The sequence below is a fragment of the Leptonychotes weddellii genome, chromosome 15 (assembly GCF_054177405.1).
Source record: "Leptonychotes weddellii isolate Sample4059 chromosome 15, ASM5417740v2, whole genome shotgun sequence".
NCBI classification, from domain to species: Eukaryota; Metazoa; Chordata; class Mammalia; order Carnivora; family Phocidae; genus Leptonychotes; species Leptonychotes weddellii.
Genome location: NC_138383.1, coordinates 43,959,923 through 44,016,012, shown reverse-complemented (window position 1 = coordinate 44,016,012; position 56,090 = coordinate 43,959,923). Strand labels below are relative to the sequence as shown.

Below are 56,090 nucleotides of genomic sequence, written 5' to 3'. Positions count from 1 at the left end.
AAAAAAAAAAAAAAAAAAAAGAATACATAGTCTTGGCCAAGAGGGGCTATTAAAAGATGCTAAATGTGGGGCGCCTAGGTGGCTCAGTCGGTTAAGTGACCAACTCTTGATATTGGCTCAGGTCATGATCGCAGGGTAGTGGGATTGAGCCCCACATGAGGCTCCCCACTGACCCTGGAGTCTGCCTGAAATTCTCTCTCTCCCTCTCCCTCAGCCCCTCCCCACACCCCCCTACCCTGCTTGCTCGTGCATGCGCCCACACACTCGTGCACTCTCTCTCAAATAAATAAATAAAATCTTTATTAAAAAAGATGCTATACGTTAAAAGTCAAGTAAAGCCATGTGCAAAGGCATTTGAAGAACTATAAACAAAAAGGAAGTGGGATGGCAATGCTCTATCAGTACAGAATAAAATCCAATGCAAAAATAATTGATTAGGACAAATAGGGTTGTGTTATATTCTAAAGGGTATAATTCAGACAGAGATATAACCATAATATTTCTTTATACAGCAAATGTTATAGTATCAATGTTAATAAAGCAAGAAATTATCAGAGATCAGAGGAAGAACTGGCAAAAATTAATGAAAAAAACTGAATGAATGAAAGCAAGAAGGGAAAAGAAAAATAAGAGTCCTCGTGAATTAGAAAAAATATGTGAAATTGATAAAAAGAATATTTTTTAAGAAAATAAGAGAGGGAAACCACCACCACGACTAATCAAGAAAAAGCAAACACAAATGTGCAAAATTAAGAACAAGAAAGTTGATACAGAGGGTTTAAAATTATTAGAAAAGCCTGTATCATTTAAAAAAGTAAATTAGAAAATCTGAATAGATAATTTCCTAGAAAATACATAAATTGTCAAAATAAATGAAGAATTCAAACACTGAAATAGAAAACAAATCGGGAAACAGAAATTTGAGGAAGATACCAGAGTGCTATTCCATAGCTGGTAGGATCACTCTACAAGAGCCAGAGAATTTCCACTGTTGAGTACTATCCTGTCTTAAAAAAAAACAATAATACCTATATTACAGAAGTCCCATAAGGAAACATAATAAACATAGTCTTCATTCCTGTGACAACCCTTTCGCCCTAAGATTAAAACTTATGAAAGAATGCACGTAAGAAATTTAAAAATCAATTTAATTTATAAATATGAATACCAAAAAAGCCTCGATAAAATGCTATTAAAATCTGTAAAAGCAATTTGTCAAAAGAATAGTGAAAAGGTGGGGCGCCTGGGTGGCTCAGTCGTTTAGCGTCTGCCTTGGCTCAAGTCGTGATCCCAGGGTCCTGGAATCGAGCCCCGCATCGGGCTCCCTGCTCCGCGAGAAGCCTGCTTCTCCCTCTCCCACTCCCCCTGCTTGTGTTCCCTCTCTCGCTTTGTCTCTCTGTCAAATAAATAAATAAAATCTTAAAAAAAAAAGAATAGTGAAAAAGTAGCTTTTACTCCATTAACAAAATGGGCAACTCAATATTAAGAAAACTATTGATAGGATTTACCATAGTAATTAAAGGTAGAAAAAACCCAGGATTCTTGATAAAGACTGAAAATATTTGGTAACACTTAATATAAATTCTTGGTCGAAATTCCTATTGAGAATCAAGAAATATGTACTTATTGAAATAAATTATTTTTAAATAAATTAATGATAAGCACTAGCATTCTCATTAAATTCAGAACAAAATAAAATGACATCTACTATCACAGCTCTTATCTGGCATGTTCTGAAAGTTTTAGATAATCAATAAGGTGATCAAAAATTTAAGAACTATAAGTATGGGAAGGGAAAAAGAGGCACATTATCTCATTTTTCTGTTTTTGCCCATGCATTGATTACCTATGTGAAATGTCAAGATAATCAGAGAAATATTGAAAATAATAAGACAGTTCTGCAAGGGAACCAAGTATAAAACTGGTTAAGAAAAGTCAGTAGTTTTCCAACATGTCCACAATAAGCAACAGTAAAATATAGTGGAATTAAAATCATTCACAAAAATCAGAAAACATGTAAATGTGTAAAAATAGAATTCATATAAAAGTGTAGGATCAGTATAAAGAAAGCAAAATACGTTATTAAAGTATAAACTAAGAACTGAATGATTAGCATTCATTCATACTCTGCATGTTGTCAGGGAGAGAAAATTCTCCCTCTAACCAAGGTCTTCCAGCCAAATTAAGAATTAAATTTATATGACATGGGTTAACAACAGAAGAAAAACCCAAAGTTTTATTACACATTGCCCGGAGGTCCAAGGATGAAATTTAGACCCAGAGAAACGACGACAGTAGGCAGTTTTTATACATTTTAGGACAGAGTAAGTAAATTTGTGAGAAGTGTATAGGATAAGGAAAACAGATATTTGGGAGTTTTAATTAGTAAGGAATTCTAAAGCAGAATTTGGGTTGAGTTAGTAGATTAGCAAAAAAGTAGAAAGGTTTGTTTTTACAGCTTTCTCAGCTTTAAAGTCCCTGTCTCTGGTGGTAAGGATGTCTTTTTCCTTCTTAACAGAGGGAGGGTGCTTTTCACATGGGAGACATATTTCCTGTTTTCAGGGGGATGAAGGAGGGTCTGAGTGTCCTTCCTATATGGTCTATCTCCTAAGTAACTTCTATTTAAAATAATCAATATGCCAGGGGCACCTAGGTGGCAAAGTCCATTAAGCGTCTGACTCTTGATTTCAGCTCAGGCCGTGATCTCAGGGTCCTGAGATCGAGCCCCATGTTGGGCTCCTAGCTCAGCATGGAGTCTGCTTGAGATTCTCTCTCCCTCTCCCTCTGACCCTCCTGCTTGTGCACGCGCTTTCTCTCTCAAATAAATAAATAAATCTTCAAAAGAATCGATATGACAAAGTGGCGCATTTGGGGGAAGCCTGGCCTTGTCCCCTACAACCTGCCTGGGAAGATACCGATTTTCTCCCAACTAAAATTTATAAATTTAACACAGACCCTTTCAAAGTAAATAAAGTTTTTCTGTTTGTAAAATAAAAGGGCCTCCGCGTACAGCAGCTTCCAGCAGATCCATTCTCCTGGCGGCAAACTACTGAAAAATCTGAATAAAATTTTTCAAAATCTGTTTGAAAGCATCATTGTGACACCAAGGCCACCAGGATTTGAGCCAGCGGATCAGAGAAAAGGAAACCCAGTGAGGTGCGCCCACCACTAATTCCAAATTTCCCCTTAAGGGGTTTACCAATTAATAAGCAGCAGAACAAAAGATTGAAAAGCTGTCTAAAAGCAGACGCTAAGGGTGCCTGGGTGGCTCAGTCGTTAAGCGTCTGCCTTCGGCTCAGGTCATGGTCCCAGGGTCCTGGGATCGAGCCCCACATCGGGCTTCCTGCTCAGCGGGAAGACTGCTTCTCCCTCTCCCATTCCCCCGCTTGTGTTCCCTCTCTCGCTGTCTCTGTCAAATAAATAAATAAAATCTTTAAAAAATAATAAAAAAATAAAAGCAGACGCTAAGGGCAAAAAGACGAAGCCGTTCTCAGCACTTTGAAGCACTACAGACAAAATTGGAGTTCAGAGTCTCCAAAACACGAGGGTACAAGATCCTGGAGAGAAAAGAAATGGGAAGAAGGATGCCTGCGCCCGGAGCTGCTATCCCCACTCCGCGCATTTGCCATTCTCCCTGAGCCTGAACCCATGGCAGAAAGTAGCTGTTAAGAGGGTGGTTTCTAATCAAAACTCTTGTATAAATTCCTAAAATTGAACTATTTCTCAGAAGAGCTCCAGGATGGAAAATAAATGTCATCCAAACAATCCCCTGGGAAAACCCGAGATTCTGTTAGTGAAGAAATATGTTAACTGTTCATCTTCAACATCCTGTCTTGCTTTTTAGTGCTCAGAAGGAATAAGAATCTTGTCCCTTTAAAAAATAAATAAATAAACGAAACCATGAAAATAAAAGGTGTATTACTTTTCAAACAGAACAGACTTAATGAGAGCACTACCAATAGCTGGAACAGACAGCGGTCTCTTTTCTTCTTTATCAACAGCTTTATTGAGATATAATTATCATAGATTAGTCACAATTGACCCACTTAAAGAGTACAATTCTTTGGTTTTTAGTATATTCACTTCTGTGAAAAGATGTGCAATGACAGTCAATTTTAGAACACTTCCATCACCTCAAAAGGAAGTATGGTACTTGTGAGCTATTACATCCCCCCTTCCCCAGCCTTAAATAGCCACTGATCTGCTTTCTGTCTCTGTAGCGTTCCCCATTCTGGACTTTCAAGGGAATCGACTTATATAATATACAGTCTTTTGTGACTGACTTCTTTCATTCCACATAAGGTCTCCGAGGTCCGCCTGTGTTATAGCATATAGCAGAACATCATATCTTTGTGTGGACAAATAGTATTTTGGCAGGTGGATATAAGACATTTTGTTTATCCATTCATCAGTTGGTGGACATTTGGGTTGTTTCCACCTTTCGGCTGTTATGAATAATACTGCTATAAACACCCACGTAGGAATTTCTGCCTTTTGTGTGTTCATATCTCTCAGGTATATTCTGAGGACAGAAATCACTAGGTCATATGGAAACTCAGTCCTCTGAAGAACTGACAGAATGTTATCCAGACCAGTTGCCATTTACATTGCCACCATCAGTGTATGAGGGCTACAATTTCTCTGTATCTTCACCAACATGTGTAATTATCAGACTTTTTGATTCTAGCTAACCTAGTAGGTGTGAACTAGTATCTCATTGTGGTTTTGATTTCCATTTCCTCAATAACTTACAATGCTGAGCATTTTGGAGGGGGGGAGTGTTTACTTGCCATTTATATTTATTCCTTGGACAAATGTCTATTCAAGTCCTTTGCCCATGTTTTAATTGGGTTGTCTTTTTTATTATTGAGTATAAGTGTTCTTTATAAATATATTCTGGATACAGTTTCCATATCAGATATAATGATTTGCAACATTTTCTTCTATTCAGTGGTTTGTCTTTTCACTCTCTTGATGATGTCCTTGGAAACGCAATAGCTTTTCATTTTGATGATGTCCAATTTATTGATTTTTTTCTTTTGTTGCTGGTGATTTTGGTGTCATATCTAAGAATCTTTGCCACGCCCAAGGTCATGAAGATTCCTCCTAAGTTTTCTCCTAAGAGTTTTATAGTTTTAGCTCTTAAATTTAGGTCTTTGATCCATTTTGAGTTGATTTTTTATGTGCTGTTAAATGAAAGTCCAACTTAATTTTTTTGCATGTGGATATTTAGTTGCTCAAGCACCGTTTGTCGAAAAGACTATTCTTGTTCCCCAGTAGATGGTCTTAGCACCCTTGTCAAAATTCATTTGATCATAGATCATGGTCAAATATATGTGGGTTTATCATATATGATCATAAATATGTGGGTTTACTTCTAGACTTTCAACCTGATTCCACTGATCAATATGTCTATTGTTGGGCTAGTACCGCACTATCTTGATTACCATTGCTCTAGTTAAGTTTTAAAATCAAGAAGTGGGAACTCCCCCTACTGTTTTCTTTTGCAAGATTGTTTTGGTTACTTTGGATTTCCAATCATTCCATTTAAATTTTAGAAACAGCTTATGAATCTCTATAAAGAAGTCAGCTGAGATTCTGATGGAAATTGCCCTGAAAATTTAGAATAATTTAGGAGCATTCCTATCTTAAGAATGTTAAATTATCTGATCCATGAACATGGGATATTTTTCCAATTATTTAGATCTTCTTTAATGTCTTCATTGATGTTCTATAATTCTCAAACTATAAAGTTTTGCACTTTTTTTGTTAAATTTATTCCTAAGTATTTTATCTTTTTTTTTGGATGCTATTCTAAGTGGAATTGTTCTCTTATTTTCATTGTTTAATTGTTCTTTTTAAAAAAATTTTATTTATTTATTTATTTGACAGAGAGAGAGAGAGCACAAGCAAGGGGAGTGGGAGAGGGAGAAGCAGACTCCCCGCTGAGCAGGGACACCAATGCAGGGCTCAATCCCAGGACTCTAGGATCATAACCCGAGCCGAAGGCAGATGCTTAACCAACTGAGCCACCCAGGCACCCCTGTTTGATTGTTCATTGCAAACATAGAAATACAATCAATTTTTATACATTGATAATTGTGTCCTACCCTTTTGCGAATTCATTTATTATTTCTAAGAGTTTTTATTGGATTACTTAGGATTTTCTATATATAAGATCATTTATCTGTGAATAGAGTTAGTCTTCCATTTTAATCTCAATGCCTTTCTTTTGCCTAATTTGCCTAATTGTTCTAGTTAGAACGTCCAAGTTAATGTTAAATAGAGGTTGTATGCACAGACACCCTTGTTTTTTTCCTGATTTTAGAGGGAAAGCATTCAGTATTTTACCAATATTTAGGTTTTTTATAGACATTCTTTATTAAGTTGTGGATATTCTCTTATTCCTAGTTAGTAGGATATGATGATTTTTATTATCATAAAAGAGCATTGGATTTTGTCAAATGCTTTTTCTGAGTCTATTGATTGGGATGTCATGGTTTTTGCCTTATTGTACTTTTCAACAACCTAATTTCCATTTGTCCCTTTTTCATAATTTCCATCTTTTTATTGATATTCTTTATCTGATGCAACATTGTTATCATACCTTCAATTAGTTCTTTAATCATGATTTCCTTTAGTTGTGTGAACATGTTTATGATGATTGCTTTAAAGCCTTTTTCTGATAAATCTGACATCTGGTCTCCCTCATAGAGTTTTTCTGCTTTTTCTAGTGTATGGGTCATACTTCCTGTTTCTTTGCATGCCTCACAATCTTTTTGTTGGAAACTAGATATTTTAGATCATATATTGTAGCATCTAGATATTTTAGATAATATATTGTTCATACTCTGGAATTTATTACTGTTATTCGATTGTTTAATTATAAGCACACCTCAGAGATATGATGGGTTCAGTTCCAGACCACCACAATAAAACAAATGTTACAATAAAGCAAGTCAAATGTTTTTTCTTTGTTTCCCTGTGCATATAAAAATTGTGTTTACGTTGTACTGTAGTCTACTAAGTGTGCAATGACATCATGCATAAAAAACCTAATGTATATACTTTAATTTAAAATACTTGGTTGCTGGAGTGCCTGGGTGGCTCAGTCATTAAGCGTCTGCCTTTGGCTCAGGTCATGATCCCAGGATCCTGGGATCAAGCCCCGCATCGGGCTCCCTGCTTGGCGGGAAGCCTGCTTCTCCCTCTCCTACTTCCCCTGCTTGTGTTCCCTCTCTCGCTATCTCTCTGTGTCAAATAAATAAAATCTTTAAAAAATAAATAAATAAAAATAAATAAATAAAATACTTGGTTGCTAAAACATGCTATCATCTGAGCTTTCAGCAAGTCATAATCACTGGTCACAGATCACCATAACAAATATAATCATGAAAAAGTTTGAAATATTGCTAAAATCACCAAAATGTGACACAAAGACAAAGTGAGCAAATACTGTTGGGAAAATGGCGCTGATAGATTTGCTCAATGGCGCTGATAGACTTGGTCAATGCTCAATGCCACAAACCTTCAATTTGTAAAAAAAAATCCAAGATCTGCAAAGTGCAGAAGCCCAATAAAATGAGGTATGCTTGTATTTAGTAACTGACTAGATTATTTTAGTGAGGTCTCTTTCCTTCTGACAGTGTTCAGCCTCTGATGTTGTTCCTCAGGGAGCCACAGCTTTGGAACGCTCACTGTCACCCTGGGATGACAGGGGATTCAGTAGGCTTCTCTTTTTGTCTTTCCCAGACCACATCCCACTGTTAGACCCCGTTGATTTACTGCTGGTTTTTCTATTGTTTTCAACAATGTCCTGGGTCATAAATTGATCTACCAATTAATCCAGTCAAATTCTAACTCCTTGGAAGGAATAGTTTCTGAAGCCAGGGTTTGATTTTTTGTTCTGATCCCAGGACGGTCCCTCCTACATGTATTATTCCCTTGTTGTCACCTGCAAAACAGCGAGCCTACAGTTCAGCTTGTGTCTTAAATCTCCTCCCAGTTGTCTTCCCCGAGAACCTCCACTATTCTCGAGAGCACTTGAGGCTTGAACTTCTTCACTCTCTGGAGCAGATGTGGTCTGTTCCTGGGAAAGAAAGTAGAAACTATCTGTTTTGTGGATGTTTCTCCACCCAGGCAAAAATCTCTGAGCCAGGGCTCAGTGAGGTGGGTGTAGCTACACAGCAAAATACGATGTGGAATTTTGAAAGAATGAAACCGAGCTCGTTGAAAATAATGAGGTATATGCTGATGTAGAAAGATCTCCAATGTATATCATTAAATGAAAAGAACACCATGGTAGTAGTAGTTTAATCCCTTTGGGGTACATTTGTCAAATACTTAAATGGGTGTATATATGTGGGCATTGTCTTTTTTGGTGGAAGACATCATAAGCTATGTCTTATGGGTTATTTTTGGGGAGGTGGGAAAGAGGCTTTCCCATGTTATTTTCCCCTCTAGATGTGTTTAGGATGTTATGATCCTAGATATATATTACTTCTTTTTTTTTTAATGCCAAAAGCATTGCCTAGGTGGGGAGATTTGGGCCACTTTTGCTTTTCTTCTTTATTCTTATGTATATAAATTTTTAATTGTTAGGTCAACGTTATAGAGGAAGGTTTGTGAAATGGAAGTGTACTTTTCAAAGTACAAGCTCATGAAGTGAGGCTTCTAGTTTTCCCAATTACCTATGTCTCATGTTCACCTGGTGGCCATCTTGCCACCTGACTCCATCTATCCAAGTCTCAAGCAGAGTTAACCGATCACTATTGAAAACCTAGAAAGGGGAAAGCCCTCCTGTCAGAGCTGTTCAAAGACACAAGAGCATGAGGTGCCTGAAGGCGGCTTTATTCAGACCCTTGCTCCTCAAAATGTGGTCCATGGACCAGCAGCATCAGTATCTCTTAAGCACAAATTAGAAATGACGAACCTCAGTCCCCATGCCAGACCTACTGAACCAGATCTGCATTTTATAGGATTCCCAGGTGATTTATTAGCACGCTGTCTGAAAAGCATTTGACATCCCCTGCTATGCACTGTAATCATCTGCAGGGTCCTTTAAATCCATCAAGACAGGGTGGGTCCTAACATAGACAGAAGGAATCCACATCTGTGGGTGGCCCTTGCACGGGAGATTCTAATGTTGGGCCTGGGAATTCGAATTCCCCAGAACAATCAATATCTCCTTGCAATACACCTCAAACATCGCATCTGTGATAACCACTGATTTACAGAGGGCTTTCTATCTACTGCTCACTCTACTAAGCACTTTATACATTCCACCTCTTTCTATCTCTACAATCCCATAAACTTGGCATTGGCATGTTCACCTTACAGATGAGAAAATGGAATCTTAGAGTTGGTCTGTGCCCAGTCTCCTGCAGCTGGTAAGGGGCAGAGGGCAGGTTCAACCCAAGGAGCCTGATATGTATGTTCATTACAATATAGTTGTTTGCTTGTGGCTCTCATAAAATATTACCCTTTGTGATTAAGAAGTATGTGATCCTAGGGGCACCTGGGTGGCTCAGTTGGTTAAGCGTCCGACTCTTGATTTCAGCTCAGGTCATGATCTCAAGGTCATGAGATTGAGCCTGGTGTTGGGCTCTGTGCTCAGTGCGGAGTCTGCTTGAGATTCTCACTCTCTCTCTCTCCCTCTGCCCCTCTCTCCACTCGTGCTGTCTCTCGATCTCTCTCTAAAATAAATAAATTAAATCTTTAAAAAAAAAAAAAGTATGTGATCCTTTCTTGATCTCTGGTGCCCAGTTCAGTGTAGATACTCAATGAGAATTGGAGCAACGTTGAGGGCATCACAAGCTTGATGTTTTGCGCTTGTGCAATGTAACGTCAATGGGTAGAAATATCTATGGGTGAGATGCGGCCCAGAATCCTGGACCTAGATGACACATGCCCGTGCCCTCCCTCGGGACCCCATCAGGAACTTAGCTGATGCCTACTGATGTTTTATCTAAAAGCCTGGCCTCCCATCATCATCATGGAGACGTTCCGCCATAACATACCTCCTCTTCTTTGACAGGTTAGGGGTCTGTTCCGCTCATGCCAACATTCCCCATATGTTAGGTGAACGCATGACATGCTTCCGCGGCCCCCCCATGTGGTTCATCAGAGAAGAGAGCACAAGAGAGGGTTGAGCTAAACAAACACTCAAGTCCCCTCCGGCCCCCTTTACGGTTTCTGTTTCAACTGTAATTCCTGGTCCTCTCCAGTGAGCAGACATCTGCGTCCTCCCCAATGAGCAGACATTTTGCACAGGCTTATGGAAGGCATGATGTGCTCCCCGTCGCCTGTAAGAAAGCCAAAACGCAACCTAGACCACAAGTTCAACCTTGCTCTCCGCCGAAGCACTTACTCCCTCCTCTCTGAAAGGCACCTCCCCACCCACATCGGGGTCCCCACAAAATCCCAAGAGAGATCAGTGAGTTACTCTGATGTTTATTTTAATGCATCTTAGTCCACACAGTTGGTATAAAATCAGAAAAAGCAAAGCCAAAAAAAAAAAAAAGGTCTGGAGTCTTAGCATCAGAAGGGCACCGTATATACATCTACAGTTGGTGGCCAGTATGAGTCATTGCCAGACAGTCCTTGGAAGCAGAGAACAGTCTAGACCCAGCTGAGCCCTGGGAATGCACAGTCCCAGGCAGGGGGGCGTCTAGAGGCTTGTCCCGATGCTCCGACCGTAAGAAGAATGTGGGAGCGATAAAGGCTGTGTTTATTATTTCTTTATTATTGTAATAACTGCAGCCTAGCTAGGTACAAAAGCAGTTATAAACCATTTATAGTACAGAGAATTATTCAGGTCTCCATTCTACTTTATGTCATAAAATCGTTAATTGAATTTCCAGTGAGTAGTTTAGATGATTAGTGATAATAAGGAATGGTAAATACATAGCACCATTTCATAGGTTTGTTGTCACCGATTTCTCATCTCGACGTGTGACTGAGACACCCACCGTCAAGGGCAAGTATTCCAAGGCCACAAGCCATGTTTTTGCCAAGGGCTCCAGTTTGGGGGTTTTGTCCATGTGAGTGTGAGGCTTCACACGGAGGTGTGGGCAGTGCCCGTCTCTGTGTGAGATGCACTAGGTCACCCACAATTTAAGGGCTTTTGGCCATTCGGAGTTTCTACCCATACTTTGGTTTTCTAATGAGGTGGCGTGGAAGGGAGGTATCTTCTTTCAGATAAAAGGGAAGGGGCAAGACGGAGTTATTTCATGTCCGGGCAAAACAAAAAGAACGAAAAACAGAACAAAAATACTGAGCTCGATTACACGGTTAGGATGTAAAGTTCCTTAGCTACTTCTTTAGGATTCAACACAAGGCTGATGGTCAACATAAAAAGCAAACAATACTATGTACATATATGTAAAAAGTGTTATAAATAGGTTTATAAACCATAGATATTATATACATCTTCAGTCAACACTAACCCCCCCTTCAACTGCTTTCTGTTTGGTTTGGTTTGAGTTTGGGTTTTTTGACTAGCTCTTTTTTTTGTCTTTTCTTCTTTTTTTCTTCTGGTTTCTGGTTTCCTTCCTCCCTTCCCCTATGTATGCTCAGTGCCTCAGACCAGCTGTCTGGGCGCCTCATTCGCGTTTCCGCAAGATCACGTATATGACGCCGCTGAGCAGGGCCAGGGGGAAGGCCACCCAGGCCAGGATGTAGGCGAAGCCATAGGAGTACTCAGAGTTGAAATGCCATTCCGGGTGCCTCACCGTGTAGATGGATGCTGCGCTCATCACGCACAGACCTAGGGAAAGAGAGGGACAAGTAGGGGGAGGGGGAGGTGACAGCGAGGGGTCCCCTGTCCACCACCCCCAGTGCGGATCCCGTAGGACCCTGGGTACCTGCTCTTGACTCACACACACTCACACACACACCCCCCAGGTCACCCAATCTTTGGCAGACAACACTGTGCAAGAAGAGTATTATCTGATTCTGGAAGGAATCCGCTGCCAGATTGAGAGGAAGGGTCTCAAAGATCTAGAAACACGGGAAGCGATCTGCTCTCTGGTTCTGATCTATGTGACCCAGACCAGCATTTCCACAGTCCCCTGTCATCTTTTCTGCCCCATCTCTGTTCCTTTAACTGTCACCAATTCCTAGTCGACAGCAAGAATTTGGGCTGCAAGATAAACCTGGCTAGCTCCTTCCAAGGAGGGTTGGGTGTGGGAGCCCCTGGAAATCCGTGAACGGCTCTACAAATGGGTGGTGGCGTCATCTGAACCAGGAAATTGAAATGACACTTTGCTATTACCTGAGTCGTGCAAGGACCAGAGCACTGGGCTCCAGGCAGAACCCGGGGCCCCTTAGCAGGACTGCCATGTAACAGGTCAAGTGTGGGCATCGCTTAGGCATACAAAGGAATGGAGAGAGAGGAAAAAGAAGAGGAGGAGGAAGGACAGGATATGAGTGGGAAGCAGAGGGAGGAGGAAACTATCATTGCACTTGGTCCTTTCCAACAGTTCCTGGTGCTCCCAAGGCTGGGGCTGAAGCCCAAAGAGGAGAGAAAGGCTATTGGATACACAGATAAATCCCCTGCCCACCTCTGCAGCCCTTTGGTGTGGGGAAGACAAGAAAAACCTCCACGTAGGGGCTCTTGAAGCAGGCAAGTTAAAGACTGATGGCCAATGCCCACAATGGCAGTTGGCATCCCCCTACAGGGAGGGGTCCAGTGATGTCAGCACCCCAGCCCGGAGCTGCACAAAGCCCGCTCTGTTCCCTCTGTTCCCTCCTGAAAACAGGGTCTGTGAGAGGCTCTGAGTGACTCTATTATAAATCCAGCATGCTCTGCGGGATTCCTGTGGTTCCAAAGCTCCCAATGCCCCAGACCACCTACACCTAACCTCACTGCTATTTGGGCTGCCATTCTGTGGGACACTGCAACTTTGTTTGAACAAAGTGCATTAAGTGGGAATACGTTACATTCACCACCCTGATAAGACTGTCCTTCTCCAAGTCAAGAGAAGAAAACTCCCACGCGGTTGGCCCCCGCTGAGAACACGCTTTATTTGCCCTGAGGCCGTGATCCCCAATTCTCTTTCCCCCTCCCCACGCCCCCATGGCTCATCTCGGCGAAGTGCAAATTCGTGTCTTTAAGAAAGACTGAGGTTGGGGCGCCTGGGTGGCTCAGTCGTTGGGCGTCTGCCTTTGGCTCGGGTCGTGATCCCAGGGTCCTGGGATCGAGCCCCGCATCAGGCTCCCTGCTCGGCTGGAAGCCTGCTTCTCCCTCTCCCACTCCCCCTGCTTGTGTTCCCGCTCTCGCTGTCTCTGTCTCTGTCAAATAAATAAATAAAATCTTAAAAAAAAAAAAAAAAAGAAAGAAAGACTGAGGTTGTCTCTGGGGCGATACTGACCTACCTAATGAGGGCAGGGCTACGAGAAGAGAAATGTGACCGAGGGAACAGCGTGCAAAAAAAGGCCAGGCCGAGGCTTGGCACGCTGGGAAGGCTTCCAAATGGGCCATGCGTCTACCTGGCCACCGCATGAAAAAAGGCCACGGGGAGCTGTGTAGACCAGCCGTGCCCCGATTTCACTGGCAAAGGGCGAACATTCTGTGACCAAGAGGGACAGAGGAGGCAGGATTCACAAGTATAGTGACTACGTAGATGGCCTAGTTTATATGAAACTTGCCTGAGGAGCATCTCAGAAGCCAATGAACCGGAGCTTCGCCGCGATCAGCAATGAGCGGAGATACTTTACAAAGCCCAAGAGTGGATACGCGCTTTGTAATTACTGTCGTCGGGAGACTGATGTTTTAGGGAGTATGTTATTACAAGGCTGCCTGGCTGTAGAGCATTATAGGTACCCTGGGATACAGGGTAGTTGATGCCACATGGTAGTCCCGAAACAGGTCCCCGTAAGTGGGTGGGAACTTGCTTCCTCACCCACCAGTAGGTGGGGGCGCAGGGATGAAGGCCCCCCATGGGGAAGGTGAGTGAGGTTGCTGCTGCACCAGCAGTCTTGTACCTTCCTTCCCCACGGACGAGCAGTCTGTGCTCTGGGAGTGACGAGGACGCCCTGGTAGGAGCCTGAGTCTGGGAGGGTAGTCAGCAGTCAGCGGCAGCCCCGGACCCCGTCCAGACAACATTCGAGAGTTTCTCCCTGTCAGGACGGCTGGATCTGCAACCAGCCCCTTAAAGCCCCCTTGAAGAGGAGGCCTCAAGCTCCCTTCACAGCAACAACAACCACAGGTGAGCGATCAGAGCCCAGAACCTTTAGAAGGGAGCAACCAAGGGGCCAAAGGCGAAGCAAGAAATGGAGGGAAGTCTCGAAACTTCCTTATCTCCATTCTGCTTGGCTCCGAACACATGTAATGAGCGCCTAGTGTGTGCAGGCACTGTTCTGGCTACTGAGGGCACCAAGATGGATAAGACATGGCCCTTAGCTTCAGGGGGGAGTGTCATTCAGGAGCGGACATGTCCATAGAAACTTCTGATATGGTCTGACATGATTGCAAGAGAGGGAGATGCTCTGACAGGATGGACGGGCATGGAGTCCAAACTGGGGGGCCCAGGGAAGCCTGACGGGGCAGACGGCGCTTGACCCGAGTCTACAGGGTGTGGACAAGGTAGCCAGGAGAAGCGGGTCCTGACAAGGATCTCCCTTGACGGGGAGGGGCAGTGCGTGGGGAGGCTGGGAGCCCTGAATGGCACGCTGAGGAAGTTGTGGTGGGAAGCACACCTTCAGCAGAGGGGAAACATGATCCGGGGTGTGTTTTAGAAAGATCTCTCTGGCAGCAGCGTGGGAAATGGATTTCGGGGTGGCGAAAAGGCAGGGGACGGGAAGGCGCCCGAGTTGGCTTTTGCATGAGGGTAGTGGTGTTCATGAGGGCAGGAGGAGAACAGAAGTGGACACAACGTCCACACAGGGGTGGACTGGGTCTGGGGTGAGGGAGAGAGGGAACACCGCCCCCCCCCCGCCCTGGCATGGCCCCCTGGTGGGCTAACATAGCTCACTGGGAAAACAGGGATGTCCGGAGAGCCGGGAGGAGCGAGCAGTCAACAGAATTGAAAGGAGTGGAGGGACTCCGCCAGTGACATCAGGGAGTTATATCAGTGACCTCCGCAGAAGCCGCTCATTCGAGAACCTGAAGCGGAAGCCAGAGGGAAGTTGGCCAGAAAGTCAATGGTGGGTACAAGGTGCCTCATGGCGTTGGTTGGAGGAGTGAGTGACTCTGACTCATTCCCTACCTGGTCCTGAGCGTCATGAGGTGGGCCAGAAAGAGGCTGGAAGTTCCCTTCCTCTGAAAGCATTGGGCTCTCTGTCTGACCTACGCAGAACCTTCTCTGTGCTGCTGGTCCAGTTTCCGATTTCAGCATCCAAGTGACCCTCACTGCCTCGAAAGCCACTCACTGCACTCCTGGATTCCGACCTGGGCTCAGCCAGTGCAACATCTGGAATGGTTCGCTGCAAGGGGGGGTCGCTAAATGTGACATCTGGCTGCCAACGGCCTTTGAGCCACTCGGAAGAGGGAGGGCACTGTGCTTTTTTATTCATCCCCAAAAGTCTTTCGTTCTAAAGCCCTACGTCTGTATCAGTCTGTTTCACAGAAGAAACAGAACAAACAAAAACACTCAGGAGTCTCCTTTTACCGTCTTCTCTGTTCTCGGTAATCACAATAAATAGTAACTACACATGTGACCCCCGTTTGATTCTGCCAAGGGAATACAATTACCCAGTCATCCAACAAGTGGGTTATTCAGGGACTTCTACGTGGCGTGCCCGGAGCTCAGTGCTGGGTGTTAAGTAGTGAAATATAAATCCAAACACGGGGCTCTGTCTTTCAGGTCGGTATCTCTATGAATTTCTCGATGCTTTCTCATCAAGTGCAACCCAGCCCAGCAGACGTAGGATCACGGTAACCACTGTCTGAGAACAGAGCGGTACCGGTTCTGAAAATAAAAAAGACTCCAAAATCCAGGGAGAGGATCAGAATGGCTCTTCTCTAAGAAGGGCGTTTAGAAGAATCTGTGGCTCACGAGTGGGATGAGTCTGTGGCAGAGAAATTCCTAGAAGACCTTAAGGTGGGATTAGGGATAGTGTGATGGTTACACCAACAGTTCCCAACCCTGGATGAACATCAGAGTCACCCAGGGAGCAGCCCCACCCAAGAGCTTTCCAGGGATGAAGACTGAGCACTGGCATTTCTTTTAAAGCACCCTCTTTTTAAAAAGGTGATTAAAAAAAGATTTAATTATTTATTTGAGGGGGAGGGGCAGAAGGAGCAGGAGAGAGAATCCCAAGCAGAATCCCCACTGAGCACAGAGCCTGACATGGGGCTCGATCCCATGCCCCTGAGATCAGGACCTGAGCCGAAACCAAGAGTCAGACGCTCAACCGACTGAGCCACCCAGGCGCCCCTAAAGAGGTGATTCTGATGTACAGCTAAGATTGAAAAGCAATGAACTGGATGGAGCCTCTTGACACATCTCCAGGAAGCAGCCAACCTAAGAAGTATGTAATCAAGGGAAGACAGCTCTTCAATGTGAGACCTGTGGCTTATTATGAAAAGCAGAAGGGGATGAGGCAGCAAAGCAGGCGGACTGATAAGCACCCGCAGAGGTGTAATCTAGATCAAGCAGAGACGGCTCCTAAAGCTACAGTCAGCCCCGAGAGCCCCCCACACCTTGTACCTGCCTTTCCCACACGCTCATGTGTGTGGTCTATGAAGACCGCAGCTGGGCCCTCCAAAGGGGAGCGAGGCAAAGACAGTGCAGCCCAAAACAGCCACCTGGGAGACTCTGAAGATTTTCCAGGGGCTTCCACTTAAAATGCTTCAGTGTGGGGCACCTGGGTGGCTCAGTCGGTTAAGCGTCTGCCTTCGCCTCAGGTCATGATCCCGGGGTCCTGGGATCGAGCCCCGCATCGGGCTCCCTGCTCGGCAGGGAGCCTGCTTCTCTTTCTCCTCCCTGCTTGTGCTCTCTGTCTCTCTCTCAAATAAATAAATAAAATCTTTTAAAAAGATAATAAAAATTAAAAAAATAAAATGCTTTGGTTCTTTGAAGATGCAAGGGAATCTGTAAGGGAAGCCCCTTCCTCTTTTAGTCCTCAACTTGAGTGGCAAAACCCTACAGAGCAAGTTCAAATGCAACATTCTGGAGAGCCTGTGGTTACCAGAGGACTCACTTTCAGCTCACGTGAACTGGAGTTCAAGTTAGGAACAGAACATTCTTTGGGCTTATAGATCACGGCCACTCCTGTGGCTCGACATGGCTAATTCAAGACAACTTCTTATTGAAATAGGGGCCGCCAGGCTGACAAACTGATAAACTGAAAACTGGATCCCATGAGAGATAAGAAGCTACATGCAAAGAGGAAGAATGAAGAACAAATCACGTGCTTTTAGATTTAGCAGGGTTTTTTTATAGCAGAATTCTAACGGGCTTGCATTGAGTTCAGAGGAGATTCAAAACAGGACGGGTTAGCAAATACATGTTGGAAAAGCAGAGTTTCTGGCTTGGATTTTGGATTCTGTGGCAATTTTGGTGGATTCTGCATCTCTAACGATCAGGAGGTTCTTAACTAAATATTGAGTCCATGCAGAATGCATTCTGTTGTTCTTGCGTGAGCTGGGCAACCTTGGGTACTCATGACACTCTCCTGGTCTCAGTTTATCTATCAGTAAAATAACACGCTGGGGCAGGTCAAATATAAACATTTGATGAAAGTTCTGGTTCCTAAGTCTGGATTGTTTTATCTCAAGGACACATCCATTGATGGAACAGGTATGATCATCCTTTGACTTGATATCAAACTGTAAATGGTGAGCCGAAAAAGAAATCCCAGAATACATTCTAGTTTTACGTATGACTTCCGGAAGCGGAGTGACTAATGATAACTCTGCTTCTAACATACCTAGGGATGATACCTTACTCCATAATTCGTGATTTAACAAAACTGGCAACACTCCAGTATACCAAACCTGGCTTGGTATAAAAAAACTATGCAAGGAGCAAAGCACTATTTGGTTTTGAAATCCTCAAATGGTACATAATGAAATGAAATGCTGTGTTTGAGGATTTAATGAGAAGTAGGTGTCCAGTCTAATTCCTTCTTCCGGGAAAGGGTAACTCTCTGGCTTCTAGAAAAGGTCATCAACATTCAACCTCAGGCTGTGCCTTATAATACAGCTACGTGTAAGCCATGATATCCCCACATCCATCCATCCATCCATCCATCAAGGACATGTGGGCTGTTCTCAACCCTCCAATGATGCTCCTGAGCACAGGGTGGTGATTCAGCACCATGGACATTCCGACAACCAACCAAGAGATAGCATAGTCCTTTGCCTACTCAGCCAGATACTAAAACATCTCACAGTACATATGGCATGTATGGAGTTTGTGACTTATTAACATGGACTCTAGGAGCCACCACCCCATCTGCCTCTTACTTCTCTCTAGTGTTTGCTGACTCAGTCAACTGGTAGTCAACAGACAGAAGAAGGATAAGTGTCAGTGAAGGAAGACATTGCTCAGAATCTAGAGACAAAGTTGGAAGATGTCACCCTCTATAATAGAAGCTTCTCGGACTCTGCATATTGTACATATGGATAACCCCGCTGGAGGAGTTGAAGGAGACCTCTCATGTGTTGTCATGGCCCCATGTTTGGAAATGATGGCATATTACACAGGGGTGCCAAAATGAAGACACCTGAGGATGATAATGGTAAATCAAAGCCCACCGGAACCCTGGAGGGGGAGTAAAGGAGAGTAAGAATTCACCATGGCTTCATCCTGTTTAGAGGGAGGAGACACAAGGTCAGCAGCACATCAGGGACCCTTTCCATGCCAAAGCAGGGATAGCTCCTCGGGGCATAACATAATGTACGGTGATACGCCCTCAAGACTGGCCTTGGTCCTACTGATACTCTTGGCATTCACCTCTGATTATGTGTCCAGATTGTAGCTTCATTCCTGGTGACAGGTCTGGCTGGGTTAGGGACCTTCCTTCCAGAGCCCCTAAGTCTTATTTCCTATGGATCTCGTTCCATGGCGTAGTGGAGAGTTCCCAAATTCTAAGGTGTAGGTACACACACACACTCACACACACACACTTTCCAAAACCATCCAAGGTACGGACTCACAAACATCAGTCCTTCCAGGACTATGTCCCTCTACTGACTGATCATTCCCCAGCCTTGGACAGGCACAGTCTCCACAGGAACTGGATATCATCTCCAACTTACCGGCAAGGATTTGGAAAACTCCAGTGATGTAAAACCGGCCCCCTTTGGTGAGGGTGAAGAGCTGGCAGAAGAACAGGAACAGGGACAGAACACTGAAGATGATGGACAGGATCATGGTGGCCTGGACAGACTGCAGCCATTCTGGAGGGGAGAGACACCAGGTTAGGAAAAGCCCGCCAGGGCTGGGTGAGGGCCTGTGCCATGAGGAACATGGCGCCCGGCGCACCGTGACCCCTAAAACCCACAGTCCTCCAGGTGGCAGAAGCCCTCTTTTATAAGCAGAACTCACTTGTATAATTTACTTAAATTAGTCCTTTCCTTAAAAGGACTTAATTGTGGTCCTTTTAAGAAAGGGCTGTAAAAACACCGCGCCTAAGAGTTAAACTCAAGTTAAAATATATTGAACTCCTTCCCAGGCTTTTTGCCAAATGTGTTACTCCCACATAAGTACACGTGTTAAAGAGGGTCTGAGCCCCGCCCACTGCCTTCTCTCTTCTTGCCCTCAAAGGGCTTTCAAGGGCTTGCTTATTGGAACCCCTGTATTCCAAGAATAATTTAAAACCACTGTTCAAAATATCAGCATCCCCCAAGGAGAGATAGGGATCGTGAGGATGGCTGGGAAGAACAAACAGTATTGATGCCAAAACCAATTCTGTAGTAAATTGGAAGAAAATGCTGATGGAGAAGAGCGAGCTATGAAAATCCATTTGCTCGGCCAAGCTGTATCTTGGTCAGTCTCAACCCCAGTCATGAGCCTCAGCACAGAGCGCTCTGTGCTCAGTCAAATAGCCAGGTGGGATGCTGGGATTCTACTTCCGCAGCTTCGCTGAACCCCCAGCTTGGATCAAATCCCCAAGTTGCCAACTGAAATGCGGGCAGAAAAGGGAATTCTGTAGTTCACCGTCTACTGCAAAAGAATGTCGTCTCAGGAGGGAAGGGAGAAGAGGACACAGCGTGGGCTCAGCACTACAGAGGGGACCTAAGGTGTTCCCCCTAGGAGAGCTGCATTTGGCTTTGCCCACCTGTCACCCGCGTCCTTTCCTCCGAGTGCCAAAGAATCACTGGGGTGGGTGCTGCTCTAAACAAGGCAAAGCAACTGGAGAAGCCACAGGGCTTTATCCTCTCAGCCCAGTAACTGGGTAGTGTGCAAAAGCTTCGAGAAACGCATCGATGCTTAACACAGTCCTCCAAGCTATGAAATCTGCATGACTCATAATCAATCACTGAATACGATGAACGTCATTTGAGTCACAAGGAGATCACGGCAGAATTTTAAGGGCGCTGGCAGGGTTAACTGAAGAAATGTCGGAGATCCGCTAATCCAGCTCCTTTGTACTGAAAGAGACTTCCGGAGATGTTCTGATGAGCCCAACAGGCACAGCCAACTCTGGGAGGCTCTTGATTCCAGCCTAGTATTCTTTCCACTGTGACAGAACATTTGCTCCTTTTATGTTTTCAATGTCTTTGTCAATTAAGGTAAGAAAATGATGTCCCGGGTATCGAGCCATCCTGACTTCATTTTTTATATACCTCCTAATTAAATCTGTTTGTCTTTCTCCAGCCCTAGTAATTCCTCTAGGGGAGCAGTCTGCAATAAAGTTAATGTTTCCGTAATGTTATTTTTTCAAAAGTAAACCAATTATCCGGTGCTTTGGTAGGTGAGGCTGGGAACATAACGATACATGAGACCCAGATCCAGAACGAAAACAGTGATTGAGTTTTTTGGCTGGGAAACGTTCTTCCGGGTACACCCTCCCGGGCAGAGTGGCTGGGGCAGAAGACAATCTGGATTTCCTCCTGCAACTCTGAAACCTTTACCTTACTCTTTACCTCCCCTACCACTAACAACAGACTCACATTTAGAGAAAACTCAAAATCTTTGATGCTAAATCTACAGGAATAAGAAAAATCCCTTAAGACTTAGAAACGCAACTAAAGCCTTCTTGAAACTTTCTTTACCAATAATTTGAACTTGAGTCCCAACCCCATTACAATGGAGTTAGTTTGCCATAAGGTGTCAAATCAGATGAGAATTAGGGGGTCAAGGAAGTTTTTATTCAATGGGCATTTATTTGCTGAACACTTAACTGTTTTGAGGCTGGCTCTCTGGTAAGCTCTGGGAATACAACGTTGAAGAAGGTTTTCAACCATAAGTACAATAAATAAAATACATACATGAAGATAGTAAATCCAACTACATCATCGATCACAATATATGTAAATGGGTTCAAGTCACTTGTGAGAAGATGAAGAATTTCACCTTGAATTACATAATTCCCACTGATAGTCTGATACAAGAGATACACCTAAAACAAACAACAGTCGAAAATTGAAAGAATTTAAGAAGAGGTGGCAGGCAAATATTAACAAAAAAGAAAGTAAGTATAGTAATAATAGCATCAGACAACACAGAATTTAAATTGGAAAAGATGAAAGGAGCCAAAGAGGGATTTTCATAGTGAGGAAAGACCCAGTTGACCATGAAGAAATGGTAGTCGTAAACCTTTATGCCTATAAAATAACATGGCCCAGGGGCGCCTGGGTGGCTCAGTCATTAAGCGTCTGCCTTCGGCTCAGGTCATGATCTCAGGGTCCTGGGATCGAGCCCCGCATCAGGCTCTCTGCTCCATGGGGAGCCTGCTTCTCCCTCTCCCACGCCCCCTGCTTGTGTTCCCTCTCTCGCTGTCTCTCTCTCTGTCAAATAAATAAATAAAATCTTTAAAAAATAAAAATAAAAAATAAAATAAAATAACATGGCCCAGAAAAAGTATAAAGTAAAAGATAATTGGGAGAAGAAACTGACAAAGTCACAATCATAGTGAAAGGTCTTAGCATACCTCTCTCAGAATAAACAAATCAAGTAACTAAAAAAAAATACAGTAGCAGAGAGATTATTGATAACAGGATTAACCACTTCAATTTAGTAGATATACAGAAAATTTGTGTCCATATAACAAAGACCATGAATTATTTTCAAACGTACAAGGAACAGTCTTACACACTATGTATTAGGCGACAAGTAAATCTCAATAAATTTCAAAGGAAGCAAAATGATACAGGCATAAATCGAGGCGAACAGAAAGTAGGAATGAAAAACAAACTGGCCAAAATAAGATCGGAAATTTAAAAATAGTATTTGGACAAAGAAATCAAGATGAGAACTAAAACTTTCTTCAGCAGAGGTTGTGATTCAGAAAGTAGTCAACGTCAAATCTATGGGCGGTGGTCCAAGCCGTACTCTCAGTGGAAAATGTATGCCCTTAGAGCATTTACTAAAAAATACAAGTATTGGCAAAGAATGAACTAAACTTTCCACTTAAGAAGTTAGAAAAGGAATAATTAAATGAATCCAAAATGAATTGACTCATTACTGATGAGAGCAATTGTTAATAAAATTTAAAAAGGACGAAAATACGATTAATTAAAGAATCATGTTCTTTGGTGGGGGGGGCTCAATAAAGCAGACAAATTTTATTAAAGCACATAAAAGTGCTAAAGACATAGAAACATACTATGTTTCCAGATAGAAATACTCAAAGTCTTAAAGATGCCGCTTTCCCCCAAAGTAATGTACAAATTCGATGATATCCTAAATAATATCCCAACCGGAACTTGACAAATGCTTTAAAAACTTATCTGAGGGCCACTGGATGGCTCAGTCGCTTAAGCATTTGCCTTCGGCTCAGGTCATGACCCCGGGGTCCTGGGATCGAGCCCTGCATCGGAGCTCCCTTCTCAGCAGGGAGTCTGCTTCTCCCTCTCCCTCTGCTCCTCCCCCTGCTCGTGCTCCCTCTCTCTCTCAAATAAATAAATAAAATCTTTAAAGAAGTAAAATAAAAAAATAAAAACTTATCTGAAAGACAATAAACAACAATAGCCAAAAAAATTTTTGAACCAAACACATGAAGAAAAGACAAAAATACACAAACAAAAACAATGAGTCAGAACATCACCTACCAGATATCCAAATATAGATATGCAAAGCATGTATTTATATTATAAAGTTCTAGCAGTTCAAACAGTGTGGTATTAGCCATGAACGAAAAATAAACAATGGCACAGAGCTAAGACTTTGGGAGTATATCTGTGAATTCAGTATATAACAAAACATATAAATCAGTAGAGAAAAAATACAACAGATACCAAGTGCGGATGGCTATCCATTTGTCGAAAAAATAAAAGATCTCTAGCTCACATCATCCACAAAGTTCAATTCCAGATGCATCAAAAAGCTCAGTGTAGAATTATAAAGTCATACAGACACATGATTCACAAACGAGAAATAGGAATAGCCAATAAACATCTTTAATGGTGCTCAACCTCATTAGTATCCAGGAAAATGCAAGTGAAATCCAGAAGGAATGTGATGTCAATGTTTATCTATCAAATTTGCAAAAATCAAAAAGGTTGATAATGTCAACAGAGTACATGTATGAGAGATCCCTCTGAACACCGTTCAGAGGGATGATTAATATAATCATCCTTCTGTGACTGGCAATTTGGCAGAGTATCTTTAAATTGTTAAATGCCAATAACTTGACTCCACAATTTAATCACTACATGGTGGATAAATACTTAAACATATCCTCAAAGAGAAATGAATAAGGATTGCTCACTATACCATCACTCCCATGAGTGGAAATAAATTAGGGTAAATCCCTACAACTGAATATTTTTGCAACAGTTAAAAAGTCACGAGTTAGAAAATGAACAACCTCTGAAAGATCTCCAAGACAACGAAAAGACTAAGGTGTCCACACAACATGATGTCATTATGTAAATACACACCAAAAAAACCTTTATAAATACATGCAAATGTGCAAATACACGCATGAATATGCGTGTGTGTGTTCACTGGAAAAAGAGCCAAAGACGTGCCAACTGATATCCACGGTTGCCCCTCAGGAGCTGTAGCTAGATGGAGGAGAGTTTGGTCTTTGGTCAATATCTGCATCATCAGATTTATTTTTAATACGGAGAATATGTTCCTATAACATCTGAATAATTAAAACTAACTTAAAAGATCACAAGGCAAAGCAGACAGGGCAGCCCACAAGAAGGATTCCAAAGCTCAAAGAACAGTTGGAATCTGGATGGGACTGGTGTTCCACTCGCCGGTAGTCAAGGGACTTCTGCCCTCAAACGCTATCAGATCAGAAGCTACATATGGGAAGGGCGGGGAGATAAAGAACGGAGCCTGGAGGGAGCAGACTCCATCCCAGCTTCGACAGGCTGGCTGAATTATTCAGAAGGAAGCCCACGAGGTCCTGAGGAGATTCTGAAGTGCAGAGGACATTGCTCCAGAGCCAGAATCCCTCACCTGGATTGGACTCGACCAGGAGCTTGGGGCATGGCAGGTGTTTGATCCCATATGAGGACTCGAGCCAAGCCTAAGTGCTGGGCAGCCAGGCACTCTACTCACCACAGCCCAGGGGATGGTTCTGCCACCTACTTCTGCTCACCACCGGCTTCACTTGCCACTTAGGCATGTGTTCAGCCTTGAATTTCTCTTCTCTGACAGTGACATACCAACTATCTCGTAGGGCTATCGCAATGATCAAACAAGCTGATAGGAAAGCTCTGTCGGAGGATGATACGAATCACCCCATTTAAAAAGCTGATGTTGAGGACCGGGGCAAATAAGCGTTTACGGACTATTGCAGGGTACGGTTTCTCCGGGGTAGATTTGTCTGGGTCACTCGGGTAATGATACGTGGGGACCACAGCGTTCGCGCAAGCCACATGATTAGGGCACCAACCAGAGCTCCGAAAGCATTTGCAAGTATTTGCAAATTATCTGGAAAGAGGCAGATTGTGACCATGTTCGGCTTTGCAGGTCAAGGTAGGGTCTCCGTGGCCTTTCCTTGGTCTTGGCATCTTAGCACAAAATCGGTCTTAGTCGGTATGTAAATGAACGGGTGGGGCCCACTCATCCAATAACGCCTGACTTACAAAATCAGTAGAGAGACATCTGATGTAAGGGACGGAGCTCTCAATGACAAACCTGTTTTATACGGAGCAAACCTAACACGACACCAATATTACAAGGGGCAAATCTGAGCTCCTATCCAAGCCCCAGGGCAGGGAGACACTTTCTCTCCAATTGCAAGTTTGTGATCATTCGCTGAGCCAGTAATGAGCACCCACGGTCATCCTCCAGGCCCCACTCAGTGGCTGGCCCCAGGTGGATGCCTGGGTAAATATTTGTGGAATTCCCCGTGGCAACGTTTTAATCTCCAACCTTGGTGCAGAGCATAGGAATTAAACGCCCTAAAACTCTCTGCAGGCTCGGTTCTAATGAGAGTGCCAGGTCCAGGGGCTGCTGACAGCTTTTTTGACATGGGCTGCGGCTGCAGGCAGACCCCGCTCCCCCAGCAGATAAGGGCAAGCTTGAGTTACTCAATGATCAAAGCTCGCCTCAAGGTCAGATTCCTGCTGCCGTGGCAGCTAAGCAGTGAAGGAAGGACATCTGCCCCCGCAGTTGTATTCTTAGCCCAGGCCTGCAGTCCAGTGAGCTACGGGCTCAGAGAGGATGAAGCTACTTCGAAATGTGCCAGATCATCCGAGGCCTTCCGCATCCTTCATTACCAGCACAGAGCCACCTGCCCCTCCCATCCCCGGCCCCGCGGGGACTCCGAGTGACTCCTAAAAGCTTTCTGACTCAATCAAGAGAACGGGTTTTCTTGGAAAGGAGAGGAAGGACAGGTGCGGGAAAGTCGGCACACATCGGGAAGGCCAGGAGAGAATAAAGCCTCGAAGAAAGAGACCACTGGAGGGGACGACCGAAAAAAAAAATCATAATTTAAAAAAATTAAAATTAAAAAAGCACGGGACCAACAGGGCCTGGCTCCCCACCCTCAAACCGCCCCACCCACCTGCCATCACACACTGCCATTTTCCTTACTTCTGAGTAGGAATGTCATTCCAGGAATAGCTGACTTACCAAGAGGCCTCCATCCTCAACAATGTGGCCTTTAAAAGGCACTTACGCTTTGCCCACCAGCTGAAGCACGTGCAGGGCCCAGCGTGGGTCCCCCGCCCTGGGGGCTTCAGTTTCATCCCCATCCAGACAAAGCTGACAGCTCTGAAGGGAGGTTCAGGTCTCAGGCTGGACGCAAACCAGAGGGGGAAAGCTGCGTGTGGGCGCTCAGCCCACAGACCGTGGCCCGGAGCTCACAGAGCCGAGGAAGGCCACATGGGAGGAAGATCTTCTACATATTCGTAGAGGGCATATTAACCAGAGCAAAACCCACAGAAAGAAACTTCACGTCAAGGTGTTTCAGCTAAACCTGACAGAATCAATAAACCGCACTCCTAATTAAAAGGCTCAGTGGTAGACACAGGAAGGAGTCTTTCAGAGTCTAACTTATATGTGTGGTTTGAAACCTACAGTCTTACTCTGCTAACTAGTCCTGGGGCTTGAGAAGGAAATATAATGTATAATATAGGATGGAAGGTACCTGAAAATAGGAAGCTGCTGGAGGTTTCCTTTATTTTCCGGTTAGAAAACTCTAGTAACTAGAGGATCGGGTTAGGCTAGGCTGGGTTTCTCAAAGAATTGTTGTGGGACCGCTCAACTGATTAAAAAAAACGAAAACAGAGGGACTGGGTTGCATGGTCAAGTCCATTATCGTCCCTCCTTAGATGTTAATTACAATGTGCAATGAAATACTAAAGACTAAGGGAATTCTTGCCATATAAGAAGAAGCCTTCTTAACTTTCGAATTTTTGTATTTTTAAACTGACTCATCAGAAAACTTTTTTGTTTTGTTTTAAGAACAGACCTCTTGGAACCACTGGGTTTGGCAGGAAAAATGGCAGTCGAGGACAGAAAGGCATTGTTTAAGAGCTGTATTATCCGAGAGAGTACAGGGGAGGAGGGGGATGCCTGCGTTATTCTCAGGATCTTTGGGTTTGAAAGGCATTCTCCATATAATAATCACCATATAATCTCCATCTCCATACAATAATCAAAAGCCCCCTCTCCTTTTAATCCTGGAAGTGTTTCCGAAAAGGCCAAGCGTCATGGCGATTAAGAGCTAGAATGGAGTCCCTACCCCACCAGGCACAGTAACCCACCTTCCCTTCCCCTAGCACAATGCCCTACTCTCCCCTGCACAGCTACTGAAATTCTACCTAATTCCCAAGGCCCAGCTCAGAGGCCACCCCAACTCAGGACACTCCCCCACCATGTCACAATTATATCCTGAATATGAAGAGGCCCCAGGACATGATGTGGTAGGTGCCAAATCCAGGCCTTACCTCCATGCTTGTTCTGCTAGACAACCAGAGCACCTGCCCCAGGTTCTCAGTTTGTTAGAGGCAGGCCCAGGGCAAAAAAAAAAAAAAAGCAAGGACTCCTGAGGTCTACTCTACTGGGTTTTCCACCACAACACACGGGGGATCCTGAGAGGTTCAATAATGTGTTTGAAATCTAATGAATTAAATGACCCTACCGCCTTTCTTTAGGTTTAGAATTCACAGAAGCTAGGGAGGGAGGAGGGAGAATGGTGTGGCGAGGTAATGGGGTCCCCCCCTTCTCTGCTCATCGACCTGGCAAAGCCAAACCACCGCCCCAGCTTCTGGCGGGGCAAGAAGAGGCTCATGCCCGCTCTCTCTAGAGGGAGAACATGACGTGGCTGGGACTTCCGAAGCCACTGAAGGAAGGAAGCATCACCCAGACAAGGGGAGAGTCTCGAAGACAAAACTGGGGTCTCGGAATATTTGAAGTCAGCCTAGGGACCCTTCAGAAGTTTAAACCAGGCAACCTGGTCAAACCCCAGTCTAGCACATCAGGCAGGAAGGAAGCTGTCAGAAATGAGCGGACCTAAGAGGGCACAGACTTGGGTATAACAGAGACACCGCTTCGCGACAATACCTCAAGGCACCTCTCCCATATCACTGGCCACTCTTTCCCTGTCCCTTCTGCTAACTTCTTCCCGCAACCCATTTACTCACTGGGGTATCCCAACACTCAGCTCTGGACCCTGTGCCTTTCTTTCTTGCCCTCCCTCCCATCCCTTCCTCCAGCCAGCACACTCAGCCACACTGGACTCTTTCCATTACCTCCTGGAATATTCTTCCTGTGATTCTTCCCGTGACCGGTCCCCCTGGTGTCCATCCACAAGACGGGGAAGGAAGACGCCTTCTGTAACCAGCTCCCCCAACCTTGGCGACTTTCTATGTCATCACTCTGTCTCCTTCAGAATCCTTTCCACTCTCCACACTTGAGTATTTATTGTATATTCTGGGTGTCCCCCCAAGTCACCATGAGCCCCACTAGAGCAACAACTTGGTCTTTCTTGTTCAGCTCTGTGTGGTCGGCGTGTGGATGCGCTCAATATATTTGAGGAATATAAACGAAGGGACCATGCTGTTAGCTCTTCGAAAATGAAAGAGGCTCTCTTGAAAGGCAGTGAGTTCCCCATCACTGGTAGGATGAACATGGGATGGGCTTAGTGGAGAGGGGTCTGAAGCAAGGTGTGGCGGGAGAGAGGGATGGACTTGATGACCTCCCAGGTCCCTGCCAACATTGGGAGTCTATGTGTGTGTCCATGACGACACACTCAGGAGGCTTTGTGCCAGACATCCTTCTCTCGGGCACTGAAAACCAACACCCACAACCTCAGGCCCCGTGACAGCCCATCCCTGCTCCTGAAATACAAGAAATGCTTTCTTGACTCTGCTGGAATCCTGGGAATGCAATTTAAATTTCTGAAGAAGCAAAGACTGCGTTTCAAGGGCCCTGTGGTTCAGACCCAGGTTTGAACAAGCATGTAGAATTAACGCCTGGATGTTGGCACCTAATGAGAAACTTTGCAGGTTGCAACATTAGCATTCTGACACCACATCCCATCCCTTGTACCTCCCTCGCCTGGCAGGGCCTCAGCAACCCACAAGGGCCTGTAAAATCAAGAGCCGTTACTTGGGCAGAGATTGTGGGTTGGCCCAGAGAGCCACAAAGATTTTAAATTGCAAAACATGAACCCATAAATGCAGAGGGCCTCCTGTGTTCTCTAAAATCTGACCAAGAGCTGAGCCACAGACGAGGAAATGGTCTGATGCCCTTGCTGAAATGACAAGGCCACCAAACGGATAAAAAAAGAGAGAGAGAGAGAGAAATCTGGAATCAAGGAAGACACAGACGACAAGTGACCACCGAGGCTCAAGCTAGGGGCTTCTGAGACTGGCAACATTTATATTTTTCTGATTTTCAATCCAAAGCATCAGTCTAATGCTGGCCACCACCTGATGGCCTTGAGTTCGTTGTTGCCATCGTTGCTTAGAATGGAAAGGAAAAGCATTGACTGCTCACTTTCTTGGCTTGAGATCCCGGCTCCAGCCCAGCTCCAGCCCTCTGACCCATTGGGCTACCCACCAGGTACACACAGATAAAACAAAGAAGGGGAGAATGCCAGTGTGTATTTGGACCTAAAATGTGCAGAATATGGAGAGTTCAAAACAAAAAGCATTAGTTTGGTCAATTCGAGGCACGTTTTGCCGAACTTTCTGGGTCAGTAGACTTTAAACTCACTCATGGCGATGGCACAAGGGCTCCAAGGAGACAGGCGCCTTCAGATTTGGGGAGAAGGCTTGGTGCATCGCCCCTGCTCCCCAGATCCCAGCCGGCGCTGCTTAGATCTCATTAGTTTGAAAACCAGGGCTCTAGAAACTGGCCTCCTCTGTCTCTGGATGGATGTCTGCTGATATGGACGCCGCCCCACGGGCCCTGCCTGCCATACCCTGAGGCTCCGCTTTCTTACTCAAAGCAGAAAGAACCGATTTGTTACCAGATACTAATTTCCTACCACGAAATAACATTTATGGCTATTTTGAAAATTAAATGGGAAATAGGTAAATCCCTACGGGATTTTGTGTGAAAATAAAAGATCTCAATGAGGAAGATGGGCAACGTGGCAGAGGGAAAGAAAAGCAATGATGAAAGTGGTAAGAATCCCACGTCTCGGGACGATGACCCGAAACGCACATCAGTGCATTTCTACTGTGCAAGATTTCTGATGTGTTCTGTCTTATAAATGATCCGGACTGCTGCTGCAACTTGGAATAAAATGGACAGAGATGCATATAAAACACAGCAAGGCTAAATGAGACTGTAAAAAGTAAAAAAGCACCCATATGGACCAAACTGCTTACTAAGGTCTAGAAGGATCTACAGGCCAGCGTGCTCTTCTACCCCTCACCCTCTGTCTTCCCACTGTCTGGCCTGCCCTCGGCCCCTCAACGCTGCCAGGCCCCTTCCTTGCCCAGAGAGCCTGTAATGGATGGCCCCTCTGCCTGGAACCTTTCCCAGATGTTCATACAGCTGACTCCTGGTCATCCTCAAGGGGTCATTCCTGCAAAAGGCTCCCTTCTCTACCCCAATCCCTCATGACACATTAGCCTGTTTCGTTCTCTTTGTAGTTCCGATGGCTGCCCCAAATTATCCATGTTTCTTGGCTGTTTATTTCACCTGTTAAAATGCAAACTCTTGCTCACTCTTGCATTCTCAGCATCTACAATAGTACCTGGTAGAGGGTAAGCATCCAGCAATCCAGCAAGCTGCTGGGCACCAAAGAACAGAGGAAGGGAGAAAGGGAGAGAGGGGGGACCTTGAGATGGGAAGTTCATGATCAAGGAAGTAAGAGGAGGCTAACATTCCAAGATGAGGGAGGGAGAAGCGAGGGAAGATGAGGTTTCATGGGAACAGATCATTCAGGTAGATCCTTTGGGATTTGGTAAAGATCTCCATCTGAAGATTAAGACCAGGGAGAGGCCTCTGAAAGCCTTCAAATCCAGAGTCATAGGCCTGGCTTTGTATTTTTAAAAATATCACCCCGGATTCGATGTGAAACATGAGTTACAAAGAAACAAGCAAGGTGAGGGGTTAGGGCTCTGATAAGTCCTGCAGGCATGGCGACCCACAAGGGAATGGTCAATGGCCAGGGCGGGCCATTCAAATCCTAGAAACTATCAAAGACGTAGGTTCGGTGGAAGAGGATGCAGACTGACTAGTTCGGGCGTGCCTCTGAGACATCCCTGTGCAAATATCTAGTAGATGGCTGGATATGCAGGTCTGCAGTTCAGAAGAGAAGTCAAGGCTGGAAGAAAACAAAGATCCCAAAGACATCATGAAACAAGACTTAAATAAGACTTAATGATGGGAGACGGAGAGAAACAGAGGGAAGTCTAAGGGTTATACACTTTCCGATATGGGGCTCTGTCAGAATGGTGGGGCGGCTGATGGAGCCCAGGACAGAGGAGAGATGAAATATTTGAATAATCCTAAAATAATGGGGCTCTGCTCGGAAACTGCATAGGACCCAGCAGAGCTATGGTAAAACAGTATGAACGGGTACAGAGTGGGGGGATGGTCAAAGTCCTGGAGAGAAGTGTTTCAAGCCAGGCTTACGGAGAAGTGCTTGCTATGAAATTTCTAGGAATTGAGAAGCCATGCTTCCCACGAGGCCAAATGACTACATTCTTGGCCTCCCTTGTTAACTAGGTGTGGCTGCCGTGACTAAGTTCCTGTAAAAGCTAGAAAAAGAAGTGTGTGGTCTATGTGGAGACATTTCATGAAAAGGGAAGGGCACACATTCTTCTCCTCCTCTTTTCTCCACCCTGCTGCCTGAAGCGTGGATGAGATGGCTGGAGCTCCAGCAGCCCCTTAGTCTGTGAGGATGAGGACCAAATCTAAGAGATGGCGAAGAAAGGAGCTAGAAAGTGCCTGGGTCTCTGACGCTTTCTTTTTTTTTTTAACGATTTTATTTACTTATATGAGAGAGAGAGTGAGAGAGAGAAAGAGCACAAGAGGGGGGAGCATCTCTGACGCTTTCATACAAGTGCCATAAACGATCTTATTTAAGCCCCTGCCCCTTGAAGATGTTCTGTTACATGCAGTCAATCTTAATCCTAACCAGAATACTAGCCGACGGGTCTGACACGTCCCCCTGCTTTGCTGTCCCCTTGCTGGTGGTCACATCATTGCCTGGACAGGGAATATCCTCCTCCTTGCCTGTATTTATTTAAATCCTGCCCATCCTCTGGAGGATGGATCAAATCCCACCTCCCACACAAGACTTCTCTTCCACTTCCTCCCCTGAACTCTGGTCCTGCCTGCCTGCCCCCACTCCTTGGGCATCTGGCCTCTACTGCCTTCACAGTGACTCATCCTTCCACACTTATCCCCTGGCTCCTCAAAGAGCTCAGGACCCTCAAGGGCAAGGTCCCCAGTTTCCAAGGCCCTGTATTCCCTGGGTCCAAGTGGCATTCAAAGCTAGGTGATGATGCATAGGACCCATGAAAGCTCTTTCATCTCGACCTGCAGCCAGGTTCAGGATGGAGCCAGAAGGTGTGTAAATATGTTCAGAAAATACGAAGGCAGGCAGGGTTGAGGGCAGCTCGTAAGAAATCTGAAACCACTTCTAATAGCAAGGGGTAGTTAGGGGGAAAGATCGGAGACATCGCCTTCCAACTACATAACACAGCGGTTTGACCACCATGAGGTTAACGTGGTGAGCAAGGGGCACCGTCCATGCAGAAGACAAAGTGCACGGTAACCACTCCCCTCCACTCCCGGCTCCGAGAGGGGTCACGCTCTGGCCCCATACTTACAAACACGAGCCCCTTCAGGAAAAATTAGCAAGCCAGATCAACCAACGTCGGTTCACATAACACACTTGCAACGTGCTCTTTGCAAATGGATATCAATAGCGAGTTGCTTTTGATCACGTCCATAAAAAGTATGTTTGGAACATCCTGGGGGCCATCGAGGACCAAAGTCAGTGGCTCACAACTTAATATAGTTTCATTCATAAAGGGCATCTAAGTTTTGTAATTATATATTTTTGCGCCCACTGTTTGCCACGGAGATTTTTCAGCTGGATCAGCAAGGCAAAGGAGGCCCAGAGGATTCTGCCCCCCATCGGAGCTGACCCACCAGGGAGACGTCAGCAGAGTTAACAGCTACTGGGGAAGCTTCCATGGAAACTTCTAACTTAGAAGAAGCTCAAATCCAAACAAACCCAGCTTACTTAAGGGTGTGCCCAGATTCCCTCAAAACATCTGAGAAAGCAGATGCTCCCCCCCGCAAAGCAACCACGTGGATTTGGAGCCCACAAGAAAGACCCCAAAGTCATTGTCAATGAACCCAAAGAATGAGCTTGGCACATAAAGAGCCAGTTAAGAGACGAGAGGTTTCCTGATGAAAGTAACACTGGTCCCTCTTTGAGATGAACAGGCCCCGAGGTAAGAGCGCCCTTCTTCCCAAACACGGTGGAAGCACAGTTTAGAGGGCTGCTCCTCTGCCCCCGTCCATGCCAACCCCACATGGCCAATGCCACTTGGGAGGGGCGCCTGTGGACACGCCCCTCCTCGGCGAAAGCCACCCTTTTGGGCCGCGTCACCACTTGTGACCACCAGGTGTCAGTAGTGAGCAGGGCGCCTCCCTTCCCGAGGCTTCAGGGAACTTGAGCCAGACCCTGAAAGGGGGAGACACCGGATCCTGCGGCTTTGGGGACAAGCAGGGCTATGGCCACATTCTCAGGCACGCATATGAGTATTTCATTCCATTTGCCTGGTTGCCAACGCACCATGCAAACTCACTGTGCACCCTCTGGGATGTTTTTAATTCAGTATCTTTCATGCACTCCCGAGAAAAAAAATGACAGAGAGAGTCCTTTCTTTTCTTCTCCCCAAGGAAAATGAGAACATAAAGCAGGGTTTTCTATTCCTTGCCTATCCTCCCCACAGAAACTACCAAATAACTAGTCTAGCACTTTCTCCTTATACTGAGGCTCGAGATGTTTGCTTTGTAATGTTTCGGTGACAGCTTGGGTATTATTGGGTGCCAAGCCCACAGGAGGCAAAGCCCAGCAAGGAAACTGCATTGTGCAAAGCTAGAACGAAGGGTCCCTTCACTGCCCGCTTTATTGCGCTCGGTCTAAATTGGTCTCTCTCATCGGTTGGAGCATCTTCAACAGAGATACTGGATCATGAGCACCTTCAGCAACAATGAAAGCCGTACTCTATTGGCCTTTTAAAACTCAGGATGTCAAGAAAGCTCTCTCTGCCCATCCTACAATGACTGCCCCCTCCAGGCTGAGGACATATCCTTTGAAACGTGAGACTGTACCAAGCCAAGCCCACTTTGTCCTCAACACCAAGCACTGCGGCCCCTCCCAGGGGCCACGATGCCACTGAACAGCACCCAGCCACCCAAAAGAATGCACCCTCTTTACCTTGGCCTCTCCACATCCAAAGACACAAGACTCCCTGCTGAGTACTGCTCCCTCTGAGTATTGAGGTGTCTAGTGGGTACTTCACTGTCAATTATCCCCTTCACTTGAATCCAAGTAAGCCTGGTTTCAAGTATCTCACAAGCAATGACGCGGAGGACAGAGGAGAAACACAGTCCTCCGGATGGAGGGCCCTCCCAGGCTCGGTTTAGCATTCTGCAAATAGCTTCGAGGCCCCATCTTGCCACAAGGAAACACTCAAAGGTTCCGATGCTAAATGGCAGCAGGGAGGCCCACGACCTAGAAAAGCAGTCTTGTAAATGGGGGGCCAACAGCTGGACCAAAGACTACCCTTGGGACCGTCACCGAAACAGGCAGAGGCAGGACATTTCTGGATAGAGACAGCCAGCAGAGCAAAGATGCCAGCTGGATCCAAAGTCCCAATGGGGTTAGCCTAAAGTCTTGCCATGGAGCGGCCTCCGTTGCCTATCTGTGTCTGCATTTCTTTGCTCACAAGGAGCATTACATCAAGTGATAAGGGGGAGCTCTAGGGCATCTTTCCGGGAAGAGATAACGTACAATGACACCCAGGGTCTTGGCTTAGCCAGAGAAACTTCTGCTCCTCTCCCTTAGTCTTGGATTCCTGGTCCCCCGCTGCATTCCGCCCCACCCCAGCAACAACGCTAGAGCTGTGTCTTCCAAGAACAAGTGTTTCCGGGTCTGGACTGAGAAACACGGCACCCACAGACCAAGACAAGCGTGTGGAGCAAAAACCCAGTCTCACCGTTCGCGGATGATGAGTAACAGTGGTGGACGTTGCCCGGGGAAGACGTGCTGCAGTTCTGCCAGAGGTCGGTTGCGTGTCCATTGCCCACGATCCATTGCTAGAAAGAACCAGACATCTTAAATCAGACAAGCTGGCGGGGTGCGAAGGGAAGGCAGAGAGGTGGGGGTCTGGCTCAGGGAGGCCCAGTGTTTGCAAGTGAAGGCAGCACACAGGCGTATAAGCCAGTATATGCAGAAGTATGTACTATGGTAGAAGGAGCCTCGGACTGAGCCCAGGACACCTGCATTCAAGCCCGCTCCCCTCCCTGATCTCCTGAGTGTCGCTCCCCCAAAGTACCACCCCTCTGAGCCTCTCTCCTTACCCATAATTCCTATTAATCCGACAAGATTAATTAAGATGCTGTAAAGACACTTACAAATGATAGAACAACCCACAAGCCCCCAACATCAGTATTTCTCATTCCGACCTAATTATCTCTCAACCTTTGAAACAGAGGGGAATAGCGTGCCTGGAATTTGCCTTACACTAAGAAGTTAAAGCCACAGTCATAGTTTCAGATCGAATGTGCTTGACGTTGGATGGTTCTGTGACCCAAGTTATACCCTGATAACCTGTTCCTAGAGTGGAGGCTTAATAGTGGAAGGCGCTGGGTCCACATCACAAAGCAGACCCAGGGCTGTGAACTCTTTTCTGGAAGAGCCCATGTTAACCTTCCAATATCCAGCCCTCCAGGGGTGTTGTATGAACTAAGCCGCCCATCTGACCCTATGACATGTGGAGAAAAACAAAACTCCATAAATACTCCGCTTCCTTCCTCAACGAATCTACGGCGAGAAAAAAAAAAAAAAATGCTAAGCAATCTCATCAAATGAAGGTGGGGGAGCCCTGGCTCCGCACCGAAATTTGGCTTAAATGGAGGCCTGCGCAGCTAACCTAGTCCAGCGATTGCTTCCCTCCTACCCCTGAATCTGCTCCGGTTTTCTCAAAACAACTGAAAGGGGGCAGATTGCCAGAAACTGCCAAACGCCCGCGGGGACGTCTGAGACTTCACGTTGTCTGCAAATAACACGGCGGCGCTGAACTAGGGGGAGTACAGCCGGAATCGCCTGGGGGAGGCCGGAGCACTGTGGGGGGGAGGGGGGAGCTCGGGGTGCCCCGCCCGCCCCCCGCCACTCACGCTGACAATCGTGGAGACGAAGAGCAGCACCAGCACTGCGACGTGGAGGACGATGATGCCCAGCAACAGGAGGAGCATTCTGGCGGCAAGTTGCGCTCAGCGGAGTTCCTGCCTGCCAGGAAAGAGAGCCGAAGCTGGACGTGAGGCCGAACCAACTGGCGCGAGCGAGTGAGGGAGGAGGAGCGCGCGGAGGGAGGGTCCCGGCGCCGGCGGAATGCAGGGGGCTGGCACCGCGCCCGCCCGCCCGCCTGGCCCGGCCCCGGGCGCCCGCACGCCTCCCGGCGGCCGGCCGAGAGAGGGCAGCAGCCGACCGCAGCATCCCCGCCCGGCAGCCGCCGGGCCCGCCTGCGGCTTTGGGAACAAAGCAAGGGGTACGCACGTCTAAGTCACCCCAGGAGGACAGGGTTTTCCCGAAGGACGAGCGGAGGCCGCGGCACACCTCCACCCACCCGGGGTTGCCTCCGAGCCCAGCCCCACGTGGGGAAGGGGGCAGAAGGAGGAGAATGTGCCCCTTTCCCCTTCACGGAGGGGGAGGTGGGGGGTCCGGGGGTAGGCGCCCAGATTTCTGCCGGAGGCCTGGGGACACCAGCGGCACGCTGTGAGGGAGAGCGCGCGGCTGCGAGCTGGTTTCCCAGACCCGGTGCTCTCCGCATTCCGTTAGTCTCCGAGTTTCCACCGGCTTCTGCCAGCGCTGGGGAGCCGTCCTGGCCCCAGCTCAGCCTGGCATCGGCACGGGCGGCTCCGGAGAGGAGGCGCAGAGCCGGGGGAGCGTGGGCAGGAAAGAGTGGCCGGGAGAGTGGCCCGACCCTGCGCTTCCCGCCCACCGCGCGCTTCCCCAGGCGGCCCCGGCGGGCCGGGCCCTGCTCCCCCGGGCTGGCCCCTCGCCCGATCGCCGGGGTCCCGGCCGCGCCGCCGGCACGCACAGCCGAGACGCAACCCCGTCCAGCCGCGGCGCTCCGGGACGCGCGCCCAGGAGCGTCCATGGAGGGGGCCAGACGTCCGGTGGGAAGGAGAGGCGGAGGATGAAGGGCTGAGTCCCAGGAGAACTGCAGCCCGCCAGAGCCCGCAGGACATCTTCCCTCCGCAGTTGTGCGGTCCTGGCCCCTCATTTTACAGACCTTGGGGAACTGAAGACCCGGGTGAACCGTTAGAGGATACGTATGGCTGTGAAAACCCTGCTGCACTTGGGCGGACCGTTTCAGTACAGGGCCTTGGACCAGGGAGACGACGTTTCAGTAACTCAGAAAAGTACCCAGTAACCAGGCCCCTCCGTTGCTCTCCATAAGCAACACACTCAAAAGAACCCTGGAATGCACGGGAAGAAATAAGCCCGGTTTTCCGATGTCTCCCAGAAGGTTTAAATTAAATCCAGTGGCTCCGAGAGCCGGGGAGGGACACAGAAGGATAATCGGATATAGGGTACGTGGCTAGAAATTGGGGGACCACGGGGGTCCAGTAGCCCTCCCCCCAGGTGTCCACCGCAGGAACCAATTTGCCAATGAGTCCCCAAGTAGGCGCTTCTCCAGCGAGACGAAAACTGCTCAGCCCCTGCCCCACATCCGGACACCACCACCCGCGCCCCTTACGACTTATGCACCATAAGGCAAGCCACGCCGTATCTCCTACAATGCCCGTAAGAACTGTACAAGACAGACTGCGGTCTGTCTGTCTGAGCTCGGAAAGACAGCTCGGAGACCTGACCAGCCCAAAGCCCGCGCCTGCTCCGCGCTTTCTGGCACCATCGACGGAAGATGCCCACGTTTCTCCTCCATCTCCACTTTCCCTAGCAAAGCACTTACAGCCCAAAGGGATGGTTGTCCCCGATCCTCAAAGTGGCCTCCGGCACAAACAACTCCGTGCGTTCGCTCGGCCTATAGCGTCCCCGAAGAGAGCTGCGCTGCCGGGCTGCGCGCGCGAAGCGAGGGGCCAGAGGGAGGCTCCCGGCGTTCCCCTTTAACGGGAACTACGCCCTGTCTGCGTCGCTGCAATAGGGTGTGTCCCTGGGTCAGCGTGTGCAGGGGGGCGGGCCTCGGGGAGGGGAGAGGGCAGGAGGGAAGGAGGGCAGGAGATGGTTACTCGGCCTCCACTGCGCCTCAGGAGAAAGTCGATCCCTGCAAAACCGCTGCGACTTCTACTCGAAACTAGGCGGCAGCTGAGCTTTCTCACCTCCGCTTCCTCTGGCTCCCCGAGTTCCTGGAGCCCAAGTGCTGGCCAATAAACTGGTCCCTCCGCCCCCTTAGGCCACGTGGGAAAAGCCCTCCCGAGGTCGCCCCCGCCGGTGCCCAGCGCTGGGCTTTGGGGCGCACGCACGCGGACTGCGCCCACGCGGGGGCCAAGGCTGGAGTCCTCTCCTCCGCGAAGGGGGGAAGCTGACACTTCAGCGCTGGAAGGCGTCCCTCTCCTCTAGGGTCCGGGCGCGCCTGGCCTGCCGTGGCATTTCAGCCGGGCACACCTGCCCCGCGCCCGCCCGCCGTGTCGGTGTCTGCACCTAGGCCGTGTGCCGGGTTCCCGGGACTCGAGGGGACCCACTGGCGGGCCCTGCTTGGGTGAGAATTAGCGGGAGGAGGGAGAGTCCCGCCGACTACAGAACAGCGTGCCCGGGTAGGGGGGCGGTCTGGCTCCTCCTAGCCTGGGCAAAACCAGACCACAACCGGGTAAGCTCCAGTCGAAGTTCGCCTGGCCTGGCTCCCAGCCTCCGCCGGCGTGCCGGGCCGTAGGGTGGGGAGTCGGCCACTGGACGTGGGGGAAGAACAGCTAGGGAAATCCGCTGATTCATAGTGGCCTGAACGTGGTCCGCCCAGCGTCACCCGGAGAGAGACTAGCCCTGCTGGGCGTGGCACAGGTGGGCCCAAGGAAGGCTCTCGGATGGGAGAGCCCTGAGGCGCCAACAAGGAGCCTTAATGTGGATTCTGAATGTCTTTGCTTACTAATGCAGCACTTTTTGCACACCCGGGCACACAGACGTCTCCTGCTGGTGTCCTGTGTCATAAAAGCTTATCCCTCTAAATGAGTCAAACAATTCCATAGGATTTTACTCTTTGAACGTAGCTGCTTAGGAGAGCCGATTGCATATTCTTATCCTTAAGTAAAAGTACATTATCTGAAATATTCCTTGAGCAATGGTCTTTGAAAAATTCTTATGAGATTAAAAAGGTGACATGTAAAAATTTCACTCAATGCCCATTATGTGGCTGGCACTTTAGCAGGACTTTACGCATGATCTGGGAGACGGGGAATAGGGCAATGCTTAGGCACTCCAGCTCTGGGCTCAGACAAACCTGATTACTCAGGGTTGTGAACTTGGGGGAAAGGCTGAAGTTCAGTGAGCTTCCATTTTCTTATCCGCAAGCAGGACTGGTAATGCCTATTTTATGGGGGTGAGTAAAGGGGAGGAAGTGTGTGAAGCAGTTAGCATAATGCCTAGAACATAGGGACCAGGACTCAGTAAATTGTCATTGGTTATTATTATATCATCTTTAGCCCTCAAGGCAAGGCAGACACCCCCCCTCCCCCCGCCCCAGCTAAAATGGCTTAGAAATCCCACAGGTCTGAAGTTCATATGCAAGTAGAAAACCAACCAGAGGAATAGCGCTGTGTTCTCTCCTCCTGGATCATTTTATAGGTCAGCAGTGCCCCAGGAATCATGGCCTCACTTTATGCCATTTGAGACTTTTATTTTGTTTATTTAACCAACATTTATGTGGTCACTATGTCCCCAGGACTATTCTAAGCACTTCACAAATATTAGCATAGTGAACTAGGGATTTTCTTTCTCTTCTTTTCTTTTTGTTCCAAGTAAACTTTTTAATGAAGTATATACATCTAGAAAAGCACACACACTGTAAAGCACAGCTTGTTTCTTCCTCTCCCGTGAACCCAATATTTTAGTCCATGAGCAGGTGATACCGCGCTGTGGGTTTCAGAACACGTGAACCTGAACCCTTTGGTTCAGCCCTCACTGCCTCTCGCCTGCCCAGTTCCCAGGGTAGGAAAGGAGACACTGCCCAGGGCAATGTCGACCAGGCTTGGCCATACCCAGGGCCCGGCCAGTGCTTTGCTACAGGTGGAAACCTCTCCCTGACCTGCTTCCCAACCTGAGGTTCCCTGCCAGCCATGTGTGCAGAGCTGCTTCCCACCAGGGAAATAGCATCAGGTCCCCTTTCTGCCTTCAAATCTGGATGCGCTGGGCTTCCTAGATGCTCTCAGATAGTCCTTCTCACCTCCCCAGCAAGAGTATACAGCCAGCTCTTCATCAAGGATTTAAAACATCCTCTGACTCTCTGTCAATTGCAACACAGCACACCATTTCCACTGCAATCCCTACCAGTCCTGGTTTGCAGGGGATGAGGGATCAGGCAGTTCTCCCAGAAGCATAAGCACGCACTATCCAGAGAGACAGTTTGCCAAGAAGACTCACCCGGCCAAATGGGGTAACCCCTTCCTCCACGCGGGTTTCTTTGCAGTCAAACACAAGGGATGCCAAGGCAAGGCTCTCCCCACAGGGTGGCGGAGAGACCAGCAGGCAGACTCTAAGCCCCACTGCTTGCAACCAGGCTCCCTGAGATGTTCCCTGGTGGTGCTCCCTGTAACTGAAGCCAGACCAGGCGTCTTTCCAGTTTATTCAGGGGCTGGTCCAATGCAGGGATATGTCATGGTGGCCTGAGAGCTTCTCAGTCTCTACTACTTAAAGAGACAGCACCCTGTTTTGTGTACTTGCCAGAGCACAGTGATCCCAAGGGGCCCTCCCGAACACGGAGAACCGGGGATCAACAGAGAAAGGACTTGGGGTATGCCCGCAACGTGGGAAGCCAAGCCGATTCCCACAGTGCCAGCCTGAGTGATAACAGAGCACCCCCAGCTCCCAGCGCCCCACCTCTCACCCCTCCAGGGGATTCCACAAGGAGGAAATACACTGTGTGAAGAGTCTGTGTGCATCGTGTCTTATGTGTTACCTGCAGACTCAGTCTCATTTTTAATCGACATCATCGTTTTAAGGAGCTCCGACATTGCACAGATAATGTCGACCTTCACGAGATAATCCAATCCAAGTAAACAAGTCTCTGTTGAAGACATTCCACCCCGTCAGGCAGGACAGGCTAGGAGAGCAATTGCAAAAGTTACGGAGAGGCAGACAAACGACGGTACCGTCTTCTTCAGGCTCTTTGCACCGGATGCTCCTTCAAGCTCTCTGAGAGGGTACTCCATCTCTAGCAAGTTCTCCTGGGTGAAAACGCCGAGACAGGGCACTTGGTTTTATTGAAGGAGTCCTTTGGAATTCTGGCAATTTCCCCCACCTCTTGTGTCGGCGGTGGGGGAGGTAAAGGGGGGTAATCTGTAGTGTTCTGTAGAGTTTGGGGAAGTCTCTCTCTGCCACAAACACTTTAATGTTTTGTTAGGCTCCGCAGGCAGAAGGGGGTCCCAAGGGCCCGCTCACCGTTCTGCTCCCACCCAGGATCTTTCCGGTCCCGGTGAAACAGTGTAACACGGCCTTGGGTCTCATGAGATCTGACTGCTCGTTAAAATGATGGAGAGCTTTGCATACCGCCTGGCCTGGGCCTGGGTGCCAAGCGGCTGACTCAGTGGTCTGGGATGCAGCTCAGGTGTGGGTAATTTTTCACATTCCTCGAGATGTTCCAGTGTCCAGCCAGATTGTCACAAGGCGTCAGATGGTCCCTGGTTTCCTTCTAGCTGCCTTCTGTCATGGGGCCCAAATGGAAGTAAGGCCCAGTGTGGGCTGCAGGGTTAGACAGGGTTTCGGTTCAGTCTTACCAGGTAACACAGGGGCGTGTGTGTGTATCTGGGGGGTGTGTGTTGTGTGTCTGTGTGTGTGTGTGTGTGTGTGTGTGTGAGAGAGAGAGAGAGAAGTTCCCTCAATCCTCCCCAACATAGGGGGTGAGTGAAGGCCCAGTGAGCATGACTTTGGGCTTCCCCAGATAACCCCCTTCCTAGATGGCCCCCATGATCCTACCTGAAGGCTGCAGGATGAGGTTGCTGCCCCTCAGGCCAGATTAAGCCTAAAGACATCTAACATCATTTCTGCTCCTTCTCCAGAGCAAGAAGCCTAGGGCAGGGTGCAGGTGGGAGGCATAGATTTTTCTTCCGGCTGGATAGTGCCAATCTAATCAGCCCTCCATCCTTCCAAGAGCTGCATGTTCCAGGACCAGCTCTCTTGGCCCTCTCTCTCCTTTGATCCCCCCATCTCCTACAGCCAAGCCCTGAAAACTTGCTGGCTTTGGCTGAGACCTGTTTGAGGAGCTCCTTGAGGCTTCAATGCAGCAGAGCTGGTCCCTGCTGTGCTCCCCATTGACCCATCCATCGGGCACCAACGCACTTGTCTCTACCCACCTGGGCCAGGCTCTCTGCCTCCTCTTGGGCCTCTCTCTCCCCTGTTCTGGAGGCCTTCCTTGGCCAAAAGAAACCCCAGTCCATCTATGTTGAGCAGTGCATCCTCAGGGCCATGGAGAGTATCCCCCAGGGTCACTTGCCATGATAATGAATAACATATTGACCAAGTCATATTTTACTTCTATTATTATTTCTGCCCATTTTATAAATAGGGACCATGAGAGTCAGGCAGACTGCGAGCCTGATGCGGGGCTCAGTCCTAGGACCCTGGGATCATAACCTGAACCAAAGGCAGACCCTTAACCAACTGAGCCACCCAGGCGCCCCTCTTTACAACAACCTTCTGAATAGGCACCCTGATCGTCCTTTCTCCATATGAGGGGAAACAGGCACAGCAAGACACTGAGTGGCTTTCTCAGGGACACCCCACCCCACGAGAAAATGGCAAAGGCCAGCTGCGAAGCAGACATCCCGACCACAGAGGCCACGCTCTGTACCCCATGTTATCTTGTACCCTAACCTTGGCCGTCAGAGAACATCTATACTTTGTCACGATGCTGCCATACACATCACATAATCCAATTTCGTTTTTCTGCCAAAGATACAGTCTATCTATTTCTACATCTGCATTTCTTTTTTCCATTAAAAAAGCAGGAAAATATCCTAAGACCTCCACTGCTCCCACCAGGTCCGTGAGCTCCCCTCGCGGGGGTCCTGCCTGCTTCTGCCCGCAAGGTCTCTGTGTCACACGCCCGTAAAGCTCTGTATCCTGCAGATGACAGTTTGATTTCATCCACGGGGACGGGATCTAAGCAGGTGCTGGAAGTGGAACGCAGCCCCTTTTCCATCTACATTTCGAGTTTCGGAAATGCTTCCGCCCACCCGTGGTAGCTTACTCGACGGGGGGGATGGTTTTTGAGCATCTTCTATATGAAGAAGGCGGAGCTTGGAGAATTCGCCGTGTTTCCTCCAGCCACCGGCGAGTACGTGCCAGGGCTGGGCCCCGAAACCAGTTCCTCTGATTTCCAGTCCTGTGATTTTTTTTTTCCATCATGTGGACTCCCCAAGGGGAGAAAAAAAAAAGCAAACAGAGGTGAGTCTTAATTGGACATTTGTCCTGTTGATGAAGCGGTCATCAGAGCCTCGGTGTCGCCAGGCACTGGGTCAATATCTGGGGAAGTGTTTACACCATAAATGAAGCCTTTCCTGTCTCAGGGCAGCCAGCAGCCTGTGTGGGCGTTCTTGGCGAAGCCTGCACACATCTGGTCTGGAAAGGTCCTCAAAAGGGAGGTTACTGCCTCATCTACAGTCCTCTGACTCTTCTGAGCAGCTTAGTATTAAGAGCTCAAGCACGGGGGGAAAGAAGGCAGAGGGAAAGGGAGGGAGGCCAAAGAGAAAGAGAGGAAAGAGGAGGAGAAGGGAGAAGAGAAGGAATGGAAGGAGCCAGTTTGACTTCCCTGAGCAGATCCCTATAAATAGCCATGTTTGGAATGATGGCAAATCCAAGCCCCCAGAAGATGTTCTCCGTGACCAACAGAAGCAGGTAGAAAGCAGCCTGAAGACACACACACAGTCAAGTTGGCACAGGGCCTGTCCCCTCAATTACTGTCTTTAAAAATCACAAATTTATCTTGGGACAAATGGCGCTTTAAGCTCCTTCACCTGTGGGAGCAGGAAAGCACAGAACAATCATGCTGTGCCCTTGGAACCATACAGAGTACAAAGAATTCTTTGTTCCCGAATGCTTGTTGCTTAGGAAAGCCAGATTCCATAGATGCAAGCAGAGGGCAAGAGAGCGGGCTTTTCTGATATCTCGTGAGCTAGCGGACAAGGGATCTGGGAGCAATTTAAGCAGGAGAGGGTCCGAAACTGACGTGTGCTTGAGATGGAAAACTCTGAAACTTTTCTGAGACTCTGAACAGCTCAGGGACATTTTTCTGCTCCAGGCCAGGGAGAGGCCCATGGAGGTGGGGAAGGCCATCAATCTTGCCACACGGCTGGGGCTGGGATAAGCGGGAATGGATGGATTTTCTAGACCCCTCAGACCAGGTACGATAGTGCCGAGGAAGGCAGCCTGGGCGCCACGTTGGAGGTTGTCCTTTTTGAGGGAGGTGGAGAGGAGAGTCCACTATAAGCCAAGGGAATGCTTGAGTCAGGTAGACGAAGCCACACCGAGCCATGCGGGCATTAATCTCCTGCAAGAAAAACAAGATGAGCACCAACCATCCCAGAAGACAATCCGAGTGAACAAGCCCCAGGATGCATCCTTGTCCTCACGATGCATCATCCTATGAGTGCCTCTGAGCTAAAGGAACAGCAGTTGCACTAAAAATGAACTTGAACACAGATGTTTTCTTCATCTCTGACTCCCTGAACCACTTATCAAGTGTGAAACCTCAGCGGAAGCCAGGGAAGTTCACGGACAAATGTCAGATCCCTTTGAGAGGTCCAAGGCAGAAGTGGGCAAAGCTTCAAACATGTTTACTCTTCCCTGTTAAAGACCAGGGAATATCTATCCAGGGGACTTCAGTGGTAAGCCTGGGCCTCCTGTGGCAATTACCTTTGAAATCTGATCCAGAAATTAAAATTCTAGAAGTTTATCTCACAGGAGTGATGGATATGCAATAATTTGGCCATTAGAACCCTTTATACCATGAAGGAAAATGTGAGCATCCTAAATCTCAAACCATAGGGAAATGACTGGAGAAATTTTGGTGCAGTCCTAAGATGAGATATTACATAGATATTAAAAATAACATTGCAGAAGGTTATTTAATGAAATGAGGAAAAGTAAACGATGCATGCTTAGTGGGGGAAAAGTTAGGAAATAATATATCTATAATTTATTGGGTGCTTACCAGGCACTGTGCTAGCCCTCTCATTTAATACCTACAACAATCTCAGGAGGGCTGGACATTTCTGACCCCTACAGCACCAAGAGGTTAAATAGTGTCATGGGCACACAGCTGGAATGGTAGAGCCAAAATATAAATGTTGACAATCCGAAAGCAAGACGCTGCGTTCTCAACCACCAGACTCCAACAAACACATACTTTCAGACACATTCCAAGTTCCACGGTGACAAAAAATGAAAGCAAAATCTGAAAGCCTGCAAAGTTTGAGAATGCAATGCAACACCGTGCTTTCGAGTTCAACATCAAGTGGGAAAAATACATTTGCATAGAACAGAACTTATCACAGAGCCAATCGTGACTAATAATCCATCGTCTTAGTCTTGTGCCTCCATCAGCTGAATCTGTGACTTTCTGGCTTAAGTGGAGGAAATGGGCTCTAGGCCTACCCCAGGGAGGGGTCAGGAGAGCCACGGGCCAGGCCTTGCTTCATCTCTTGTGCTGTCTCCAAATGGAGTCACACATCCAGACCCAGAGGTAGTACGACAGTATTGAATTCAGTTGTGCATCTTACAAGGAAGCAGGTTGTGCATCTTACAATGTTGATAGTATAATGTAAGCACTTACATGGACCATGAGTTTCATAACTTTATTTTGTACTTATTTAAATACATCAGGAGACTCACAAAAAAGGAAGAAGTGTCCTGGACCCTTATTGATCTTGAGGGACAATGAATGAGCCAGCAGTCCATTGGTCTAGGTATGTGACTTTGAATCTGAGGATCCCCATGACTCACAGCAAAAACATGGTCAGATGTAGTTCAGAGGAGTAAAAGTGCACTCACCGCTTATGGTCCATTGACCAAGGGGAAAGCCCTACATGGTTGTCAATGCTCTATCTCCAACCACACTGTCTTCTCTCTCTCTCCCTCCCTCTCATGCATCATCCATCCATTATGGTATGCAACCATAATACAAACAAAATACTATTACTATCTGAATTTCACTACCTTGTGACCTCCTCAACCATTGGGAGACCTCAACCATTAGGACACCTTCCAAGGAAGGTATTTTCAAGAGGCTTCCCAGAGGGTGGTCTACTTGACACAGTCTTGTGCCTCGCTCCTATACAGTCTTGGATTCATTGAATACACAACTCAGTCTTGAGAACCCTTAGGCAGGGACTAGATTATGAAGCATTTTTTAAATTTATTGGACCGTTGAATTTTTGTTCCCAGATTCTCTCCAACACGTAGGCTCCACGGAACTCACTCTTGGAAACACTTTTATTGAAACACTGGGCTACATGACGTCTCCAGCTCTGATGTTCTAGTCTTTCCCAAATAGGAGAAATGGCATTACTTCAAATTGACTATAGGCATTTCAGGAAATGAAGAGATAGATTTGATGACAGGAGGCTTCAGCTAAGGACTCCAGGCCAGCTAACTTTCCCCAAGCATGTAAGAGAAAACATCCGTGGAGGCCAACTGAGAACTTTATCGCTGTGATCCTGAGTAAGGAATTGGGTGGATGTTCCTCTGAGGTCATGCCATGCCATGTCACTCCCAATGGCCACTCAGCCCCTCCCTTGTCATGTGTTTTTTTGTCCTTCTGCAGAGACCACAGTATTTCAATTCAGGGGGTGGTCTTTGGAAGAATACCGCAGAAAACCGTTATGGTGTTATATGAGTGACCCAAAGGTGGCCTCTGTGTATTGGTCCCTAGGTTGTGTATTTCTCAAATTTCTCTGTATAGCTCAAAAGCCTGCTGGTGTCTAAGTCAAATTTTTACACATCAGATTATCTTAAAAATTGCCCCAATAAGCAGATTCTTATCCATTTCGAACCTGTCTGCTTTGCATACCCCATGAAACCTCTCTGAGCATCTACAAGCCATTGAGGACATAGAGGCCTGTGGTTATAAGACCCCAAGCTGCTAGGGCCCTTCAGAGATCCAACCCAGAGGCTCCCCACCGTGTTGATGAGCAACATCTCCTACACATGTAAGCCCCCTTTTAGATTCTCCTGTCTTCCAGGATTTCCTTCTCCCTCTTCCTTTTGGATGGTAGCCTCTGTGCCCACCCACCATAGCCACTGGGCAGTCTCATGCTGAGAGGGACCTCCCTTCTCATGTAACCCTACCCAAGCACCACCTAATAAAGTGTGTTACCTGTCACCCCCTCTACTGGTCATATCTTTTCCCCCTAGATCTGTCCCAGAGTCCCTCAAATGAACCCCCACATACATATGGAGAAATGTAAGACACAGAAGAATCCCAGAGCCCACACACAAAACCCAGCGATGGCCCTAGGATTCACACATGCAGAGAAGGGCAGAAAATCCTCCAGAGAAGCAGAAGCATCCCAGGGGTATCATCACACAAGCCATTCCAGCTTCCTCAAATACCCAGCTTTATGGGTGTGTTGGTTCATGTTTGTTTTCCACAGAGGCTAGGGTGCAAGGAGTTGATGTGGATTGCAGTGGTGGGCCACCAATGGGAAGACCCTTCTCACTCTCAAGCTGGGAGAGAACACCTGTCGCAAGGCTGAAGGCATGAAGTGCTCCACTATGTAGCTATGGAAAAAGAACAACCTAGTACAGAGCTCTATATGTCATCTGGTGGCAGCCCACGAGAGCCCTGCACCCACACAGCACACCATTAGGTGGATTCCCGCTCGGGTGACTGACGGACCCACTGTTTATCCAGCAATTTCGGCAACCGATCCTTATCCACAAAGCTATGTGTGAATACCTGGTAGAGCTGAAACCAGCTAGTGTGGTCTTAACCGCACAACTGAAGCACCAGCTCCCAGTCTACACCAGCAGTTGCTTCTATAAAGGAAACAAAAGCCATATAGTTCCTCTCACTAAGGTCACTGGATTTTGCTGGCTTCTTCCATGATGAGAGAGTAAACAGAGGATGACTCAGTGTTCTTGGCATCCAAGGCCATCCACAGGCAGAACCAGACTCTGGGAGAAGTATATTTTGAACATCTTCACCTCAATTACGTGAGGTGGAGGGAAACTAAAGCTCCTTGCAACTACATTCATTCAACAGGGATTTATTGAGCAACTACCATAGACCAGAAGCAAGCAACGTCACTTGGCCTCTTCTGTCTCCATTAGAATTCAAAAGATTCTCATCCTCCTAGACGTGCCTCTTTACAATGTAGCTTTTCTATTTCCTCCATCAAAAGGTGCAGCCTGTTCCTCCACTCTTTGCATCTGGACCTGGCCGTGTGACCTGTTGGGGCCAATGGGACATTCTCAGCAGACACAGAAGCTTCAAGAGTTCTTGCACCTTGGGGCTTGCCCTCTTCCTGCCGAGGACGATTCTCCCATCGTCGGAACAAGCCCAAGGAATCTTGCTGGATACTGAGAGATCAGCCATCCCAGCCATCCCAGCTAAGGCCCCAGAAATGTGAGCCACCCTGGGGTGGGAAGTGGGGGTGACAGCAGTTGAGCCTGGCTCAGACCATAAGGGATGCCACCCAAAACCCAGCCAGCACTCATTGCTGAAAACCAATGATTTGTTGTTTCAAGCCACTAAGTTTTGGAGTGCTTTGTTACACATAAAAAGCTAGCTGATACACTAACAATCCTAGAATTGGGGCTAGGTGCCAAATACATTCTTTAGGAGCAGGACTCTATGCCAGCAATTGACTTGCACTCCATCATGGTGCTCTGGGGCTTGGAAAACTGACCTTTATACTGGGCTCATCTGATTCTCTGAGGGAGGAAAGTGGTAAGGTCAGGGAGATTGAACAGATTCCTGGGGCTCTGTGGGGATCGCTTGGCCTCTCTGGAAACTCGCTGGCATTTTCTGAGGGTCTTCTTGTTCTGTGGGGCTGCCACGGGTCTGTAAAGAGCCCTGTGGATTTGTGGGGTGCTCTGAGATGCAGAGTTAAGCAAGACTGCTCAAACTAACTGTGGCAAAGCACCATGCTCGTTTTTCCTTTATTTCTGATCCATTGCAGTCAGCTGCACGACCCCACCCGACGTGCAAGATGGACACGCCGACTGATTGTGTACTTGGATGCCATGCAACACAAAATTGCTATGAAAATTTCTAAATTCTTACTCTCAATTCTGTATTGACCTCACCACCACCCTGTAACAGTTTGTGAGCTGGCACTGGTCCCACGTGTGGACCACGCTTTCATCGAATTTCTGCAAAGAGGGCCAAGGCTGACCCTACAATATGCAAAGCCCCTGGCCCAGAACCATGAACTCTCATTTGTGGCACGAGCTTAACTATTAAAGTTTTTCTTTGGACATGAAGCCAGATGGCGGTTCTTCAACCCCCAATGCAAGGCCTATGGAAAGTCAAATAACTGGACAACTTTTGTAAAGAACATAACTCTTACTTGGGAGAGGCGCTGAATAATGAAATAATAACTCTCAACCTTTCGCACCTCATTGGCCAGAAGATGCGGTTATCCTAAGGACATTGTTCTGTGACCATCGGTGAGTCATGGTCTTGACAGCAATGCCAATCTGCATTACCAGCCCTCCACTGAATGCCAGTGTGGGAGCTGCTGGGCAGAGTCTGCCCCAGGGGCTGCAGGAAAGGCACCCCTGGCCAGGGAGATGATGTACCCTGACTCTCAGCAGTCATTCTCCTCAAAGCAACCCCCACTTTCTTAATCTGCAGACAGCAGGAGCATAAATAAATCCCAGAAAAAAATCTAGAGTGCATTAAGGAGTGTCCCTCGGAGCATCTTCCTGGGGGAGGGTCTTGCAGCATTGGATAGGGGTACCAGGAGCATGCAGAGGAAAGATGCTAAGGACACTCAGTGAGCACCAAAATGCACCAGGCCTTAAGTGGCTGACATATGATTTCTGTATTCTTCACAGCATCCATACAGCCCCAAGCTAACTGAGGCCTGGAGAAATTAAATGAGATGCCCAGAGTCACGCAGTTACCATCTCGATGGTGTAATTTTAGAATTTTTCCCCCTGAATCTTTTTTATGCCTAAAGTGGACAATGTTGGTGCTCTGCCAAAATACCATCAAATCCTGTCTTATCATTTCTGTGCACCTGCTCTTCAACCTGCCTCCATCACTGTGTTTCCAATGGCCAGTACCTGCAAGCTCTTTTTGAAAGGCTGTCCTTGGGCTTCTGGAATTCTCTACCGGCAGGCATGGAGAGCCGGAGATGCCTGGGAGCTCACATACCTGCCTCCCACACCCACCTTGACCATTAACCAGACTGCCAGGTTAAGGAGAATGAAAGCACAGATCCCTTGCTTTGGGTTGGGGCAACTCTGAGGTGTACCTTACCCTCCAGTATTCTATAGGGTGAAGATAATACTGTCCTCCATGGGATGTTTCCCAAGACGGTGGTGTCTTTACTTGGCTTCTCTCAACTGCCCTGCATCTCCATCCTTTACCAGTCCGCCATTGGGGGGGATCTGCTTAGTAAATCACTTGCTCACAAATCCCTATCTCAGTGTTGGCTTCTGGGAAACCCCATCTAAGGCACATTTCCTGAAAGTTGGCAGGGAAGGAAAGGGAAGGAAAGATGGGGGGGGGGCCGAGAAGGAGAAATACTTTCATTTTGGATTACCCTCCACTGGCCATGGTCTTGTACATTTTAGCTTGAAGTTTCTGAGACATCTACGTGCATGCCACTGTGCCACATGACAGTCTATGTCAAATACTCACATAGACTAGAAGAGACCTTGGAGATCGGAAAATGAGCAACCAATAGGCTGAAGTTACCCCACTGACGTTTGGTTTACGCACCATAGGGCCATGATGTTTTCAAATTGAACTCACTGCCAACATTTCCAACCTGGAGTCACGTGAAAAATCTCTATTTCAGGCTGGCCTTGAAAAACTGTGACACTGGGCGCCTGGGTGGCTCAGTTGGTTAAGCGACTGCCTTCGGCTCAGGTCATGATCCTGGAGTCCCGGGATCGAGTCCCGCATCGGGCTCCCTGCTCGGCAGGGAGTCTGCTTCTCCCCCTGACCCTCCCCACTCTCATGCTCTCTCTATCTCATTCTCTCTCTCAAATAAATAAATAAAATCTAAAAAAAAAAAAGAAAAACTGTGACACTTGGCAACACCAAGCCCATATAACCTCATGGCAGCAACCACCCACAGCTGAGTAGTGGCTCAAACTTAAATAGTGTATTAAGGAAGATAGAACGGACTCTCATGAAATAGCAAATAAAATCCCAAATCTTAGTGGCTTGACCCAAAAGATTGTTTGTCATTCACTCAGAGTCCAGTTGGGGTCGGTGAGGACTCTAATCCCAGCGACAACTCAAGGATCCAGGATTTCTGCTTCTTCTTATGAGACATCATATAACTAAATAGCATCCAAGATCACTGTGGGAAGGCAGGAGAGGTAGAAAAAGGCATGCTGGCTCTGAACCACCCGGCTTGACATTTTTCTCCAGCATCCATTGGCCAAAACAAATCAAATGAACCCAACTGAGCTATAAAGGAGACTCAATGTAAGAGAGTACTCAGTGTCTGGTTAGAATTGTCTCTACCACACACAGCGGAGCTCTCTGTTTTGTCAAATATCCACAAACTCTATTACCTCCCAGACGCTGTCCTTAATCATCTCACACCTCTTGGCTCACCCATTACTCTGGGGTAAAAGGAACTGTATCAAATTGGAAAGCCTCCTCCATGTCTGTAAGGATACCCCAGCTCCTCCTTCAGGACCCACACTGCCAGAAGTAGCCAGGAGCCTTGGACAGGCGTCCCTAGGGCGGAAAAAGCCCTCAAACCCTTGGACAAACCCTCCATCCACTGACCAAAACACACCAGTTGCAGAGACAGAAGTGATGCCCAGCTGTTCTCAGAAGCCAGACCTGTCACCCACACCTCTCTGTTTCAACAGACATCTGGTAGCTGGTAAAAAGACTTTTTGAACAAACATGGTGTCTTTTCTCTACCTGTCACCCCGCATCGCTCCCGGGCCAACAATATATACGATGGTGACTGTGTCTCCAAACGAGGCCATACAACCTACTTAACACAGAATGTAGTTGAAATTTCCCCCCATGAGGTGAGACAGGCGCTTGTGGGTTAGCTGGGAACGAAACTTCCAACCGATGCTATGGGAAAAGACATTTCAAGGGCAAGCCACCAACATATGAATGTTTCTTGCTATTACAGCTTTATAAACTAGAATTTGCCTGTATGGAACAATCTGAAAGTGGTTCATTAAGGATCCGCAACCCCCCCCGCCCCCCACAGCACTGTGTGTTAAAATAGGACAGTTCCTTACCCTCAGAATAGGAGAAGCCTTCAGGAGCTACTTAGTGTCAATCAAAAGATGGAAAAGCCATTCGAGGTCTTCTACAATTAGGAAAAAAAAAATCCTCTAGATCAGTACTGTCTAGATCAGCATTGCTTATTTCTATCAGTTCCAAATACTTTCTAATTTCCATTTTAATTGATTTCTGGACCTCTGGGTTGTTTAGAGGTATGTCATTTCTTTGACAAATACATGAGGACTTTTCCCGGATCTGATGACTGATCTTTTTATTTGATTCAGTTATAGTAAGAGGACATGCTCTGTCTGACGTTAATCATTTTAAATTCATTAAGATTTTTTATGTTCCTCCTATGGCTTATTTTGATTAATGTGCCATATGCACTTGAAAAGTTTATGTATTTTGCTGTTTCTGGATGGAGAAATGTTCATTATAAATGTTAATTAGATCCCTCCATTAATAGTGTGCTTCAAGTGTTCTGTATGTATCCTTCCTGATTTTCTGTCTTTTTTTTTTTTAAGATTTTATTTATTTATTTGAAAGAGAGAGAGAGGCAGAGGGAGAAGCAGTCTCCCCGCTGAGCAGGGAGCCCAATGCAGGACTGGATCTCAGGACCCTGGGATCATGACCTGAGCCAAAGGCAGACACTTAACCGACTGAGCGACCCGTGCACCCCCTGTTTATTTTTTTCTTCTATCAAATATTAAAAAAGGGGGGCGCCTGGGTGGCTCAGTTGGTTAAGCGACTGCCTTCAGCTCAGGTCATGGTCCCAGGGTTCTGGGATCGAGCCCTGCATCGGGCTCCCTGCTCGGCGGGAAGCCTGCTTCTCTCTTTCCCATTCCCCCTGCTTGTGTTCCCTCTCGCTGTCTCTCTCTCTGTCAAATAAATAAATAAAATCTTTAAAAAATATATATATATTAAAAAAGGATGTTGTAACATCTAACTCTACTGGTGGCTGTGGCTATTTCTTTTTGCAGTTTCATAAGTTTTTGCTTAATTTATTTTGGAGTTCTATTATATGCATAAGCATTTAGGATTGTTATATCCTCTTGATTGATCCTGTTATTATTGTAAAATGTATCTCTTTGATCTGAAGTCTGATAGTAACCATCCAATATTAACTGAATCACTTCAGCTTTTTAAAAATTAGTCTTGGTATATCACATCTTTTCCCCTTCTTTTCCTTCTTATTTATGTCTCTATATCTGCAGGGGGTTTCTGGGATCAATGTTCTTTGCGGCCTGATATCCAGTGTCCAGTTTCTATATATTTTGTCTGGGGTTTTTGTTGTTGTTGTTGTTATTTCTAGTCAGAGGGTAAATCCAGTCCTTATCACTCCTTCTTTGCCAGAAATTAAAGTTCTTTTGTTTGATTTTTTTATCAGTATTTTCCAAAATGGCTTGGGTCCTTCTCATCTCTGGCCAGGACATGCCTTACCTACCAAGAATCTGCCCCAAGATCACCTCCTTCCTGAATCTTCCCCTGACTTTTCCCTCCTACCGCTGCACCCTTTGTAGAGAATAGAGTGTTTTTATTCACAGGAATACACTCCGAGTACCTCATGAGTTCCCGCGGTGGGGTCCACTAATACAGCCTACCTGTTTTTTCTAGGTAAGAGCAACTTAGACATCTTAGATGTCTACCTAAAGAAATGCTTAGACTAGCTAAGAACTGCTTCCTTAGACATCTTTACTTCTTGTTTTCATCATTGTCATCAGCAGCTGGTTTTTGTCTCAAGATTGTTTCCCACGACAGTAGGATTTTATTACACTGTGAAGATAATCATGCCGGGGCCCCTTCCCCCCCGCCCCCCACATAGAGAGCCAAGCCTTTCTGGAACGTGGGTGATGGGCGATCAGCTGGTCTCCTCACTAGTTTGGTGACTTGTTCCTGCCCATACATTTCACGCTGTGCCCTCAGCAAAATTAAAATTGCTGCATGTCTAAATAAGCTGTGATACATCTAGACAATGGAATATTATTCAACACAAGAAGAAAATGAGCTATCAAGCCATGAAATGACATGGATGAAACTTACCTGCATATCACTAAGTGAAAGAAGCCAGTCTGGAAAGGCTGCATAGTGTATGATGCCATCCATAGGACATTCTGGAAAAAGCAAAAGTATGGAGATAATAAAAGGATCTGTGGTTTCCAGGGGTTTTGGGAAGATGTGAGGGATGAATAGGCAGGGGGGAAAAAAAGACTTTTAGCGCATCGAAATTACTCTGTATGATACTATAATACTGGATCCATGTCATGACACATCTGTCCAAACCCATAGAATGTTCAACGCTGACTGAACCCTAAAGGGTAAACTCCAGGCTTTGGGTGATAATGGCGTGTCAATGTAGGTTCATTAATTGTAATAAACGCACCCCCCTGGTGGGAGATGTTGATAGTGGGAGAGATGGTGTATGTGTGGGGAAATTTCTGTACCTTCTCAACTTTTCTATGAACTAAAAGTTCTCTTAAAAAATTAAATCTTATATCGTTCCAATTTTAGTATATGTGCGCCAAAGCGAGCACAAAAAAAATTAAGTCTTATAAAAATCATGTCACAGATCTGTGTGACCAAGATAGGTTGTTGACACCATGAATACCACATCCAGTTGTTAAAATCTAATTATACTTACTGCATTATTTGTTCATTTATTTCTTTACCATATTCCTCCTTCAGTCCATAAGCCTTGGAAGGCTGGGACTTGTCTTACCGTTTTCTGATTCCTATGCCTAATTATAGTCCCTGGCATAAAATAAGCACTTTTCTAATATTTGTTGAATGAATGAATGAGGGTATAGTTAGAAAAACGTATGAATCTCCAAACCTCCATGTATTTCTAGAATGCCTGCCCTGTGGTGACCCCGTGTTTATATGTACCACACCTGTTGGCTGCTAAACATTGCTTTGAGCTCTTTCACAACTCACTTATTTATATTACTTCAAACATCTTAAATTTCCAACCTAATGGTTCACCTAGGATCCATTCTGTCACTTGGCCTTGAAGACTGGTTTAAAAAAACAGAAACAAAAACAAGAGCAAAGTATAGCAGAATCATAGGATGTCTCAAGAATGCCTAGTGTAGTGACGGCCACAGTGAAAAGGGCCAGCAGGACATTATCCTTCCACCATCTTTCTTTTTTTGTTTACCCCGCCCCCACCATCTTCTGGGCTGCTTCCTGAGCCCCTGTCGTATGCACAGACTTTGTGAGCCTTCCTATGGCAAAGTCAAATGCTTTTTGCTTTTCA

The 56,090-nt window shown here is 46.9% G+C and overlaps 1 protein-coding gene across 2 annotated transcripts; it reads right to left on the bottom strand.

Annotated features, from left to right (window-relative positions):
- Positions 1–10,436: 10,436 nt before the first annotated feature.
- Positions 10,437–40,977, bottom strand: PMP22 (peripheral myelin protein 22). 2 transcript variants are annotated; one of them, XM_081805688.1, is made up of 5 exons: positions 40,822–40,977; positions 36,405–36,516; positions 35,225–35,324; positions 19,208–19,348; positions 10,437–11,767 (listed from the first exon to the last, which is right to left on the bottom strand). In XM_081805688.1, the coding sequence occupies exons 2-5, from the start codon at positions 36,480–36,482 to the stop codon at positions 11,604–11,606; spliced, it is 483 nt and encodes a 160-aa protein (XP_081661814.1). In that variant the 5' UTR covers positions 36,483–36,516; positions 40,822–40,977; the 3' UTR covers positions 10,437–11,603. The 2 variants fall into 2 exon arrangements, with proteins under 2 accessions (XP_081661814.1, XP_006741476.1); XM_006741413.3 differs by lacking the exon at positions 40,822–40,977 and adding an exon at positions 38,204–38,363.
- Positions 40,978–56,090: the final 15,113 nt, after the last annotated feature.

Coding starts and splice junctions, on each gene's coding strand:
- PMP22 (XM_081805688.1), bottom strand. CDS start 36,482: ATGCTCCTCCTGTTGCTGGGCATCATCGTCCTCCACGTCGCAGTGCTG. Junction 35,325..36,404: donor TCGTCTCCACGATTGTCAGC/GTGAGTGGCGGG, acceptor GGTTCTTTCTAG/CAATGGATCGTGGGCAATGG. Junction 19,349..35,224: donor TTACTCATCATCCGCGAACG/GTGAGACTGGGT, acceptor TCTCCCCTCCAG/AATGGCTGCAGTCTGTCCAG.